General features: G+C 35.6%; 1 protein-coding gene across 1 annotated transcript; it reads right to left on the minus strand.

Annotated features, from left to right (window-relative positions):
- Positions 1-30982: 30982 nt before the first annotated feature.
- Positions 30983-42821, minus strand: LOC114287243 (importin subunit alpha-2). Its single transcript, XM_028230520.2, has 11 exons — positions 42445-42821; positions 40056-40152; positions 39865-39956; positions 39626-39757; positions 39261-39446; positions 38815-38978; positions 37680-37758; positions 34703-34831; positions 33714-33841; positions 33250-33624; positions 30983-31547 (listed from the first exon to the last, which is right to left on the minus strand). The coding sequence occupies exons 1-10, from the start codon at positions 42658-42660 to the stop codon at positions 33252-33254; spliced, it is 1596 nt and encodes a 531-aa protein (XP_028086321.1). The 5' UTR covers positions 42661-42821; the 3' UTR covers positions 30983-31547; positions 33250-33251.
- Between the last annotated feature and the right edge of the window lie 29268 nt (positions 42822-72089).

Below are 72089 nucleotides of genomic sequence, written 5' to 3' on the forward strand. Positions count from 1 at the left end.
AATATAAAGATTGAAAGCCTTATCGGCATCTAAAATTGGAATTAGTTACATTAGTGTGTTATTTGGAATTTTGTGACAACCCTCACTACTGTTTACTGATAACACCACTGACTACTGCTAAACTGAGACTGATCATGATAAGTAATTGAATTGATTGAAATTCTGAGTTAATTGATTGAGTGTGGTAGTTTAAATGCATGTCTATCTGTTTGACTGTTAAATGATCTGTTTATATGATATGTTTTGAACTGCAAATTGAAGGCCTTATCAGCGGCCGAATATGAAATTGATTAGCAAATTATGTTAATTAGCATTTATGTGATTTTATGGTATTTTTAATTGAAAATTGATTTGGTATGTTTAAATTGGATTAAATAATGCTAATTTACAAGAGTTAGACTTATTTACGAGAATGCCACTTAGTGGACTTTCATGAGCTTTTTATTTGATCTCTATATGCTAGCATTACAACACTTTATCAGCCCATTTCCTTGAGCTTAACTGTCTAAAGAGAGTGAGGGAGAGGAAAAAACTTGTTTTCAACCAAATTGGCTTGGAGGCTTAGGAGATTGAAGGAGTCTTGCATTATTTGAGCTTGTATACCTTGAATTCAAGACATAAGGTAGAAATTTCATCCTCTCATTTGTGAATTGAAGTTGTGTCTTGCATGATTCATGGAATTTTAGTGATCTAAGTCTAGAATTGGTCTTAAATTGTTGAATTGAAGCTTGTATCGTGCATGCATGTGCATCTCTTGAAGTTTAGAGTTGTTTTCAAGGAAATTATTGCATGCATGTCCATATTTGGATTATAGTCCATGAATTCATCATCTTTGGGAGTGGATTAACTCATTTGATCATGCTTTGGAAGCTTTGAAGTTGATTAAATTCATGCACGTTGCATGTTCATCATGTTCTTGAAGTTTTGATGAAATTGGGTTTTAATTGAACTACCTTTGGGCTTTGATTTCTCAAATTAATCTTCAAAACATGTTATATTATAGGTTTAAAGTGTTTTTCCAGAAAATAGGCCTAAGAGGTTGAGTTTTGATGCATTAGAGTTGAGTTTTGAGCTTGAGGTTCGAATCTGGAAATTCCAGATTTTGGACTCACGCTCGAGCGAGGATCTCCACACTCGAGCGTATGCCTTGTGTTCATACAGTCCGCTCAAGCAAGGAAAGTGGCGCTCGAGCGTGAAATGCGTGTATCCAGTACTTTGCATGTGTTTATAGTCCACTCGAGCGAGAGAGTTTACGCTCGAGCGAGGACTTGTGTCTCACGCTCGAGCATGGATCGAGCGCCCGTCGAGCGTGATTTTTGTACATCCAGTACTTTTACTGTAGCTTACAGTCCGCTCGAGCGGAGATCCTTTGTCTGCATGTCCGCTCAAGCGAGACCCCTGTTTTCTGAAAATTCTGAAAAGTGTTTTAAAGTGCATATTTGCATCCTCATTCCATCCTAGGCATTCTTAAGCCTAGTTTAAGGCATCTTAATAAGGATATTAATGTAGAACCACACCGAGACAATTTAAGGATTAAGTTATTATTTCCCAACTGTGTAGCTTAGTGTGTGTTCATTTTGTAACTGTGTAGGGTTGGCATTCGAGGACGCTCTAGCTGCTTGTAGCCCAGTGCTCTGTGAGTAACAATGTTGTAAAGATATGTTCAATTGAGATTATTTTCTGAACAAATGATTGTACTGCTTTATGAAATGACACTGTTTACTGAATGAATGTTTGTCCTATTTGTGAGCTATATTCGTGGCATCCATAGCAATTTACTGTTTCTGAACTGTTACTGCTACTGTTACAGATATCTCTATTGGTTCCCACATTTGGAACCACTACTGTTTACTAATATGATGGCCATTATTGACTGCTCAGTCTGTTAAGACCTACTGTACTGTTTTGCTATTGGATGTACCACATATGACTATTATAGTTTCTGAATGATTGTTATGGCATGAATTATGAGCCACAAACTGAATGACTGATATACTGATAAATGACTGTTTTCAATACTGAAAGGACATTCATTCTTAGCCTCTTTATGCATATGTTATTCACTGGGCTTTACCTTACTGTTTATATATATATGTAGGTGTTCAGGTACCGGACCGGAGTTAGGAGCGTCGGATTAGCTCTTGTTTTGTCAAGCCAACCATCGTGCCTCACCTTGAGGTTCCAAGTGCTGCCAAGCTAAGGCTGTTTCAGGATGTTTTAGATTCCCCCTTTCTGTATCTGTTTGTATCGACTGTATAGACTGTTACTGTACTGTTATGGTAGGGACTTGGTCCCTAACCTGTATGATTGTATATGAATGTATATGTATTGTTTATGTAGATATGTATGAAAAATCTTTTTGCATACAGACTGTCACAGCTTATTGGACATCTTTAATTACAGTTTTGGCTTCCGCCAGCCCCTGTACTCTGTATTACTGTCTTACTGTTAAGCAGGCCTTCGGTAATCTCGGATTACTGGCTGGTTACGGTGCTAAACCTATAGAGGCGGGTTTGGGTCGTGATAAATTTTTAGAACACCATGGCAAATTTTATTAAAAATTAATTCGGTTTAAAAAAATATATATCGTATGTGGTTAAATCAAGCCTTGGTGGGGATCATTTTGGATTAATTGAATTTCGTGTTAATCTGAATAAATTAAGGTTACTTATGTTTGATTTAAATAATGCATGATTGGTGCCTAATCTAATCCTACTAATGATCCAAGATGTGATTTAGTGTATAATGTATTGAGGCATTTTTTTTTGTAGTATTGAGTGTAGGGAATTAAAACCCTTGAGTGTGTGTGTTGGAAGGTTGCGTGTGTGTTGGAAGGTTGCATGTGTGTGCACGTGTATTTGTGCTCAAAGTGAGGAGTGTGTCATGTACTTTTGGCTGAGTAAAGGAGTGTAAGAATTTGCTCATTTGGTCCCTTATGATAAAGAGAGGAAGTATAGCTAGAGAGTGAGAGAGTGAGCTCAAGAAGTTGAAGAAGAGGACGGAAACTACGAAGATTCACCCCACACTTCTGAAATCAAGCTCTAGGTAATAGTCCTTAGCATTATCCTCTGCAAGTTAACTTCCATGCATCACGATTTCAACTCATCTTGGAACCAATTTCATGAAATTAGCAAGAGAAGTGGGTCTTTGGGGCATGTAAATGATTTGCATATGTATTCATGGTAGAACACCTCTGATTTTACTATCTTAAGTTTGGGTTTTGAAGTCCTTGCATGCATGTAAGTTTTGGGCATGCTCATAGTTTCAGAATTCATGAGGTTGTTGATCATCATTTGCATGTTTTGAGAAAATCAAGAACATAGTTTGAAAATCTTCCATGCAAGAGTTTTTGAGTTCAAATTAGTAAATTCATGAGCTTTGAGCAAAAGAATTTGTAAACAACCAAGTGTTCATGTTTTAGAAAGGTTTTCGAGCATTAAAAACAAGCCATGCATGAGTATAGCCATGGAAATCACATTTTTAAGCTCAAGTTCTGTTTTGAAAAATCCAAAATTTCACAGTCCGCTCGAACGAGAAAACCTGCGCTCAAGCGGAGAATGCGAGCTCTCAGTATTTTTTTTCAAACATGAGCTCTCCACTTGAGCAACCACTTGGACGCTCGAGCGAACCCTTTGCATGTTGTCGATCCGCTCGAGCGTGGGATTTGTAGCTCGAGCATGGATTACGACCAACCTGTACTTTTTCCAAGTTTTCAGGTCGCTCGAGCGAAGGAAGTCACGCTCGAGCGACCCCTCTCATTTTGCATGTCCGCTTGAGCGAGGAAATCTACGCTCGAGCGGAGACCTCATTTTCAGAAATTTTTCCTAAGCGTCCCAATGCATGTTTTGGCATCCTCATTGCATCTTAGGCATTCTTAAGCCATAGTAATGAGGTTATGGATTAGAAACACACTAAGGAATGAATGTACTAAGTTAAGGGAATGCAAGTAGGTGTGTTTTAAGCATTGAGCTAAGAATTAACAAGAACTAACGTAATGTAAGCTAAGCCATGTTGGCCAAGTACTTGTGTAATGATAAGATCTGTTGGTGTTATGTGCCTTTGTGTTTGTAGGTCAACGTCCGAGGATTGATTGACCGTTTGCAAGAACCACTGTGAGTAACGTTATTGTAAAGATACGTTCATATGAATTACGTTCCAAATGAAATATTATAAGTTCTGATTTCTGAAATGATATCTGTTTTCCTGAACGAATATTCCAAGTTTGAAATCTATTATGGCATCCATAGATAGTCTCAAGTCATGGGGAACGGCATGAAAATGCGGGTCCATGACATACAAGTAATTACGAGATCTCATTAGCCACTTCATAGTGGTGATATGTGTTTAATCGGTATTCGGAACTGATTACTTTAGTCGGAAGATGTTCTATAATGTGTTCTATGGGATGTACCATTATTATGTTCTGATATGAGAATGATTATGCTCTGATCTGTTTCCGCCAATTATGATATGTCGGATTTCGTTCACTAACCCCTTTACCTTAATGTTATTCACTAGGCTTTAGCTCACTGTTCCTATATATGTATATATAGGTGGGCATTCTGGAGATCGAGCCCGAAGGCTTTTGTCTGGAACTGTGTTTCTGTTGTCAGCCAACCATTTCGCCTCACGTGGAGGTTCCCGAAGTGTCCTGTGTTCAGTCCTGTTGATTTTGTATATGTATGAGACTGGATTTGATTATGTTGGCTGTGCTTAAGATACTGTAATGTATGTGGGTATATTGTGTGGTTGACTATCGGATATGTATATAAAGTTTTAAATACTCTGTTTCATATAAGTCAGCACAGCTTAATGGACAACTATATTCATGTATTTGCTTCCGCTAGCCCCTTAATTTTGTTAATCTGTACAGAGGCCTTCGGTAATCCAAGGATTACTGGCCGGTTACGATGCTAAACCTATAGGGGCGGGTTTGGGTCGTGACACGAAGGGCACTCACTCAAGTCATGAGTAGGGCTCGCACAAATAACACATGCCTCGTGAAATTAAGGATGATCTTGTTGGGTAGGGGCATGCCCCGCAGCTAATAATTGGTCCATTTTGCGGGATAATGCCTCTACTTGTTGGGCTAACTCTAGGTTTTTCCCGACCTCATAAATGCCCCCTCTTTTTGGGGCTCCAACTACTGCTTGCCGGACTTGCCGGGCTGTGGAGGCATGGTGAAGGGAATTATCACTTAGGTTCTCAAACAATTGTCATGTCTCGGCATCATTTTTGGACATGAATGTCCCACCACAAGATGAATCCACCATTTGGCATTGCGGCTCAGTTAAGCCATAATAAAATGTTTGAACAAGTTGCCAATCAGGCACTTGGTGGTGGGGACACTGTTGGAGAAGGTCGCGAAGTCTTTTCCACGTCTCATGGAATTGCTCGCCATCCATTTGAGCAAAGTTTGTGATGGCTCGCTTAAGTTGGTTGGTTTTACCTATGGGAAAGTACTTCACCAAGAACCGTTGCTGTAATTGGTCCCAAGTTGTGATTGAATTAACTGGTAAAGAATTCAGCCAGTGTTTGGCTTTATCTTTGAATGAGAATGGAAACAATCGCAACATTAAGGCCTCATTTGTGAAATTTTGGATCCTCACTGTCGAGCAAATTTCTAGAAATTCATTCAAATGTTTGGAAGTATTTGTATGGTGCTGGACTTAATCTCATAATGAGCAGTAGTGGTGTTGGGTAATTGGATGCATGATGGTGATGTATATGCAGTGGGTGTGAAATAATCCTTAGGGGTCCGGTTAGGCAAATTTGGGACATCTGGATCTGCTATCTCTAATGGCTCAATGTATGAATATGAATATTCAAGCCCAAGAACACGGACAGAGGCCCTAAGTCTCTTAAGAGTCCTTTCTAGTTCAAAGTGCAAACTCCACAATTCAGGGCAACAAGAACGGCGCCCGTGCATACACTACCCACACATACACAAAAAGTTCCGACTCCGTGCACTAAGTTATGAAAGCAAAATACCAAAGGGAGAAATACTCACAGCGGTTTAACGAAAACGCTTTACTCGTTTTCCTGGTGCTTGAGGTGTAAACGTTGTCTCCAGCTTCTAATTGAGCTTTGTCTTTCTTTTTAGCACTTTGGTGCTTTACTTGCGAGTGTTTGCTTCTGTTTACGCACTTTAGCGCTGCGGTTTTTTTTTTTATTTTTAAAGCTCGGTTGGCTCTGCTTGTACATCAGTGATAGCTTCCACTTTCAAATGCTCTACACACTTAGCAACATGAAAGTATAAAATCCTAAACTAAAAATTAAAATAAGAATGTAACTTGAAATTAACTAATTTCGCCAAAAGTACCCAGAAACGGCGCCAAAATTTGATGGGTCATTGAACATACCAAAATTAAACACTAAACTAGACCAAATTCTATTAGAATAATGGCAAGTCCAAGAATCGATCCACAAGGACAATTATGAAATTAAACTAATTTAATTGATAAATTCCTAAATTAATTTTGAAGAAAAAAATGATTGATCACAACTTAATTTAATAACGAATAAATTAAACTAAATAATTAAATTATCAATTATAACTGAAATTGGATTTATTGAATCGGGGAAAAACCTAGGGCAAAGAGTCCACCACTAGTCACGTAATTAGGGTTTCCAATTGAAATTAATTATGTTATGGTTCGAACAGAATAATACTTTGCAACTACAAGTTCAAAGCATTTAACAAGAAAATCATCACGTTCAATGTACGAGCACGAACCATCTCAAGTAGTACAAATCGTTCACTCTAAATTAAGGTAGTGACACGACTTGTCTCTCGTAGTATGGTTCGTCTCATACCTTGAATGTGAAAAAATAGAAAACTCTTGTATGGAAAACATTCAACAATCATAGAAAGCTGAATACTTGAAGAAATAATGGAGAGTGTATATATAAAACTTCTAAAACACTATGCAATTGTTCAAACCTTTACATAATTAAAAATCAAAAAAGAAAAACTAATTACATGGCTAGGGTTTCATCAAAACCTTAGAAAATGAGACTAGCCACTCATGGAGGAGTGGAAGGAGCTAGATGGAGAAGAAGCCACCATGGGAGACATGCTTGAAGCTTCAAGTTCCTTTTCTTTTCAAACCCTAACTCCCTTTCTTGACAAAAAAACTTCCGAACCCTAATCCAGCCTTTTTCTTGCCTATTTATACTTCTGGTGTCTTTCCAAACAGGTTTAAAACATCTGGTACGTTTTCCCAGAAAAAGTCAACACACGTGCGAGAAAGTCAACTCTCTTCAAATTTGGTCTTTTTGCCCATTTTATGCTCCGACTATGTACAACCTGATTGACATTCAACACACATAAAGTATACAGTTTGACAAGTAAGTGAAGTTAAGAGATCCTAATTAACGGCCTCAATGATGTACAATTCGGCCTTAATCAATAACCACACACATATAGAGATATAACCACCCCCAACACACACACATGCCCACATTTTTTGCCACTATATGTTGGAATTATCATTAACAACAATGGAAAAAAAAAAAGAAAAAAAAAAGATACCAATAATCTAACAACAGATCTAAGAAATGAACAAACCAGATCCTTTAATCTAAATCCAGATCTAAAAAATAAAGGACCACCGAAGCTCCGATCTAACGTGGCGGAGTCTAGGTCTGAAGATTCATCATCATCATCACATAAAGAGTGTGTTCTTCGATTTGTGTTGAATTGTACTGACCAAGAGTAAATGTGTGATGTAGAGAGTAAGTGAGGGAATGTAACAGCCACTCTCGTTCTAGTATAGCAGGCTCATCGGACCAGGATGTAGATCACGGTAACCCCTCCTGATGTTATCTTCTCTCAATCAATGTTGATTCCACCAGTGCTCAATTGGTGCCATGTGTTCGGCGAAAACCAACAAGAACGGAGAGAGTGACCCGAGCTCGTAGATCTGATCGCTCTTCACAAGGGTATTTTGGTCATTCTACAATGTCTTGTCCTTGTAAACATAATAACTTAGAGTCTAGACCTTTGGGTAAGAAAAATTCTAAATTGGATTTATCACCAGAACTCTCTAAATAAATATGTAATAAAACTCACTAAAGCAATACAGTAATCATGGATAATATGATAAATAATTTTGATATAGAAATAAGATCATAATAACATAAAAAAAATGTTAAAAACAATCTTAAATGTTGTGATTAGTATTAAAAAAATATGTATAAAAAAAAGTATTAAAATATATAAAAATATATTAAAATTATGGTTAGTATTAAAAACCCAAAAAATGGAGATTTATTTGTAAATCCCATTTAGTAGACTTATAGCTCAATAAGTCCGTAAAGTTTTTTAATGTTTCATCAAGTCTCATATATTTAAACTTATATTCTAATAGGTCCTTTTTTCCATATTAGAATTATTATGTGAACTATTTTACTCTTATAGATTTTATTTTATATATATATATTATACCATATAGTTAGGAGAGAGAATATCAATTATTAGATATATTTTATTTGTGGTAAATATAAAACATTATATATAGAATATGAAAAATTATTATTCTTAGTATTTTCTTTGCTTCAATACGAGAGATTCACTTAATCAAGGATCTTCCTTCACTATTATTTTGCATTAAAGTCCTGTCATGGAAGAATATATGGAAGAGAAAGTTAGTTGTAAACGGATAATAGAGATGATGGTGAACTTGCAACAGAGATGATTGTAAATCGACAATGAACAATCACATTTTTGCCACTGTAACACATAAATTGTAGTCTCTTCGTCGATTTGTATAGCCACCGGTATTGTATAATTTATTCACCGGTATTATACCGGTATTGATTATATATAGTTTTTTCTAAAAATGTACGTCAATATATATGAACTATTTAATGATTTTTTTATATATTGTTTGATGATTTTTTATTGTTTGTTACTATACTTCTTGTTTGAACAATCATTTTTTACTGCCATTAAGGCCTCGTTTGGGAACAGGCTAATTTAATAACTTTTTAACTATTTGGCTAAAGTGTGAGTTAAAAAAAACTAATATGTTTGGGATGATTTTTGACTTTTTACGAAAAGATGTGCAAAAAGTAGAGAAAAAAGAAAATATTTGACTTTTTGGTATGGGTTGTTGGCTTTTTGGCTAATTTAATAACTTTTTGACTTTTTGGCTAAAAGAGAGGGTTCCCAAACGAGGCCTAAATAATCGAAATAGTAGGGTTTTTTTTCTTTCAATTTTGTTTCATGTTTTCATGTTGTAATGTGAATGTTCACATTGTTATGAATTTACTTTTTTTAAAACTATGTTAATTGTAAATTGTAAACGTTCACATTGTATTTTAGTATGAGTTTTTTTTTTTTTTTTAAATTTGAAAGTTAATTGTATGTTTGTTGTTTTTGTTACTATACTTGTTGGTTAAACAATCATTTCTATTACTATTGAACAATCGAAATAATCGATTTTCACTTTTTTCAATTTTATTTTATGTTTTCATGTTGCAGTGTAAATATTCACATTGGTATAAAAAAAAAATTTAAGGCTAGTTGTATGTTAATTGTAAATTATGAACATTCACATTCTATTTTGTTATGAGTTTTATTTTATCAAAAGTTAGATGTATGTTTGTTATTTTTATTACTATGTTTATTAGTTGAACAATCATTTTTATTATCATTGAACAATCGAAATAGTCGATTTTCACTTTTTTTAATTTTTTTTTTATATTTTCACGTTGCAGTGTAAATATTCACATTGACATGAATTTTTTTTTAAGGCTAATTGTATGTTAATTGTAACTGTGAACATTCACATTGTATTTTAATATGAATTTTGTTTTTTCTAAGGTTAGTTGTATGTTTGTTGTTTATTGTAAACATTCACATTGTACTTTAGTATGCATTTTATTTTTTCAAAAGTTAGTTGTATGTTTGTCGTTTACTGTGAACATTCATATTATATTTTAATTTTCGTTTAGATTTTTTGTTACATTATTTTTAAAATTTAAATTATTAAAAAATTAAAAATTTATAATTTGAGATTTTTTCCGTGGAATAAGGGAGAAATTTTCTTCATTGAATAAGGGAGAGATTTTCTCTATGAAATAAGAGACTATTGTTATTTTTTATTGTGTATTAGTTTCAAAATGGAAATATATGCAAAAAATTAGAAAAGTGATTTGGTCATATTACATTAAACAAGACCTAATGAAATACTAAAAAAGAAGACGAGTTAGATAGAACAAAACACTTAAAAAGAGAATTTATCAAAAAATAACCCAATATGTAAAAAAAAAATTAAAAATGAAAATGTATAAAAATATTTTAGAATACATAGAAAATTTATTAAAATTATAAAAATTTTGACACTTTTTATTCTTTATTAACAGTCCTGAAGAATGTCATTAGTAAAATTTTAATAATATTATTAATTAAAGAAAACAAATACTCCTACAATATCAAATATTGTTGTTTGTTTGTAATTTTTTCTTTTCTTGTTTAGGTATGAAAGAGCAGACAAAAAAGCTCCCAAGCATTCTTTTTATTTTTTATTTTTTAAACTACAAAGTCCCCAAGCCTTTTATACAAAAAAACAAAAGTAGCCATTTTACAACCAAACACAACTTAGTGGAAACATAACCGGAAGAGATGGTGGTCTGCTAATATATATGCCGTCTTTCCCATAACTAATTAATTAATGGAGTTATGTGTTTAGTTTTTCAAATTTTCCATGCTTTGAGATCATTTTTTAATTAAATAATAGTATGAAAAGTTGAGCCTTTTAAATCTCTCTCCTCTCTAATCTCTCTAGAAGAAGACAGACAGACAATATCCACCACACCACTACAACAGTACACCACTTTAAAAGGCTGTAGCTTCCTCGATATCTTCATAAAATTATGTCACATATCGTTGGCTTCAATGGGATTTCGTATTTTTTTTAAAAATAAAAGGACGATGCAAGGTATATATTGATGATGTTATTTTATCGGATGAGAGATGAGTTGGACATGATTTGGATGTTTCTTGGGTTAGCCGAATTTTGTGATGGAGTTCATTCCTTTAAGTTAAATTGAAAAAAAGAAAGAGTTCAGAAATAGTTAGAGAGAGTAGACATGTACTGATATCTTTTATACTTTCATTGGTCTCTTGGCTTTTTATCCACTTATGATTATTTTATTGTCTTTGTGTTTTCATGTTGTCCTACCAACCTTAAGCCTATGGCTATCTGTAGTCGCCTATGGCTGCGTCGTCATGTCACCAAAATCACGAAACAAAAGGAGATGACTTGTTTCTTCTTTTTATTTTGTCCTTGAGCCTAAGTTGAGGTTAGGAATTATTTAGACGGCCCATTAGACTACCTATTTGGGCTAATGACCATCACATATCATATATATTTGTATAAATTCTTACAATATACATAAGTTACTTCTTAAAATCGCACAAGTTTCTATAAATATACGTAAGTTATGATTTCTCAAATTTTTATTAGTTAACGTACGTATATTTGTGAAAAATTAACACTACAAGAAAACCTGGCAAATAACACGGAGGTTTTTGCGACGGGGTAACTGCCGTCGCAAAAAGTGGTTTTTTTGCGACGTAATGTAGTTGCCGTCGCCAAAAAAGTCTTTTGCAACGGCGTTTATTTACCGTCAATAAAAATGGACTTCTGCGATGGGTATGACTTCCGTCGCTAATGATTGTAAAAGAAAAATGTAGGAACAGTTGCGACGCACAGTATACCGTCGCAAAAAGTATTCTTTAGCGACGGTAAAAAGTTACTATCGCAAATGGTGGACCATCTGTGATGGCAGAAGCCCATCGCAAAAACTATGGGTAAAACGACGTCGTTTTCACTTGTTAATGATGTAGCATTTGCGACGGTTAAAATATGCCGTCGCAAGAAAGTTTTTTTTCCATATCCCGCTCATTTCTATATCCCATTCGCAGTCATGGGTCCCAAAATCCCTAAAATCCCAAATCAAAATCCATTGATCCCAAAATCCCCAATCTCCGACGGCGACGGCCTTTGCAGAGTGACGAGGGTGAACGACGGCCTTCACCGAAGTGACGAGCAGCAGTGACGAGTGACGAGTGACGAGTGACGAGGGTGAACGACGAGTGACGAGGCAAGACAGAGCATCAACATTTCAGAATTTTTGTCCTCTTCAACAACTTCAGAATTATTATTCAGCAAAACTTTTTTTTCTAGCTTATTTCTGTTTCTCATTCTTCGTTTTCATTGTGAAATAGACTAACTCAAGCTCACCAATAACTTCTACTAGTGTTATTCCTATTCCTATCCGTAAAAGAACCTTCTAAATATGTAAGAAGGTGTTAATAACTTTATTTGGTAAAGAATTTTGATTGGGATATAAATGGTTCACCTGGATAATAGTTTTTTAAACTATCTAGATTTTGAAATATGTTAATGGGATCTATTTTATGTTTTTAAATATTTTTGTATCTTGCCTTTTGTCTATTTTAGGGAAGGGTTCTCCTTGTCTTACCCATAACTATTGTTGGGGAAAAAATTAATTAATTAATTAAAGGAAGAATAATAAGCACAGCAATTTGATACTTATTTTGGTACTAAAATTTAGAAGTTTCTCATTTTTGTCAATTTCAAGAACTATATTTTGTAACAAGTTGTGAATATTGTTTGGTGAAGTTGTTTTGTGTGTAAGAACCCAATCAAAATCAACAATTTTTTCTCAAATGGATAAAGTGTCTGTCCATGAGAAGGAAAATAAAGATGAGAAAATTGTGATACATTTAGTTGAGTTGATCAAAAAATTTCCTCTGATATGTAATTTTTTTCTGCTTGAAGGCCGAAGTGATTTTTCTTGGACAGCTTAGGCACCAAAACTTGGTTAAATTGATCGGCTATTGCTGTGAAGATGAAGAGCGGCTTCTTGTGTATGAGTTCATGCCTCGGGGCAGCCTAGAAAATCGTTTGTTCAAGAGTAAGTTATCGATGAAAAAATTAGATCGTTTGGCAAGAGGCTATTTTAGCCAAAAAGTCAAAAAGTTACTAAAAAAGCCAAAAAGCCAACAACTCATACCAAAAAGTCAAAGATTCCCTTTTCTCTCTACTTTTTGCACATATTTTCGTAAAAAGCCAAAAAGTCATCCCAAACATACTAGTTTTTTTTACATCACATTTTAGCCAAATAGTCAAAAAGTTACTAAATTAGCTTGTTCCCAAACGATAATTTTGATCTCTCACATAATTGAATCACCTGAAACTTTTATTTTTCAATTTCGCGTCACAATAACAGGGATATCAGTTTCCTGGCCGTGGGACACAAGATTGAAGATTGCTGACAATTGGTTTGATCTGCAGGGGACACTGCAGCTGCTTTGAGGTTTACCTCTTATTGAGCTGCATTTTGTGGATGGTCCGAAATCATTCTCTATGAAGAATTTTTGAAATGTGATCAACCTGCATATGAGTTGATTATTTTTCAAGGAACTAGAGTATAGAATTTGCAGGCTTGATTTTCCTCCTTCCTTGCAGGTATGCTCTCTACCTAGATTTTTTTTTTGTCTTCTCATCCTTGATTACCTGATAAATTTACCTTATATATAATTTGTAAGTGCAGTTCGTATGCTTTTGCTCAAGGCATTTCTTTTTCTTTCTCTCTCTTTCTCTTTTCTTTTCTTTTATTTAGAAAAACGTCACAGAGGCTGTTTTTGTGTATATTGTTTATATATGTAAGCCATTCGTTTTACTAATTTTGTTCATCTGATCAATAATCAGTCACCCAGTTTAATTTTGGTTCCATAGTCAAGATATGTAGATTGCTCTCTATTTCATGCTTGGTGTGGTATATGTAACTCTAATCTTCAAAGACATTTCCATTTCACCTGAGTGTACGTATATAGAGAAATGTTCCTCTATTCTTTTTTTATTTTTTTATTTTTATATATATTTGTGATGCACATATTCTTTAATTGAAAGGGATATGGTGAAAACAGCCTATCGAGAAATAAAATACGGCGTACATCTTGCCCTCCGCAAGTCCCCATTTTAGCAGAAGTCTTGTGTTTTTGTTTTTTGATACTTAGATATGGTAGAGTTGAATTGTTGTTATTTCACCATCTTGAAGTAGGAGTATTAGCTTTTGCCAATCTACCATTTGTGTGGAGTTTAAATAGGCAGAATATAAATATTGGTATAGTATTAATAAAGTTGTAAAATGAATTGTGCTTATCCAAACTTGACTCGTGCTTATCCTTTTGACGCTAGCAAGAGATTCATGTTATCCTTTTGTCAGCTTAAGATTCACTTCCAGGCAACATGCACCAACATGACCTTGTTGGAACATGAAACCAATTGGGTGAGAGTGGAGAAAAAAAGATGAAAAAAAGAGGGTACGCTTGTCAGTTGATTAGTAATTATAATCTCACATTCCCCCCCCCCCCCCCCCCCTTCAGATTATCAAGAGCTTTTGAACCTTCGAACCTGCCCTGTTTACATGAGTTTGCAGTTTTTGCCTTAGTTAGTGTGGGTGTAGACTCCATTTATCATCCCCATGTCTTGAGCTTTGTCTTATGCCATTAGATAATTGGTTTGGTAGCAAATTTGTTGTTGAATTTAATGTTTTATTGATCTAATTAGCACTTCTAATTGATGATTTGGATTTGACAATGCAAAATTGATAAAATTCTGGAGTTCTATAACAAGCAAGTCACCCAACATCTATTAAAGCATTTTTATAACAAGCACTTCTAATTGTGTGGTAAACTCGCAAATTAGTATTTTTATATTAAAGCATTTTATAGGGATGGCTCACTCCTGATGGTTCCTCAATTTTATCTTCTTCTTTGGTATTCATTCCTTGACAGCCAATGAGATCATAATTCAGCACAAACAAAAAAGTTCCCAAAAGAAGATTACATATTGTTGAGAAGATTACAAAAGAAGTGAAGTGTGCATTTGAGGGAAATACAGATGATGGATAAGAGTTGGATTGATTTGCCAAATAGGATGTCGAGGCAATACATTAATGGGATTGATCAATTCCTTATGTTTGCCTACACCAATAGGGTTGAAGGTTCGATGATTAGTTGTCCATGCAGAAAATGTGAGAATCGATACCATCTTATACGAGAGGGTGTACGGGAGCATCTGATTTTGAATGGTTTTTTAAAAAAGTACAAACATTGGATTAATCATGGGGAATCTTGCGTATCTCTGCATGGTAATCGAGAGAATGAAACATTGGCTAATTTAGACATTGGGGACAATATGGTTGGAATGATACAAGGGGCTATGGGAAATCCACATGCCGGTAAAAGTGTTGAGGGTAATGACCCACAGGGCCTGATCCCCATGCATCTGAACCCCAGCTCGGTCCAAATGCAGAGACTGTAAAGTATTTCAAACTTCTTCAAGATGCACAAAGTGAATTGTATCTGGGTTGTCAAAAGTTCACATCTTTGTCATTCATTGTTCGACTTCTACATTTGAAGGTGCTTAATCAGTGGACAGACAAGTCTGTTAACATGTTGCTTGAGTTATTGAATGAGGCGTTCCCGTTGGGTGTGAAACTCCCAGACTCATATTATAAAGCTCAAAAGGTCACAACAGATTTGGGCTTCACGTATGAGACGTGGGATGCATGTCCCAACAGTTGCATGTTGTTTCGAAATGAGGACGCCAATCTTGATAAATGTGTCATATGCAACTGTTCAAGATGGAAATCAAATGGTGATGGTGGTTCAAATGATCCTCACAATGGTGGCAAACGAATAGCTGCAAAACAAATGAGATATTTTCCTTTAAAGCCAAGGTTGCAGAGGTTGTTTATGTCATCCAAGACAGCTAAGTTAATGAGATGGCATGTAGAGGAACGAACTAATAACGGTGTCTTTAGGCATCCTGCAGACTCCCTAGCATGGAAAGATTTTGATCGTCGGAATATTGACTTTAGTAATGATTGCCGAAGTGTAAGGCTTGGCTTAACATCTGATGGTTTTAACCCATTCAGGACGATGAACATAGTTCATAGCACTTGGCCTGTTGTACTCATTCCATATAACTTGCCGCCATGGATATGCATGAAACAACCATTTCTAATTTTATCTGTGCTTATTGACGGCCCGAAAGGACCTGGTGACAAGATTGATGTGTATATGTAACCGTTGATTGAGGAGTTGAAAGAACTATGGAATGACGGTGTCTCCACATTTGATGTATCAACAAATCAAATGTTTCAAATGCATGCAGCTTTACTGTGGACAATTAGTGATTTCCCTGCATATGCAAACTTGTCAGGATGGAGCACTAGAGGCGAATATGTATGTCCTGGTTGTAATAGGGAAACTACATCGTATTGGTTGAAGCATAGTATAAAATAATCATACTTGGGTCATCGCAGATTTTTACCTAGTGGCCATAAATTCCAAAAGGATAAAGTATCATTTGATGGTAGTCAGGAAGTCAGATTCAAACCAAAATTGTTGTCTGGAACTGAGATGCTGCTACAATTAGAATTTGAGGGTATTTTAACCCAATACAAGAGGGATGGCCTTAAAGAGAGGCATAGGGGACAAGTAGAGAAGGAGAAAGCTGGACATCGCACCCATAGCTGGAAGAAAAAGAGTATCTTCTATAAACTGCCATATTGGGAGCACAATCTAATTAGACACAATCTCGATGTGATGCATATAGAGAAGAATGTTTGTGACAATGTGTTGTGAACAATATTAGGGGTTGCAGGAAAATTGAAAGATGGTGTTAATGCTCGGCGTGATTTACAAGAAATGAATATTAGAAAACCCCTACATTTGCAGTTAAGAGGGTAGAATAAAGCTTATTTACCACTGGCACAATTCACGATGACCAAGGATGAGAAAGATTTGTTCTTGAAAGTATTGAAGGAAGTTAGAGTTCCCGACGGGTATTCATCCAATATATCGCGTCACGTGCGCTTACATGATAGAAGTATTTGGGGTCTTAAGAGCCACAATAGTCATATTCTGATGCAACAACTAATTCCATTGGCCATTCGAAGATCGTTACCGAAGAATGTAATTGAACCTTTGATTGAATTGAGCAATTTCTTTAGACAATTGTGTTCTAAAGTGAATCGTGCGCCGGATTTGCAATATATTCAAGATTGTATTGCCGTAACACTTTTTCATCTAGAGAAAATATTTCCTCCTACTTTTTTTGATATAATGGAGCACTTGCCTATACATCTAGCTGACGAAGCATTATTGGGTGGAGCGATTCAGTTTCGATGGATGTATCCAATTGAAATGTATCTTCTTACTTTGAAGCAATATGTGCGTAATAGAGCTCATCCAGAAGGTTCAATTGCTAAAGGATATCTTATGGAAGAATGCATGAATTTTTGTACACAATATCTCAATGATGTGGAAACTAAATCTAATCGACCCGTGAGGAACTACAATGGTGATGATAATCTGGGTCGTGCTGTTGGTGAAATCACAAGCTTTTATCTTGATAACACTTCTTGGGCATAAATTCATCGGTATGTCTTATTCAATACATCCGCGGTTCAACCATTCATAAAGTAAGTTATGTCACTCACTCAATATTTTATTATGTTTCATTGAATTTTGAACCAAATTTTGATTTTTGATAAAATTTCAATCTACACAGCAAACACCTTGAAGAACTTAAGGTCAAAATGCATCGTGTTGACGATCATCAGCTTCGGCGTGAACATTTTGAAACTTTTCACATTTGGTTCAAGGAACATGTATGTATTTAAATCTATAGATTCTATTTACCTAAGTCGAACTACATATTAAATTTTACAATTTTTTTTTTTTAAATAGGTTCAAACTTTGCGAAAGACTAGTGATGTCACATTTTCTGAAGAGATTACTGTATTGGCAAATGGTCCTCATAACCTAGCAAAGGCGGTTCAACGGTATATAATGAATGGGTTTCGGTGTCGAGTAAAGGCCATGGATGACCGTCGAGCCACACAAAATTGTGGTGTAGCTTTGAAGGCAGATACCATAAGTTATGCTAGTCGAAAAGACAAGAATCCTCGTGTGGGGTCTGTGTACTATTATGGACAATTGACAGATATTGTTGAGATTCGATATTCCAATGAAAAGAAGCATGTGTTGTTTAAGTGTGATTGGATTGGCAACATTCACGGGAAGATACAAGATGTCTTCAATTTCACATTAGTCAACTTCAATCATTTGTTGTACCGAGATGATCGAATTACCAATGAACCTTTCATCTTGGCATCCCAAGCAGAGCAAGTTTGGTATGTTGCAGACCCGTTAGAACCAGACTGGCAAGTAGTGGTGAAGATGTCTCAAAGAGGTTTATTTGATATAAATTCGACTGATCCAGAATCGAGCCATATATGAGCCAACAATTAGAAGAAAACATAATGCTCCGTGATGAAGAAGTTGGTTGGGTGAGGGAAGTCGCTGAAGGAGAAACACTTGATGTGGAAATAGACTGATATTTAATAAACATCAGTAATTGAATTCAGGCCAAGGTTGTAGTTAATGTTCAGTTTCTTAATTTACTTTGTCTTTGTAATTGTATTAGTTCAATTAATGTCATATTATAATTGATACAAAACCATTCTTTACGTTTCTAATGTCAATTAATGTCACGGCACTTGCAGATTATTATGGCAAGGAAGAGGAAGCCTGATCATCCCCTACGCATGATGTCTGATGTGGTACGTAAGAGGACGTCAGCGGCATGGTACGTAAGAGGACGTCAGCGGCACCACCATCAGAGGAGGCATCACATCGACCACCATCAGAAGGACCATTAGTGCCACCACTATCTGACCAGCCACCGCAGCGAGCACTATTAGTGGCACCACTATTAGAGGAGACATCACAGCGAGCACCATTAGTGCCACCACATCGACCACCATTAGTGGTACCATAGCAGCTATCATCTACTCAACCTCCACGACTACCATTGGTGCGTCCACCATCAGTGGCACCACCATTAGAGGAGGCATCACAACGAGCACCATCAGAGGGGCCATTAGTGCCACTGCATCGACCACCATCAGTGCCACCGCAACAGCTATCATCCCAACTAGAGTCATCGGCTTATGAGTCATCCACAGGTATATAAATTTGGTTTGATTTGTATGAAAATTATTTAAACATATATTTATTTGTTCTCATTACATATAACTTGTTTATTTTCATTGTATTTTTCAGACCTTTCGACTTCATCACAACCTCCCTCAGGTATAAGAAATTGATTTGTATTGACATTATTTAAATTTGTATTTGTTTATTATCATTGCATATTGTTTATTCTTATTGTATCTCGCAGGTCATGTTAGTTCTTCTTTAACCTCGAGTAGGCGTGGTAGAGGATGTGCCAAGGGCATTAGGGAGTGGGGTACTGTTACAAAGTTGGACATACAATTTGATAAAAATTATTGTCCAATAGGGGATAACGTGTCTAAGTTAACTATTCAACTTGGCATTATTGTGCAAAATGGTAACATTGTTCCTCTTACTTTTCTTGGCTGGAACACTGTGCCTGATGATATTCTTGATGCTATCTGGAAGGGTATAAAGGTAAAAGTATATTTTTGTCCAAAAATTTAAATTCCAAAATTGTGTTATTATTATTTAAACTTTGAAATTGTGTTTTACAAGACAATTTGAATATATGTCCAGAGGAGTACAAGCCAATCTGTATGAAAAATTGTAATAGCATATGGAAGGATCACAAGAATAAGATTAAGTCTAAGTATTTCAAGCCTAGAAGCGAAGATCCTAATCTGAAGGATGATGTTCCCTTGCACATTGTGCCAAGCCAGTGGGAAGAACTTGTGGAGTATTGGTGTACTTCCGATGCTGAGGTATACAAATAAGTTATATGTATGATATGTAAACATACAAATCATATTTATATACTTACATTTATTGAACCTGTTATAGAAAATTGCAACTAGGAACGCTAAAAATCGGCGAGCTCACGGCATAGCTCATACCACAGGGCGTACTATTTTCGCTCAGATACGGCATAAGGTTTATATTTTATTGTTTTATTTTTGTATATAAATAAACATTGTATATTTGCAAATTATTTGGATTCTAATTTTCATATTTCTAAAAAAATGTAGATGACCAATAAGGAGGAGTCTACTGATAAGATGAATGTTTGGCTTATGACACATAGAGCAGATAACCCAGAGGTTGTCTAGACCTTGATAGTTTCCAAACACCTTTGATTGTATTTAAAGTTTATTTTTTATTTTTTGTGTGTCAACCATCTTAATTTGGCATATACTTGTATGTCTTATTCAATACAGGATGAGTTTAATGGCCAACTCTCTATTCTACCTGAGGATTTTCAGACTTTGGAGGCTAGGAATTCCATTTTCCATGAGTTGATAGGTCATGACAATCATGGATATTGTCGCACATACAGGAGAACTGTGCCTCGGAGAGCAGTGTATAAAGATGGTGCTGGGCCATCATAATCAGCACCCCAGCCATCGACTATTGTTCAGATCACCCAGCCGATTCGTGCGGAGCTAAGGGATGAGTTGAAGAAGGAGCTACGAGCAGAGTTCTCTACACATTTACAGCAGCTGAGAGCTGAGATGATGGCCTTTGTGTCACGGGGGGCAAGTGTGGATCCCAACAGGCAGGTTCGATATAAATTAAATTGTTTGATAGTTAAATTTTCACACAACATTATGTACAAAATTCAAATATGATTAACACATTATGCATTGACTATCATAGGCTCCTGATGCATCGAGTGGCCACCGGGCATTTAGGGAATCTGCAAAAGACGAGAATCCATATACACCACCACCAGAAGATCAGGTATAAAATGTATCTTTACATTCTAAGCTAAAATGTATCTTTGCATTCGTTGCATTCTAAGCTAAGAGACTTGTGGGAGAAGATGGGACTCTAATCGGGTTCCCGATTTGGGAGTTAGAGCCATATTTCGGTCTAGGCAAACTAGTTCCTTAAGAAACTTGAATTCGAGGTGTTGGCGCCCCAAAATTACCAAACGGGGTCGGATTGGCACGAAACTTGACACACACGACCGCCTAGGCACAAGAGACTTGTGGAAGAAGACGGGACTCCAGTCAGGTTCCCGGTTTGGGAGTTAGAGCCGTATTTCGGTCTAAGCAAACTAGTTCCTTAAGAAACTTGAATTCGAGGTGTTGACGCCCCAAAATCACCAAAAGAGGTCGGATTGGCACGAAACTTGGCACACACGACCGCCTAGGCATGAGAGATTTGTGGGAGAAAACGAGACTCCAGTCGGGTTCCCGGTTTGGGAGTTAGAGCCATATTTCGGTCTAGGCAAACTAGTTCCTTAAGAAACTTGCATTCGAGATATTGACGCCCCAAAATCACCAAACGGGGTCGAATTGGCACGAAAGTTGACACACACGACTGCCTAGGCACGAAAGACTTGTGGGAGAAGACGGGACTCCAGTCGGGTTCCCAGTTTGGGAGTTAGAGCCATATTTCGGTCTAGGCAAACTAGTTCCTTAAGAAACTTGAATTCGAGGTGTTGACGCCTCAAAATCACCAAACGGGGTCGGATTGGCACGAAACTTGGCACACACGACCGTCTAGGCACGAGAGACTTGTGGGAGAAGACAAGACTCCAATCGGGTTTCCGGTTTGGGAGTTAGAGTCGGATATCACTCTAGGCAAAATAATTTCTTAAGAAACTTGAATTCGAGGTGTTGACCCCTCAAAATCACCAAACGACGTCGGTTTAGCACGAAACTTGGTACACACAACCGCCTAGGCACGAGAGACTTGTAGGAGAAGACAGAGCTCGAATCAGGATCCCGATTTCGGAGTTAGGGTCGGATTTCTATCTAGTCAAAATTATTTACTTAACTATCTTTGTAATTATATAGTAGTTAATTTTTTATGTTATTTTGTAATTAAAATATTAACACATAATTATATTGTCATTAATTTTTTTTATTTTTTATTTTCAGATATTTCCTGAGTAGCAATTTGCTTCTTGTGGAATGCAGGCGTGTGAAGATTGCGACAAACTTTTGTTTTTGTAACCCACGGAAGAATCATGACGAAAACTTTTTTTTTTGATTTACGTTATGTAGATTTGTGAACAACATTATGTATGTATGATGCAACATTATGTGGTGGGATAATTTTGATGATGTGTTGTTATGAATGGAAGAATACTTTAATTATGGATGAATTTTTATTTATATACAAGAATTTTTATATTATTATATAATTATCAATTTTTTTTGTAGTTATTTTCATTTAATACAGGTAGTTTTCATATTTTTAATAATTTTATTGCAGTTTTTTTTTTTTTTTTTGAGACGGCACCACACTGTCTCAAAAAAAATTAAAATCAGGTTTTTTGCAACGGTAGTATAGTTGACGCCAAAGATATTGGCATTGTTAATTAGTTGAAACAAAAGGCTTTTAGCGACGGTATTCTTCACCATCGCAAATAATATTTTTAGAGGCAGGATGTTTCCCGTTGCAAACAACCATTTTACCGACGGTATTTGTACCGTTGCAAATAACTAACATTTTAGCGACGGTGTTATTGCCGTCGCAAATAACCATTTTAGTGACGGTATTTTAGTGCCATCTCAAAAACTTCAAATTTCTACACATTAATGGCGACAGTATTTTGCCGTCGCTAAAAGGCATGTCTACCGTCGCCTATATTTTGCGACAGCGTCTTACCGTCACTAAAGGCCTTTAGCAACCCCCTTTGTTACGACCCCCCTCTTACTGTCGCTAAAAGCCATTTGCCACCACAAAAAAACTTTTGAGACGGCGTTTTGGGTATTGGCGACGGTATTTTACCATCGCAAAAAAGTAAATTTTTTGTAATGTAATAATTTTGTGACGTATCATACATATATTTGTGAGAATTTATATAAATACATATAATACACACTTGTACACTTAAAAATTATCCTTTAAAAAATTATGTATAAAGGGTATTTCCCCAAAATATTTATATATTAATAAGAAATATATTTTTTTAAAAAAGATTTTCAGACAATAGACACCCTTAATCAGGAGTCATCATTTAGCTTGAAAGCCTCTGGAACTTGACCCATGCTTGCTCAACTGGAGAAGCTTATATTCGCGCTAAGCCCATCTTCTACAAGCATTGGTAATTATTATTATAGGATTGTCAAAGTTATAATTTAATAATTTATAATAGTAAATTGTCTAATTATAATAATAGTGTTCTAATGATGCAAAATTATTTTGGCAAAATTCCAACCAAAGACTCACTGGAACACCAAAGACTCACCGACACATTCTCTTTTACTCTACTCTAGTATAGTCTCTCTCCTCTCTCCTCTCTCTCTCCTTCTATCCTACTCCCTCATCTCTTCTCCATCACTATCACTACCACAATCAGATCTTCATCACCACAACCACGCCCCCCCTCCCTCTTTTTTTTTCTTTCTCTCCATCTTTTTGCAAATCACCAGAACCATGCCCATGTCCAATCTCTCTAAATCTTAACCCTTGAAATCAAAATTCTGTTGTATTTTTGATCTATGTCTAAGATAAATCGAATTGGTAGGATTAAATTGAACACGGATGGTTGCAGGAAGATAGGTGGTGATGGTGGCTTTGGAGGGCTATTTAGAGATGAAGCCGGAACATGGTTTTGTGGATACTATGGCAGAATACCCTATGGGACCAGCCTAGAAAACGAACTCTGGCCATCTACAAAGGTTTAACAGTCCTGCTACAAAGAGGATGGAACAACATCATCATTGAAACAGATGCTATGCAAGTTGTTAAGCTGCTGGAGGAGGAAACGGAGGAGACCTCGTCGTACAAAGGCCTACTAAAAGATGCCAAGATTATCATAAGAGGCTGAAATGTACTGTGCAGCATGTATGCAAAGAAGGCAATTTGTGTGCTGATGCACTCGCAAAACTTGGAGCTGAACAACCAGAAGATATCCTAGTCATGAATGAGCCACCGGCTGAGATCCGAAGTCTGCTTGTTGCAGATATCCTTGGCAGAGCTAGGGAAAGGGCCTAGGCCTTTGTGTTGTGTTTTATTTCCGATGAACCTAAAAAAAACAGAAATAGTTAGAGAGAGTAGGTATGCATTAATATCTTTTATACCTTTGTTGGCCTCTTAGCTTACTGTGCCCAACTCATAATTACTCCCTTGTCTTTGTCTTTTTACGTTGTCCTACCAGCCTTAAGCCTATGGCTATCTGTATGTCACGACCCCAAACCGCCCCTAGTAGTTTGGTGCCGTGATGGCCAGTAATCCGTGATTACCGAAGGCCAACTTCCGAAGTTCACACACAATCAGAGTATAGATATAGGGGGCTCACAAGTGCGGAAGCAATAATTCAAAATACAAGCGGTCCATAAGAGCAATGCATAAGTCAATGAAATGGCATACATCTTTACATAGCTTTTAAAACTTGAATACAAATAAAATAACATATAAAAATACATGTTACATCTTGATAAAAGGCTTCTCGAGCCGACATGTTCAAAATACATAAGCTTCCAAAAATTGCCGACGTAAACAAAAACACTTGAGTTACAAATCGTGGAACATAATCTTCAGGAATGCCGACATCCTTACAGCCGACCTAACATGCATACAAAACACACATCTCGGCGTAGCCGACTTCTTGCTTGTTACCTACGTATATACATACGGAGGGTGAGCTTGGATACTCAGTGAATGGTATAAGTAATAAAGGGGTTAAATGAATGATTCCCGAGGTCTTTCAAAACAATACAAAATATGTCTTTGTCAAAACCATACTTGTCATAGCTTATACAAAACATGAGATAAATCTTGTTCATCAAACTTGATCTTGCAAAACTTACATACTTAACATGTGTCAAATCTTATAACATAACCTCGGCATAACCTTTGTCCTTCAAACTTACTTGCTTACAAGACGTGTTACTTAGGCCCGTAGCCCGCTTTAACACTATGGAGCTCGTGTTACTTAGGCTCGTAGCCCACTTTAACACTATGGTCTTTCCAAGAAAGGACCGTATCCTTTTATACTTAGTGCTGCGAAAGTTTAGAGTCCTCCAGTACAAGGGACTTTCCGAGAAGATCATCAAAACAAAGCTTACTTGATAACTTGTCATTCAAAACAAAGCTTACTTGATACATAAAATAGGGATATCATTCATGCTTAACAAATACTTTTATCAAAACGAGGCAAAGCTTTATCAAAACCTTAAGAACATAACTTTATTAAAAATACCACTCACTCTAGTTCTTGGGACGTCGGGATCAAGGCAAAGGTCCAAGTCCTACAAACATGGCAAAGCATACTGAACATACATCTCAAAACAAGTCTCACATACATGCAAATGATCTCGGAAAGATATGCTAGAAGTCAAAACACTGTTTTACATGTCAGGAAGACATGCTGGGTACCAACCAGGTCTTTGCCGAGGTCCTACACCTCCTTGCTGAGGTGTGGTCCCGATGGCCTCATTCAAAAGCGAAGTCGGGAAAACTTGGGTTTCCCTTTGAAGAACATGATGAACATGATCATGAGAAAGATGAATGCAAGATCGTATCTTGTTACAAAAATCTGAGATTTCATGCCATGAGTTCGAAAATATGGACCTGGGTACCCATACTTGAAAATCATGCAAGAACAAACACAAAAACATGGATCTTGGCATGAGCTTTCGGATCAAAACATGACTTTTCTTGAAGAACACACGAATGCCATTTTCTCTTTCTAAAACCGAACTTCAAAGCAATGCATGGCTTACAAATCATTTTCAATCATGAAATGCGATAACATAAACATAAAGAACAGCAAGAGCGGATCAAGAATCTAACCTTAGAACACGGATCTAACGGTTCGATCTCTAGGAATCAAGCTTCGAAATCCACTCTCTCTCAAGAACTCTTCTCCCTCTCCTAGAGCTTCTCTCTCTTCTCTTCAAACAAGTTTAGGAACAAATGAGGGGTTTCTCTCTCTGCCGGCTGACTTAACTCTCAGCTCGGACACGTGGCGACAGCTGATTGGTTCTCTTCAAAAAGGTGATAGATTGACAAGACAAGGCAATGACAAAGCGTATCTAACAAGCTACTCGGAATAGCACTTCGGCAAGTGGTGACATCGGCTAACAACAAGACTTCGGCAACTAAGGTGACAATGACCTCGGCTACGAAGGACGACACTTGACTAAGCTGTGCCACACCTTGGCCTAGATGTGCCACACCTCGGTCTAGGTCATACCACTCCAGGACAAGGTCACTCAGGTGCAAAGGTAACATCTCGGCCTAGATGATACACATCTCGGCCTTGGTGATTCACACCTCGGCCTAAATAATGACATCTCGGCCAATATGTCAAAGCAAAGGTGGAGGTCAAACGAAGGGGTTCCAAGATACTTCTAGACTGAAGATGACCTCGGGTTGGAATGATCTAGGCATAACGTAACCTAGGCTTGGCATAACTTCGGTTAAACATAACTTAGGCTTGGGTACCAAGGAAGGAACAAAGCAAGCACACAACACTTAGACAAATCACATAGGCATCAAAACAAGGCATGGACCTTACTTAGGCAAAACAAGTTACAAACATACAAATGCAAGCTTAACGAGTCGTAATCATACAAATGCTCATGAACATGACTAAGATATAAATGTGGGTTATTACACTGTAGCTGATCATGGCTGCGCCTTCACGTGACAAAAATCACGGAAGAAAAGGGGACGACTTGTTTCCTCTTTTTGTCTCGCCCCTGAGTTGGGTTAGTAATTATTTAGACGGCCTATTAAACCACCTATTTGGGCTATGTCCATCATATATCATATATATTTGTATAAGTTCTTACAACATACATAAGTTATGTTTTAAAATCGCATAAGTTTCTATAAATATATATAAGTTATGATTTATCAAATTTTTATTGGTTAACGGACGTATATTTGTGAAAAAATAATAATTTTGTGAGGTATCTTACATATATTTATGAGAATTTATATAAATACATATAATACACACTTGTAAACTTAAAAAATTATCCTTTAAAATATTACGTATAAAGTGTATTTCCCCAAAATATTTATATATTAATAAAAAATACATATTTTTAAAAAAGATTTTCAGACAATAGACACCCTTAATCAGGAGTTATCATTTAGCTTGAAAGCCTCTGGAACTTGACCCATGCTTGCTCGACTGGAGAAGCTTCTATTCGCGCTAAGCCCATCTCCTGCAAGCATTGGTAATTATTATTATAGTATTGTCAAAGTTATAATTTAATAATTTATAATAGTAAATTGTCTAATTATAATAATAGTGTTCTAATGATGCAAAATTATTTTGGCAAAATTCCAACCAATTTTCCCTTTTATTTTTTAAGTAGTGTTTGGATATAATTTTTTGAGTGACTTTTTTATTTTTATTTTTTTGTCTTTTATGTAATTTAAAACAAAAAAAATTCTAAAAAAATTAATATTTATATTCCACCCCAACAAAACAAATATAAAAAAATTAAAAAATTTCTTTTTGAAAGAGAACTCTTTGGAACACTAAGGACTCACTGGAACACCAAAGACTCACCGACACATTCTCATTTACTCTACTCTGGTATAGTCTCTCTCCTCTCTCTCTCCTTCTATCCTACTCCCTCATCTCTTCTCCATCGCCATCACTACCACCATAAGATCTTCATCACCACAACCACGCCTCTCCCCCCCCCTTTTTTTTCTTTCCCCCTCCCCTTTTTTTTTCTCTCTCCATATTTTTGCAAATCACCAAAACCATGCCCATGTCCAATCTCTCTCTAAATCTTAACCCTTGAAATCAAAATTCCGTTGTATTTTCGATCTATGTCTAAGATAAATCAAATTGGTTGATTTTTAAAAACTTTTTCTAAAAAAAAAAGAAAATACTCAATCTCTATAAACAAATTGGTGAATCCTAATTTTCTAAAAAAATGGTTAATTATGTTTTTTAAAAAAAATTATCTGTTTTGGAGAGTTTTTTTCTAGAAAATAATGAGAAAGGAAGGGAGGGAAGGAAGAAGAAAATAAAGGAATGCAGTTGGCTTTGGGTCAGCTGACAAATTTGACATTTATCAAGTTTGACAATTGCTATATGGAATCAATGGAAAATCCCTTTTTATCCAAAATTGTTGTATTATAACTTTGACAACTCTAATAACAAATCATTGGAGATACTCTAAACAAACTAATCTATTCTGAATTTGACTTAGAATGATTTGGATATCACTAAAATAAATTATTTATTGACTTATTTATTAAAAAATAAACTATACCCAAATCATCTAGACTGGCTAAGCCTAAGTATTGAAACCTAGAAGCACCAGTTGGCCAGTTGGTTACAAATATATTGGCTTAAGCTTTATTTGGCATAACCTATTTTAGTCCATCTTTTTATCTTTTTATTTTTTTTGAATCACATCAATCAACATGTCCACTCTACTTTTCTACACATCTTTTTATAAAAAATCAAAAAATATACTTATTTAGAATATCCCAAATCACCCCTTATTTGTATTGACCTTACTCCTCATTAAAAAAAAAAAAAAAAGGTCCATCAAACTTAGCCCACGAATGAATTTGGACACCATTTTCGCTTGGCTACTGGGGAATGCCAATCCTTTCTCTTGTGATTTGATCATGAATTTAAATAAAAATTAAAAAATATATAAGACAAATTTAAATAAAATATAAATTTTTATTTTTTTTCTTATTATCATTCATCCATTCAATTTTATTTTCTTGTTTTCATTTATACATTCCCTCTGATTATGCCGTTTGATCAACGGATTGACACATTATGGCTCATTTTTAATTGGGACATTTATATATAAATTTTAATTTATGAACTTATACTAGTCATAACTAAGATTTTTTAAATTTTTAAGTCCTATTAAATTTTTAATAGTTGAAATTGACTTTCAAATAATAATTGTTCATCATTTATGATTATCTATAAAAGAATATAATGATTTGACATGTATTTGGATTTTTAAAATTTTAAAATATCAACTTTCAAATTGAAAAAACTAAATTGAAAAAAAAAATTATGTGCAAAAAAAAAACTAAAATGTTTTTTTTTTTTTTTGAAAAATTGAATTATTATTTTTGTACAAAATTGAAAATTGTGTCTATAAAATAACATAATAATGATGGAACATTGATGTGCAAAAATGGAAAAAAAAATTAAATTAAATTAAAAAAAAAAAACTAATCGATGTGTTTAATTTCAGTTTTCTGAAAACTGAGTTTTTTATTTTTCGTATTTTTTTATTTTTAATGAATATTTTTAAAATTTTAAGCAATTTTTTTTACTTTTTTAGATACACCTTACTTAGATGTATCTAAACAGTAAAATGTTTATGAAAAAAATAATAGATACAGAAAAATATGAAAAATGTACTGAATTTTTTGTTTGTTTTTTTTTATTTATATTTTTGGTATTTAGTGAATTTTTTAAAAAAAAATTCACGAATATTATACTTTTTAATTGTATTTATGTTAGGTGTATTTAAAAATTTAAAAAAAAAATTGCTTAAAATATTAAAAAAAATTAACTAAAAACAAAAAAATATAGAAAATAAAAAAGTAGAATTTTTTGAAAAGAATTTTCCAAAAAAAGTGTTTTCTAGAAACCAAAACCAAACAAGTTAAATAATGTTCTTAGTTTTAAAACTGAAAAAAACTTATAATCTTCTCAATTTTATTAAATAATTGAATCAAACCAATAAGTAGAAAGGCAAAAACGTTTAATCTCATGTTTTGTTTTTTTTTCATCTGTTAGTAAAACAATTATCTAAAACATTACTATATAAAATTGATAATGTTCTCAGTTTTAAAATTTGAAAAAAAAAAAAAAAAAAAAAACTAATCACTATGCTTGGTTTCACTTTTCAAAAAATACTTTTCAGAAAATTATATTTTCTTATTTTCCGTATTTTTTTGTTTTTACTAATTTTTTTTAATATTTTAAGTAATTTTTAAAATTTTTAGACATACCTAACTTAGATGTATCTAAAAAGTAAAAAAATTGTGAAAAAAACCTTTTAAAAATTCACTAAATACCCCAAAAAAAAAATACAAAAATTTAATATATTTTTTGTATTTATTAATTTTTTAAAATATTTTTTCACAATTTTTTTACTTTTTAAATACATCTAAGCAAGGTGCAGCTAAAAAGTAAAAAAAAAAATATATTTAAAATTTAAAAAATATTCACTAAAAACAAAAAACACAAAAACCAAAAAACTTGATTCAAAAAACTCAAATCAAATATTCTCAATTTTACTAAATAAACCTTATTGATTCAAAAAGTCTTAAATAAGACCTGAGCTACCATAATATTTATAAATAAGACTTTTAAGTAATTAACTCTTTTAATTTTGTGTAGCACATAAATTGTTCCAGATGAATACAATTTTGTCTACAAGTTCCTTGAATTTTAAATTTGTCATGGAAAAAATGTATGAAGTAAAAAATTTTATCTTCATTTAACACTTATCAATTGTTTCATCTCCACAAATTGTTTCATAAATCCATCATTCAAACACAACATTAACATTATATTTAGATTTTAGAATTGTCACCCCAAAAAATATATAAGTAGATGAAATAATGTAAGGTAGTGTTTTGTTTTAAAAATAAAATAATCATTTCATCATAATACACAATTCCATATTCAATTCAGTAAAAAGAAAATAAATATAGACGGTAAATATAATCGCCATTCACCAATCTAGTAAAATGAACTAGTCTAAAAGAATAACTATTCCATTGGAAGTCGAAAAAAAAAACCATTCAATTCAATTCATCCATAACACATCCATTTATTACTCTCAACCCTCAAACAGGAAAAATAATAATAATAATAATTTACCAAAATCAATTTTACCAATTACAAACAATCTCAGACAAATAAAATAAAAGTGACAAATGCTAACAGGAGGCTAGACAAAAGTGCATCAATAACGTTGCAGCAATTCCTTTTCTAAGAATTTCACAGTTTTCTATTTGACACTAATAAACAATATTCCATTCAATTACGAACAAAAAACATTTATGACTCAGCTGTGACATTTTAAAACAAGAAAGTTTACAAGGAAAGACCATCACAATAAAAGCTGTCAAAGGAGAGAATTCACATGTTCCTCCTGACCACAAAGCCGGGAAAGACAACAATATGTTTTGGGATGCCAAAATCCCCCGGCAACAAATTGCAAATAGAACTATATAACTGCAACTACAAACATAATCGCAACTAGAAACACTCAACATCCAAAAGGCCGACCGACTCGCCAAAAAAAGAATCCCAAACTTCTCAAAACATGGGTTTAGAGAAGCAACAGAACCATACCTGCCACATTAATGTCTGTACCCACGATCTAACACTTTTGGCCTTTGTGAGAAACCATAGCTATTCCAGCAACCCCTTCAGCCACACCTGACTTAGACCGGACCAGTGCAGGACACAAACAAGATGACACGACTCCTGACACAACCCCGACTATTATCCCACTGGGACTTCAATGGCATTAGCTTCCCAGAAGTCCTGCAAATTTCAGATTTACATGCTTCAAAACACAAAGGATGCATACACAATCATCGTGGTTAGAATCTTACGATTCACTATTTGATTCATACGATTTGATACGACTTTCAACAAAAACAATTTGATTCATGCTGTTGAATCTTAAATTGTGCGAATCCTGTGATGCAATTGCAATTTGATGAGGCCTCGTTTGGCAACATCACTTTTTAGCATAAAAGTCAAAAGTCAGTAAAAAAAATCAAAAAACCAACCTCCTATACTAAAAGGTCAAAAATTCTCTTTTCTTTTTACTTTTTGTACATCTTTTCGTAAAAATTAAAAAATCATCTCAAACATATTAGTTTTTTTTAAGATAAATTACAAATATACCACCTGAGATTTACTTAAATTACAAATTACCCCCTATTGTTCTAGAAATTACATTATACCCCCAAAGATTTCCAATTTTATAACAAATAAATCCTTTTATTAATAAATCATCAAGTTAATTAACAGTTTTTAATAATGTTAAAATTTTATTTCAATTAATAATTTAAATAATTTTATTATTGTATAGGTAAACAATTAGAAATTTCACTTTTTCAATTAATTTTGTTAAATAAAAAATTCTGACAGAGAAGTTTTTATAATTTTCCAAACCACGTATTTTAAGCAAACCTCAGAGGGTGTATTTGTAATTTATCTTTTTTTTACATCATATTTTAATCAAAAAGTCAAAAAAATACCAAAAAGAACTTGTTCCCAAACGAGGCCACAGTTTTGTTGGCATAATACATTAAACAACTTAGTTTTTGCAAAATAAAAATAAAATAAAATAGATCATCAATTAATTATATTGATATACATAATTTTATATGTATATATAATTTAATTATATTGATTTCATTTCATTTTGAACATTTTCTATTTTTTTTAATGTATACACATATATTAAATTATATATTAAGCTAAATAAGTAAATCTTACAATTCACAATTCACTATTGAAAAATGTTTGGGGGCCCTAATTCTGTGGCTCAAATGTGGCTCAAATGGCCAAAACGACGTCGTTTTGGCCATTTTAATGTTGTTTTGTACTCAAAACGACGTCGTTTTGGCCATTTGAGCCACATTTGAGCCACAGAATTTGGGCCCTCTACCATTGCTCTTCACTATTTTAACAAAATGATTCACGATTCGATCTGACAACGATGTATACAATGACTAAAATGGTAAAGCATCAAGTAAGTTGCACACACCAATCCAACACATTTTTAATATTATTTCCATTGTATTTTTTTTGAAAATATATATTATATTGACAACCATGTATCCAATAAATATAATTCATCGTAATTAAGTATATCTATTTATCTCCGTCCACAGGTTTGGTTTTTTACTTTCCTTCAGGTAAATGATGGGTTCATTGAATTCATTTTGATACAGTAAGTTTTTTTAGATGGGGTCAATCAATTTTGATATTTATCTATATTTATTTATTTATTTTGATAATTTCTTGTATTTTCATCGGATCTGTTCATTTTAATGTTCAGAATCAATTCTTTTTTTTTTTTTAGATTTATTGTTTTGATTGTCTCGTATAATTTCTTTATTTATTTTGATTTTGATTGCATCTACACACCCTTTTTATTCTATTCGGGTTGCTAACTCAAACAGTAGAGTACTCGGCTAAAATAGTAAAGCATCAATTAGGTTGCACACACCTTCAGCTGAAGTTGAATCCACCAGATGGAACAGGGAGATCACTCCCTCCAAATTGGAACCCTGGTTGGGATGCATCACCAGGTGGCATTGTCTCATCATCTTCCTCCAACCAATATGTCTCAAGAATCTTCACCGCCTTCTCATAAATCTCATTGTTGTCATGACTCTGAAGGTTCTCAATTTTCTCTAAACCATCAGCATCATCAATCATTTGAGCATAGAGATTCACATCTCCAGAACTACCCAAATTCTTCTCCGCTTCACCAACCTTCAGAATGTTTTCAAGCCCCTCTAAACAAACTGTGACAATCCTCGGATCAGGACAAACAAGAAGATCACATAATGGCTTGATACACGCTTGGCTCACAAAATACCTGTCACCAACAATTGAATGAGACCTGCATATTGCAATATAATTGTGGTATACTCAAGACTAGGGAACAAATTTGTATTGATATCATACTTAATTTGATCATGGGTACCACCCGAGGTAGCATTTGAGAGTGCCCAAGCAGCCTCTTTCTTGATATCAAACTCTGCATTTTGAAGTAGATGAACCAGAGGGCCGATAATATTAGCTTCAATCACAGCCTGCACAATTTCAAAAATTATGATCAACCATCATACATAAATGGATGAAAATGACAAATAATATAATTGGTCATGTTTCACATGAATACGGGGCCACTACTGAAGAAATAAACCCGACACAACCAAAAATTATGGCCAGCAAATTGATACCCTCTGATCTCACGAATACCCCACTGCTAAATAAATAAGGGTGAATTACACTAATAGTCCCTATAGTTCGGGGCTTGTGTCACTTTGATCCCTGACTTTTCAATTGTGACACATTTGATCCTAAATTTTAAATCTTGTTCCAAATAAGGACAATTGAAGATATCATTAAATTTTTCAAGGATAAAATCGTCAATTTGATAAAATATAAATTAATTTGACAAAAATAAATGTCAAAGAAATATTTTTGAATTTTTAAAAATTATTTCTACCCACTAAAAATAAAATTATGTAAAATTGATAAATCTTTTAGACTTTTTTTTTTTTTTTACCAAATTAATTTTTATTATGGGTTTGGATGATGATTATGTAAAATTAATTTTTAAAAATTAATCATGTAATTTTTATCAATTTTACATAATTTTATCATTGGTGGATAAAAATAATTTTTAAAAAATTAAAAATATTTTTTTGACATTAATTTTTATCAAATTAGTTTATATTTTATTAAATTGACGATTTTGCCTTTGAAATTAAACAATGGTATTTTCAATTGTCCTTATTTGGAACAAAATTTAAAATTCATGGTCAAATGTGTCACAATTGAAAAGTCAGAGATGAAAGTGACACGAGTCCCAAACTATAAGGGTTGTTAGTGTAATTTGCCCAATAAATAAACACAACAGCCAAATTATGGCCAAAATTACCACTTACCTGAATCTGCTCCTTGTTGCCAGCAGTGATGTTTGAGATAGTCCAACAAGCTTCCTTCTTGATGCTCTTCTTACTAGTACTGGTCAACAGGTTCAAAAGATAGGGTAGTGCTTGATGGTTGATGATACACTGGAGAAATAGAATAAAAATCCATCATCTAGGAGCTAAAATTTCACAGAATTCATAATTGGAACCTAATTTTCCATATTAGGTAACTTTTCTTTGAACTTGACCCAAAACAAAAACAAAACAAAAAAGTTCGCTTACAAAAGACATAAGACAGGTTTCTATAAGGCATAACCACTTTAAAGAGACTAAAACACGAAAACAATTTTAAAATAATCCACCAAATGTCAGTGTTTGAAGGCCGCTACAATAAAAATAAATGGTTTTTTTCTAAGAGCATCTCCAACGGTGCATCAAATTTTTCAGCAAATATGAGTAAAAATTTGAGTAAAAGTTTCATTTGATATCAAAGTGCTCCAACGGAGGTTTTTGAAGCTTCACTAAAACACCGGTCAACAAAGCAGATGACCGGCCAGTGTAAATTTTTCACACTTTTTTGCCTTGAGGTGGTCATCTGGGGGGTCGACCGGTTAGTGTAATTTTTTTACAAATTTTTGCCTTGAAGTGGTCATCTGAGGGACCTCCGAACGAACATCCTGTGGTGAAAATCAAACAGCTATGAACATTGATTTGATGAAAGACACATGGGTCCTTAGTTTGATGAAAGAAAAGTGAAATTCTGGATTTGATACCGATTTGATGAAACCGTTGGAGCTGAAAAAGGAACTATTTTTCATCAAATTCAAATTTAATGATAAATTTGATACACCGTTGGAGATAGTTTAAAAACGGTTCCAAAACTTCAACTCTAATTATGTATTTTTACCTCAATGAAGGATTCTCATAATTCAATTGCTAAAAAAAGCCAGCTAGAATTGAATATCTTAGATGTTCCATACAATCAATTCTAGGAGACCCCACAACATTAGACTATCCAATTATCAAATTCCAATCTCAATGGAGTCTCAAAATTCAAATTGCTAAAAAAAGGGAGTTAGAATTGAATATCTTAGATGGTCATACAATTAATATCTCATCTAGTTATTAATTTTTTTTCAAAAAATATGGTTACCTCCAGCCTTCAATTTACAAAACCTCGCATGTCACAACCAAGTTAAGATTTTTTGACTGGCAATGCACTTTTGTCATCCAAAGCATGCTGCCAATTAGGCCTATTCTAACTGATAGAATAAAGAGTCGAGAAATGTCCCTTGGGACTCAGTTCTACAAAGAGTTTGATGCTTCATTTACAGAGAAGGACGTACAAGTAAATGTGTATAGTTCAGATGGGAGTGAAGAAGACTTCTCAAATGTGTGATGACACGAACGAGGTCCAACAAATAAATAAAGGAACAAAAATAATTAATCATCTAAACCACCAATTCAACTCAACTACCACTAAATTTAATCAGCTAAGATGACACCAAATATAGTCATTCGGATTTTTAAAACTGGCTAAGTGTCAAGAAATAGAAAATTAAGGAGATATAAATATAAAGAAGGGCTTCTGGTTTAAGTTAAACTGACCTGAGCCCTTGCCTGACGAATTTATTACTACTATCTTTTGAACTTTCATCTACTAAGACGACCCTAGAGCACAGCTACTTGAATTTTTTTATCACGTCCTTGAGACTCGCAAGAAATTCAAAGTGACATACATCTGAGACCCTGCCAAATCAAGTTTTATTTTGATATACTATTATTTCTGTATTTCTTAAGTCACTATTGGTTGAGATTTATATGTAATCTTGAGTTTCATCAAGTCGAGTGTTTTGCAATTATTCTTTTTAATCTTGCATAATGCTATTGGTTTAACTTTTTCTGCGGGACTAGTTAGAATTCATTAGTCCTGTCACAAAACCTTTTTTCCCAAACATTTAGTATTCACATACAGCTGCGTTCATAAAAACACTACTATATTCATGAAATATATATCATCTTAAAATTCAAACTATAGCCATTTCCTATGTCCAAAGCCCATAACCTTATATTCTACCCCCTAACCAACCCTGAACCTATAAATTACATGTTACCCTAATACACCAGGAAATAAAAAAAAAATAGAATCATACTCCACAATGTGTAACATATCAAATTCTCTTAATAAGAGTCAAGTGGTTTAAACAATGTATATTGAATTTGAAAATCAAACCATAACCATAATATACATTACTCTGGAAATGCCATACAACAAAATATTTCAATGGTATTATCTTCATTTTGAAATGAAACTAAAGGCGAGCCCAAACGAACAACAAAATAGTTAATGAAAATTTCACAAACAATAAGAACGTCAAAGACCCACGACCTCCAACACTCCCTCCCCTTTGGGAGGGAGCGAGAGAGAGAGAGAGAGAGAGAGAGAGAACACCCAAATGCTGGCCAAGCCCAACTCATGAGAAAAAAATAGCTTGTGTGGAGAGGAGCAGGGACCTCTGCTCCACTGCTTCAAATGGAAGGTACCGACGGCATACTGAGGCAAACTTCAACATTTTTAGATCGGCTATCAATAGTCAAATAGAAAAATTCTCATTGGTTCTATTGACTTGCAAAATTGCTACTCGCACATGTCCCACAAAAGGAAAAGAACGATTTAATATTTAAAATGCAAAACAAAGTCAACTATCTATTATCACACCAAAAAGCTAATAAAAAACAAAATTGATAGAACCCAAAAATGGTTCCTCCAACAGAATAAAAAAAGATTAAAACTAAAAACCAAAGCATTTATAGAAAAATAGTCAGGGAATGAAGTGTACACATTCCAAATAATATGATAAATTTCTCGCAAGTCGCATCAATAAATCAATAAGCATTAAGAGAAAGCAACACATGGCACCATCCAAGTAAAATCCACAAGATATCATTAACAATCAAGAATGAGATAATATGCCTCCGAATTGTCTAGTACCTGAGTTTGCATGTCATCCCCAGTGACAATGTTACCAACTGTACGAAGGGCAGGAATGAGCACTGAAGGGGAGGGGTGACTGACATTTCAAAAAAACTCCGTGTTAAGATACATAACCCATGAAGAATACAGAAGTAATCCACAACTAAATGTACTCAACAACAATATGAAGTAAAATTAAATACTCACAGCATAGTTGTTAAATCGGGATTCGTATCGTGAATCGAAATGACCTCGTACTGAATCGCGAATCGAATCGAATCGTGAATCGTAAAGATTCGGTCATTTTTTCTAAATTACTTAAAACATATATCTACATATTTAGATGTTAAATATATCTTATGAATATAAAATAGTTAGACTTAAATTTATGAAAAATTATTTTGAATGATAATCACGTAGTTTAATAGGTAAGAAGGTAACAAAGGTTCCTATGTAAGATTACCATCTTACCTTTTATTCTTTTTTAGATGTCTTATCAACCATTCTTAATAAAAAAAAAATAACCAAATAGACAAACTATCAATTTCTAAAGTAATAATAATTAATGATATTGATATTTGGACAATAAGTATACATACTTTTCTAAGTAATAGTGAGCAAATAATAAGAAATAATTATTTAGAATCTTTTATTTTAAAACCTAAAACATTTTAAAAGATATAACTGATCTCAGCAATAGATAATTCATAGTTTAACTTTAATTTTAAACATCATTAGAAGATATATTATGATTTTTTAAAGAAAAAAAAAATGAGAAGAAAGGTTAAAAATATGTTGGGTCTGATTAAATCTGATTGGATCCTATTAAAAACTCCATAATTAATAAAATAACAACAAATCATGTATATACGTTAGTTATTTTGGTATTAAACACTACAAGAAGTTGTATTATGTAATTTTCACCAAAAAGATGGACAAAAAAAGAGACGAAATATGTCGGACACAATAATTTCAAAAATTGCATGAATCGTAAAAAGTGAATCGAATCGTGAATCGATTGTGAATCGTACGATTCACTAGAGATTCACTTCCAAAATAGATTCACCCATAGATTCGTATCGATTTTACAAAAATTGTGAATCGAATCGTGAATCGAATCGCGAATCGTAAGATTCTGATAACAGAGACTCACAGTAAAAGCTCAACCAGCCGGGGGCACGCATTTGCATCAATAACAGCTTGAATTTTATCATTTGTACCATCTGAAAGATATGAAAGGGCCCAACATGCATCAGTCAGAACTTCTTCATCATTCGAATGAATAAGATGTTGAAGAGCTGGAAGTGCTGGCTTTGTCTGTCCAATTAAATTGGAAAAAGAAAACAGTAAGAAAAATATAAATTTATAGGTATCAAATCATCAGTGTTCAATACATGAGATAAACATAGTCATAAAGACATGAATGCAGAGTTTCTATAATTGATTACACATTCGCCTCTAAAAACCTTGACATGGGCATAGACAATCTAACCATATCTGTTTAAGAGCTATGTCTGAAGAATTAGACACGTGCGTAGGGAAAATCTCAAGTCCCAAAAAGCAAAATACAAACAGAAACAGCACATCCAAGAGACTGACCTGATCAAAAGCAGGTTGTGGCTTTCCCCTACAGAAGTTTGAAAGAGTCCATGTAGCATTTCTTAACATGGATAGCTTGGCATGCTCATTTAACTGCGCCAGCAAAGGAAGCAACGCTCCATGGCCAAGGACAAGATCACGGCATTTGGCAGAATCCCCAGCAACATTTCCCAAGGCCCATACTGCCTACATGTCCCAAAAAAATAAATCCACAGCCATCAATTGTACTTGCAAACTTAAAATTATCATACTACTAAATTTTTTACTTTAAAACACAATCCAAGAAATTGATAGTTAACATTATTAACAAAAGAAGAAAAAACTTTAAAATAGGAAAGCAAAAGTGTATCTTCGCAAGAATCTACCTGCTCCCTAACATCGTCACTAGAAGAACCAAGAAGTTTCACAAAAATTGGAATAGCCCCATGATCAATTACCACCTTGGTATTCTCAGATGTTCCCGATGCAATGTTTGTCAGTGCCCAAGCTGCCTCAAACTACCAAAAAAAAAACAAACAAAAATTGAAATAGAAAAGAATGTTGAAATAATCTCATTGATGCATTACTATAATAACGATCAGATGAAGGGTAGCATAAAACAGACCTGAAGTTGTGGGAAATCCTCCCTCATAAGGAATTCAACAAAACGTGGAACAACACCAGATTGAATAACTTCCTCAATTGGAGGTCTGCGTTCTGATAAAAACATTAAATTAAAAAATTAACATCTTCTTGGCCACAAAAATTGACAAACTGAATAGGGAAGAAAACACTTTATAAGGACCCAATTATCACCTATTGATAGCAATTTACGAAACTGAGTAGTTGCCTCTAGCTGCAAATTACCATCCTCAGCCCATACACCTGCAACCATTGCAGGTAGATGTTCTAACTGCAATAAACCACAATAACAAAATAAAATGTCACAAGTTCAAGAAAAGATTCCAGATAATCCCAACTAGAATTAACAACGACGAAAATTAACTCTTCCTTTATATATAGATTAGCAGGTGGCACACGCGAAGCGTGTGCAATTCATATAACTAATAATAAAAACAAATAATAAAGAATTTAATATCATAATATGTATGTTGCTTAACTGATAAGTATGTTCTTAATGAAACTCAAGGTCTTGGGTTCAAAACTTGCTTACGTTGTGTATAATAATTTTTTTTATTTTAGCATATATAAAGTTGTCACATGGCATGAGGAGAAGAAGGCTTCACTAAGCCAACTTAAGCCTTCACTTAATAATAGTATAGATTATAATGATTAAGAAATTGTTTGAGAACGGAAAAAAAAAATAAAAAAATAATAAATAATAAAAAATAAAAAATAAAAAATAGTTCAGTACTAAAAATAAAAATAAAAGAGATCCTAAATTGCAACATTATAATGGTATTAAGTTGACGAATGACATGAGTCATACAATGAAACTGTAAGAGAGAGTGATTGAGCATCGTTAGTAGTGTCATCGAATCAGTTTCGATTCATGCCTATTACATTGGCTATGGAAGCAATGTAAATTCTAAGGAGACTAATAAAAAAGTACAGACAGAACAAGAAAGTTGTCCATATGGATTGTATATATTTAGAGAGGGAAAAATCCTATGATAGGGTTGTTTAGAGATATCATATGTTGGATGTTACAGATAATAGGAGTGGCAAAAGGTATATTAATGCGATAAATGATAAATGATGGAGTTGTGACCGCAATTAGATCACCTACGTACAGCAACAAATGAATTTTCCATTACTTTAGATTTAAAATAACACCAAGAAGCAGTCATGAGTGCAAACCTATTTGTCCTAGTCATGAGTGAACTAAGTAGACACAGTTAGGATATTGTCCCATGGTGTGTGTTTTTCGTTTGCGAAAGATATTTTCTGAAAAAGAGGAATTAACACTAAATTATTTTTTTTTTTTTTTTTTTTTGGGGGGGGGGGGAGGGGGACACTGAATCAAAAGAATATAAAATAAGTATGACTAAAATGAAATATATAGAATGTAACTTTAGGCTTTAGTAACAACAAAAATAGCAAGAGATTTGAAGATAAAAAATCAGGACTACAAAAGAATGAACAATTTTATTATCTAGATTTGATTATTAAAAAGGGTAAAGAGATCTCACGTGAAGAGATGTTTCTAGCATATTATGCGATCAACAAATGCCAAATAAATCAAAGGAAAGATTTCATAGGACAATTATAAACCTAGCCATGTTTAATGGGACAAAATGTTGGACCAATAAGAAACAATGAATTAATAAAAGTATAAACTACGGTAATGGATGCTAATATGGATGTTTAGTTAGATCAAGAAAGATAAAAAATTAAAAACAAATACATCATTGAAATGGCATGATATGAGTAGAAGAACCAAGATAAGCTGAAACGTTGAAGTTGTTGCCAGAGAAGAGAGAGTGTGTTTTTTGCCTGGTGTAGTTTGCTGGCTTGATTGCCTTCAAAACCATGTAATGGTTTTCCAAGAAAACTGTGCGTCTGATATTCCAATACCATAGACTGGTTTCTTGGTAAAACCATGGGCTGGTTGTGGGATAACCAAAACCAAAGGCTGTTTTAAATATCATTATCCATGTAACCCAGTGGTGATTTTTCTTGTTCGAGCTCAGGACTTACTAAGATCTTGGTAGATTATGCTTTGCGTAGGAGCTAGGTGTGATTTCCTTCTTTGAAAGGTGTGTTGCCCTTGGGCGTGTAATGAGCTTCATTGTAATATCTCATTTTTTTGGTATAAAATTTGTAACTTACCTACCGAAAAAAAGAACCAAGATAAGCTCATAGAAAACAGACCAAACTGTTCGGTCATGTAAAACAAAAAAAAGCTTAGTAAGACTGATATGATCACTATTAATGGACATGCTATAGGGAGGGAAATGAAAAAAAAAACGATTCTGAAGCGACCCAATTGGATGGGAGACACTAGGTTTTGGTTTGTTTTAAATAACTAACTTTACGAACCCTCGACATGACCAAACCAAAATCATGATAATTTTTGCTAAATCCACTAACAAGTAAGTACTATATGGAACCTAATCTGCGATAACAGCAATTTCCGATTATTTCAACAAGCGATCATGATTATTAAACTTGAAAAACAATAAAAATCATCAAAATCTCAATCCACACAAGTTATTCAGTAAAGAAAGGCCTTAATTGATACCTTTTTTTCGACGGCAGAGGAAGATTGAACGGAGGCAGAGAACTGTTGATTAGATTGAAGGCCTTCACGTCGCTTCTTCTGCAAGCTCTCTTCTCTTTTGTTCTTCCGGATCTCCACCATGTTGTCCTCTCTCCTCCGACGACCTTCCTCGGCATCGACGGCGACTTTGTATCGGTTGCGGCGAACCTCGGTTCTCTCGCTCGGCCTTAGCGACATGGTTGATCGATCGAATAGTAATCACAGGAAATCAAAAACCTAGAGAGAGGAACAATGGGGGAAGGGTTTGGGGGTTTTTGATTTGAAAGGGCGAAAACAGGAAGCATTATATAGGGTTAGAACGATCGGGGTGGGTCGAAGGAAATGGGCACAGATAGGGCGTTAATTACGAAAATGGAATTGAATTTTAAGAATTGTTTGGCGTGTACTATTTTAGTTCATTTTTTTATCTTTTTTTAGTCATATCAATTAATATTTTTTTTCTATTTTTTTACACATCTTTTTATAAAAAATTAAAAAATATACTTATTTAAAACATCTAAAATCACCCCCTAATCCAATCATTACCTAATCAGTACACTTATCAAGAGGTTGAGGGTTTAAGAAAATTTGCAAACAAGTCGAACCACTCAAGTTTCACCTTGAGTTACCGAAGATGTTTGAACTATGGTAGTAATGCCATCCACTAACTTCCCCCATCCACTAACTTCCCCCTCCAGACCCTTAGAATGACTGCTAAAGATGTTTTGGAGCTATCCTTAGCAAAACTAGCATCGCAATTAATTTTGAGGTGACCTTGAATGAGAGGAGTCCACTTCAAAGAACTAGAGACACTAACGCTGTGTTTGATTGGGGGATTTGGGAAGGGAAATGGAAAGGAAAATGGAAATGAAAGGAAAAGGAGAAAGAATTAATAGAATTCCAAATCCCAACTATGTTTGATTGTGTTGGTTATAAAATAGAATTTATGTCCTAAAAGGTATCCTATTTCTTTATTTATTTCTCACCCCCTTTCTTTTCCCATATATTTTTTATTATAACCAAACATAAATAGGATTACATTTCTCATTCCTTTTCCAAATCCCACCTCAAAAACTCCAACCAAACACAGCATAACAGGAGAACCAATTGGAGAATGAATGGGGGCTTGAAGGCCAGAAGATTCCCTCCAAAGGATTTAAGGGTGTATGATTAAAAATCCAATCATTTCTCGCATTCCAAATGCACCAACTAAAAATCGCAACTTTGCCCACCAAATCCAAACTATGATTCTCTAGATTACAGCATTGGTTCATAAGTGAGGCAGTCCATTCCGAAGTCGATTGGCAATGATGTAAGTCAAACCACAATCCCAAATTGCTGCCAAACCAGTCAACTCTAGTCCAAGAGCATTGAAGGAGAATATGCTCAATAGACTCAGCACATTTCCCACAGATTGGGCATAAGTTCAATGGTGCACACTGCATGCAGAAGAGATTTTCTTTGGTTGCCAATCTATTCAAGCAAACCTTCTGTCACGACCCAAACCCGCCCTATAGATTTAGCATCGTAATCGGCCAGTAATCTTGGGACCAAACCCGCCCTATAGATTTAGCATCGTAATCGGCCAGTAATCTTGGGATTACGGAAGGCCTCTGAACAGATTAACAAAATAAAGGGCTAGAGGAAGCAATAACATATAATGTCCATAGTACTGTGCAGACATATATAGGACAAAAAATTTAAAACTTTTATTCACACATATGTGACGTCATATTTACATCAGTCTTACATCACCCAAAAACGTATAAAACAAAACAAGACTTAGCCTTATATACAGACTAGACAAAAGTCTTATCCCAAAAGAGAAAAGGGAAGAGATAAAATAGACACCACATACATTTGATTTGAATGCTTGAAACACTTGGGAACCTCTTCGGGAGGCACTTTGGGTAACTTGACAAAACAGAATTCCAGGCAACAGCTTAAAACTAGTCCCATACCTGATCACCTACATACATAAAATAATACAGTGAGCTGGAGCCTAGTGAATAACAACAAAATAAAGGGTTTATGAACGATTTCCAAAACAGATCTAGAAATCAGATTTCAAAATCAGAACAGATTTAGATTCACATGCTCATACAGATTTCATAAACAGTTATGCGTGGTACATCTATTAGCTAACAAATCAGATTGGTCATAAAGACCCACGTGCAAAGTAGGTGGTTATTAAGATCATAGTCGGTACCGACGACCATAAAGGCCAACATCGATGTACACATATAGCCATGGTATTGTTACCCCCAAGCAAGGGCCACTTGAAGATAGGCATCGGTATTGTTACCCCCGAGTAAGGGCCACGTACATATTGGCTACGGTATTGTTACCTCTAGGCGAGGACCACATGAACATAAGCCACGGTATTGTTACCCCTAGGCGAGAGCCACGTGAACTAAGGATGCCACAAATTCATTTCAAAAAATTGGACATTCATTCATGGTTCACAAAATAACATTTCAAAAAACATATCATATCATTTCAGTCAAAAAGTACTTATAATCAAACATAGCTTTACAGAGTCATTACTCACAGATAGCTCCGGTAGCAGAACAGATCACGTGGACAGAACAAATTGATCAGGCAATGCTAGCACGTGACCTACACAAACACATGACAGATATGCTTGAACATTTGTCCCAAAAGTTCTTAACTTATCATTCTTCTTTCTTAGCCTGTGTTTCTAACTTTTATCCCCATTATTGTTACTTAATCATGGCCTAAGAAGGCTTTAGATGCAATGAAGATGCAAGGATGCACTTGGAAAACACTTAGTAAAATTTATGAAATAGGGTAATTCTCTCGAGCGCAACTTTATTCGCTCGAGCGAACCCCTTGGTTTGCAAAAGTATTAAGAGCTCTTATTTTACGCTCGAGCTTAGCTTCATTCACTCGAGCCAAGGTTCAAAACAAAGGATGGTCGCTCGATCGCAGGTTTTGTCACTCGAGCCAAGACTCATGTCTGCAAAACTTCTAGGAGCTTGCATTCTTCGCTCGAGCGCAGATTCTACCACTCAAGCGAAGCCTGCAAATTCTGAAATTTCCAGATAGCTTTATAAGCTCTAAAACTCAATTCTAATGCACCTAAACACATTCTTTTGGGCCAAAACTCAAAAAAATACTTGTGAACTCATAATATATTGTGAATTGAAATTATTTCACAAAATCAAGCCCAAAAGCATTGTCAATTGCTCAAAACCATGCTTAACACTTACATGTATACAACATGCATGAAATTGATTGAATTCAAAGCTTTCAAAATATGACCAATTTGAATAGAATGGTACAAAATGAGATAAATTCTTAAAACCAAGCTAGAATTACCACATGCATGACAGAATTCTTTTGAAAACAATTTCAAAACTTCATGAAATGCACATGTATGCAACAATGCTCTTTTTTTCTACTACTTAAACTTAATTCTTGTATGGTGTTACTTAATTCTCTTGAATTCATCTATTTGATGTCTTACATTCATCATATAAGAGTTGGTTTCTTACCTACTGTAGACACCCCATTTTTGACCGTCCTTAAGACTTGGGCCCCACTGATTGCTTACTCGATGGTGCAGGCTATCTTGTGTAAAGGTTCTATTTCTTCGGCAAGGAGAGCGTCAATTCCAAACCTCACACCCCACTTTTGGACCAAAATATTTTACACCTTAAAACCCTCTCTTTCAAAACATTTTTGAAAATGCTTCTACGATATTTCGAGGCTCGTATTTTGTTAAATGTTGCGTTTTTTGGTAAATCGAGCAAAGACAAAGTGGAAATGAATGAAAGAGAGGTGAATTCTTTGAAAAAATCTTTAAAACACCTTATTTGGGGGTTTGGAGTTGAAGAAGAAATGAGAGGAGAGAAGAAACCAAGTTGGGGAAGAAGTTGGGCATGAATCGTTAAGAGAGAGTCGAGCAGCCCTCGCTAAATCAAGTCTATCCGTTTGTACGGTTGGATTTCAGCTATGAGGCCACCACCATTGGAAATAAGACTTCTGGGGCTTCCTTTTGCACTCAAGAAACTCCTAAAGCCGAGTCCAGATGAGGGAGATATGGTTTGTTGAAGTTGAGCATCAATCCGGTTGGACCGAAACTAAGTAGTCTTCACTAAAAGAGAGATATCTCTTAGCATACTTCGAATTTTGATATGAGGCTGCCACCATTGGAAATCTTGCTTCTGGGGCTCCAATTTAGACATAAGAATGACCTAAAAAGGAGTCCAGATGAAGGAGATATGCTCGTTTGAAGTCAGGTCTGGAAGTAGATTTTTGGTGGCCGGCCGGCCACCATCAGTAGACGGCCGGCCACCATCAGTGGACGGCCGACCACCACAAGTGGACGGCCGGCCACCTCAAGTGGCCGACGGCCATTTTTCTTCTTTTTCAGCCTTATTGGCCACTTTTTGGCACTTGTCAGCCACTTGCTCCCCTCATCGACCACTTGAAGTGGACGGTCGGATAGAGGAGGTGGCCGACGACCATTTTTCTATTTTTTCAAATATTTTATGTACCAGCTGTGCCAGTTGTTGACCATTGAATGCCATCTCCATACACGTGTATAGATGGATTCAAGCAACCTTTGGCTTGCATTTTCTATATAAAGGGAGGTGTCTCCCCTATTTTTGGGGTTCAGAATTTTTAGGAGCAAAATTTCACTCTCTCTCTCTCTCTCTCTCTCTCTCTCTATATATATATATATATTGTGCTTGAAAGTGAGTTTTCTTTACATTTTTGCACTAAGACTCTTAGCCAAATACCTTTGTCTTGGAGCTGAGGTCCTTGGAGGTCCTATTTGAGGTCTAAAGCTTGGTTTTAGCTCAGAATTCTTGATGTCTTGTTGTTGTGCTTTAAGGGTAAGAACTTGTCCCTTTTAAGCTTTGTTTTGGTTAAGTGCTTGGCCATCTTTTTACACTATTTTGAGGCTGGTTCTAACCTCTAAAAACTCTGTCTTTTAAGGTTCTAAAAGAGTGGTTTGAGTCTTGTTTGGTTAGGGGGTGGTTTCCCATCTTTACTCCTTGGCTTGTAAAGCTTTTTGAGCCTTATTTCTAAACTTTTGAAACCCCTTTTCTTGCCCTTTAAACCACTGAATTTCAGAGGAATTTCAGTGGTAGAAAGTTGGTTTTGAGGACCAAAATAGGAGGGGGTGGTCCCCCCTTCTCATATCTTGTTTGAATGTATAGATGGCCTAGTATTTGAGCATGTTTTTCTACCTTTTTGTAGCCTAGTTCAAGGATGTTTTTGGCCTTATTTTAACATGTTATAACTTTGTTTTTGGCTGGTTGGAGCACCTCTTATTTGCTTCTTACACTTGTAGTGTAATTTTGCTCACTAGCCTAGCATGCCTAATGAGTTAGCTTATCATTCTAGCTTGTGTTAGCTCAACTCCAGCACATTTGTGCTACTGATTTAGCATGCTTTAGCTCTGTTTTGGGTGGTCTTGGTCATATGTGCTTTGCTTTGTATAGCTATAGTGTAAATGGCTTCACTAACTTTGCGAGTTAAGGCCTCAAACGTGTTGTGCATGTGATGATTGCATGTTTTGGTATCATTTAGCATGTAATTTCAGTGCATATAGCATAGTCACACTCTCACATATTTCACTCTTTCATTGCTTTTGAGGGTAAGCTTTAAGCCTTGTTTATGAGCCAATACATGAGCATGATTTTCTTGTTTTCTAGGCTGCCATTTCAGCATGTTTTGGCCTCTGTTTTTGCATATTTGAGGTCTGTCCAGAACTGGTTTGGCCATTTGAGTTTGATATTGCATGCCTCTAGTGTAGTGCTCTTCACTAGTCTTGATGATTATGGTTTTTGAACATGTCTTGCAAGCTTTCCTTGCATCATTTAGTGTCTTTAGTATACCATTTCAGCACTGAAAAGTCTGCCACCTCTATCTCTTCTTCACTTTTCAATTTGCTTTGTAAGTGGACTTGAGCCCTTGTTGGCTTGAGTGTGAATTTGAAGTTCTCATGTCTAATGGCTTTAATCCTCTTTTGAGGGTTTCTACTAGTCAACAGCATGAGACCTCTTTCATGCTCAAGGCACTTGTGGCTTAGGCCATCTTTCCAATTAGAGGACTTTCACATTGGACAAATTGACTAAAGAATGGCTTGGTAATGCTAAAATGAGTAAACAAGAATTGGATAAGTAAAACATGAGCAAGATAACATATGGATGTTGCATTGCATGTGTTTGGATCGGAAGGTAATTCAAACACAAGAAATGTGAGACGTTTCATACTCAAAAGTGATGAAACGTGTCACATTTCTTGGTCGTCATCACCCTTGATCATGCATGATAGGGTGATGGCCATTTGAGTCTTATGTGCGCATTCACTAAGCTTGTACAAGCTTGGTTCTTTAGCCATCATGCGTTGAGATGCTTGATTGGTGGCTTGAGAGCCAAGTGCCACACTCCTTTGAGCTTGAGAAATGATGAGGAGTGTGGCAGTACACACATTTCCTTGCAAATACATTGTTGTGCCTCTGTTGTTCTCTGTTGCAGAACCAGTCTGGAAGTTGGTTCAATGTTCAGAGGTTAAGGCAAGGGCAAACAGAGGCAACCAGTAGCAAAGTGATGGATTTTTTGGAGGAAGGCAACCGAGCATGCATATCTCCCTGCCCGCGAGGCCACTTTACTTGCTTTAATAGTTAGTTGTAGCTAATTATTCAATTTCAATTGTGTTGTAATAATTAGCTTAGAATAGTTAATTAGTTTCGGTTTGCAATAATTAGCATAGCTTAGATTAGCTTAGCTTATTCATTTAGACCCTCCTTCGCGAGGGCGTATTATTGTAATAGGCGTGCGTGTGTGTGTGCATGTCTTCCAACCCCACATCTTTCTCCATTTTATTTAACCGCTCTCGACGGTTAGATTAGGGACATTTCCAATTAACATACCTTATGCTTGCATGTTTGCATCCATTCATTTGTATTGCATGCACCGAGGCTCGACGCATCATTCAAACTGCATCGTATTTCAATACTTATTTGAATATATGTTTCAAAGCATGTTATCAAATCGTTGCATTCATATGCCACCTGAGATAGCCAAGCCTATTTAATTGCATTATTGCATGTGTTGCATTAGACATTTTAACATAATTAGGATCATGCACATTTTTTAACTAGCATTAGGCATTTTAACATAGTTAGGATCATGCATGCTTTCTAACTAGTTTTTTGTTTTGGCTTGGAGTACACTGTAAGTTTTACGCTTTAGCATACTTGCATAAGTGTGAGTGTAGCCATGATAGCATGCTTGTCATGAGGCTATTTGCTTAAATGATTAACTGCTTGAATGCCTGTGGGTGAAGGTTTGGTTGCTTGAATTGGGACAATTCAATGATTGTGAGTTTTAAGCCCACTTTGCGAAGTGACAAATCATCATGTTTTAAGTCCACTTAAGGGTGGCAAATTCGTGCTTTAGCCCACTTGAGGGTGGCACTTTCAAACCATTTTCGAAACAAACATGAGTTGTTATGTTCCAATTCTTGCGATATAGTCTATACTTGTATGTCGTGCGCATCACATAGTAAAGTTAGCTAATAACCAGAATAAGAACACATGTGTTTATAAAACAACATACCATGGTTAGTAGAGGCCGATCTTTGATCAGGCGAGCGGGGGTGCTCATTACATGACTTTCCCCTCTCGTACCCAAGTTCCCGAGCCGAGACAACTTTGGTGATGACGGACACGTGGCCTTTGGCACGAGTCAAGGTTTTCTAAATTTTCCAAAATAAAATATTTAGGTGGCGACTCTGTAATCTGGCAATGTAGTCCAGTTTTGGCATTATTTGATTCAAAATCTGATTTTCCAAAATAATTTGCCGGATTGGACTTCTTTGGTGTTTATCAATCTCACATTGCACTTTGTGAGATTAGATTCAGAACCATGACAGGAGTTCGAACTTTAGGACCAATTCGCGCCTCTCCGAAAGGGGAGCATGCGAAGAAAGTCGAGTCTACACCTACGGACTTAGATTTCCAAGTGTAGAAGCCTAATCTTCCAAGTTCTCTTCAATTTCCTCTAAATTTCTAGCAATTCCCTTGTTGAGTTCAATTTTCATCATTTTTTTCCTTTCTCCATGTTAGAGCTCAAAATGAAGAGGAGTGGAGTGTTCTAATGCATTCTAGAAGCTTATGGTAGTCTTATATAGGCTTAGTTAATGGTTTTAATTAATCCTAGCTTAACTTAATCATTTATCATTATTTTATTCTAATTATTTGGTTCCGAATCGAATTTTAATTAAACCTATCATAATATTCCAAAATTTTCAAATTAGACATTAACCTAGGCAATTTCGTGTTCAATGGTCGGTAAGGCCTTCAATCCACATATTGAAATAGAAACATAGACAGATCTTTCTACGCGAGACAGATATATTCACAAATAACACATGGCACATGCAAATAACTTAGGATTTTATTTTGATATTATAGGCTAATCACAAGTAGTGGTTGTTACAATCTTCCCTCCTTAAAGAATTTGGTCATCCAAACTCGAATTACCTTCAGTTCTGAAGAATGTCGGATCCAGAGGAAATAAATCAGGGTATCTCTTTATCATGTCATCTTCCATCTCCCAAGTCACATACATCTATCCATGATTTTGCCAATCTACTTTCACCAACGGAATTTCTTTCTTTCTCAATCTTTTGATTCGATGGTTCACAATTTGGATTGGTCGTTCTTCATATGTATAATCATCTTTCAGAAGCATGTGTGCTGGCTCAATAACATGATATAGATCTTGCAAATAGTCCCGAAGCATAAAGATATGGAACACATTGTGTATTTGCTCTATGATTGGAGGTAAGGCCATCTGATACATTACGGGAATTAATCTTTCAATGATCTCATACAGGCTAATATATAGCGGCACCAACTTGCCTTTAACCCCAAATCGTGTTTGGCCTTTCATCGAAGTTACTTTGGTAAACACATGGTCGCTTACTTCATACTCATTAACTCTTCTTCGGACATCTACATAACTCTTTTGATGATTCTGTGCAATTTTCAAACAATACTGAATTAAATTGACTTTCTTGGTCGTCTCTTGCACAAGTTCCGCTCCCAATAAAGGTCTATCACCTACTTTGGCCCAACAAATCAGAGATCGGTACTTTCTTCCGTACAAAGCTTTATAAGGAGCCATACCGATACTCGAATGGTAGTTGTTGTTATACACAAACTCGGCCAATGGTAAATAAGCTTCCCAATTCCCTTGAAAATCTAACACACACATTCTCAGCATATCTTTCAAGGTCTGTATCATTCTTTTTGATTGGTCATCTATCTACGAGTGATAAGCACTGCTCAACCTCAATTCAGTTCCCTAGTCTTGTTGCAAACTCTGCCAGAATCTTGAAATAAACTTTGAATCTTTGTCAGACACATTGGATACTGGCACCTCATGTAATCTTAAAATCTCATTCACATAAATATTAGCCAATTTATTCGCATTATAAAAAGTTTTAACAGGCAAAAAGTGTGCAGATTTAGTCAAACAATCAACAATGACCCAAATAGAATTCATACCTCGAGATGAGCGAGGCAGTCCAACAATGAAGTCCGTCGTAATATGCTCCCATTTCCATTCCGGTGTTGGAAACGGCTAAAGTAGTCTAGCGGGTTGTTGATGTTCGGTTTTTACTTGTTGGCAATGTAAACACTTAGCTACATAGCCAGCAATACACTTTTTCATTCCAGGCCACCAGAAATTCTCTTTTAAATCATGATATATCTTTGTATTTCCCGGATGCATGGCAAACTTAGAGTTGTGAGCTTCGGTCATAATACATTTTCTCAATTCTAAACAATCTGGTACACAAAGCCTACCCTGAAATTTCAACATATTGCTTTCATACACAAATCTCAGCCTTGGTTTTGAATCACTCTCATTAACAATCTTCTTCAAAAACTCATCTTGTAGTTGCTTTTCTTTAACTTATTCAAGTATAGCTGGTTGTGCAGATATGGCGGCTAAAACTCCACCATGTTCACACAAAACAATTTCAATTTCATTTCTTTCCAGCTCATATAATAGTTTTTTTCTGTCCGGTAAGTAAATACGCCAAGTTCTCAATGGATTTTTGGCTCAAAGCATTTGCAACTGTATTTGCCTTTCCTAGGTGATACAGAATTTGCAAATCATAGTCTTTAATAAACTCCAGCCATCTTCTTTGTCACATGTTTAATTCTTTTTGAGTGAATAAGTATTTCAGACATTTATGATCAATATACACTTCACAAGTCACTCTATATATATAGTGGCGCCAGATTTTCAAAGCAAAAACCACCGCTGCAAGTTCCAGATCGTGGGTCGGATAATTTTTTTCATGTGGTCGAAGTTGTCGTGAAACATACGCAATTACTTTTCCATTCTGCATTAATACACATCCCAAGCCTTTGTATGAAGTGTCATTGTAAATCTGAAACCCATCTATACTATTAGGTAGAATCAGAATTAGTGCAGTTACCAGTCTAGTATTCAATTCTTGAAAAGCGGATTTCCTCTGATCATTCCAATCAAACGGTACATTTTTCTGTGTCAACTGTGTCAATGGCATGGCAAGTTTGGAGAAGTCTTTTATAAATATACAGTAGTAACCAGCAAGCCCCAAAAAAACTTCTAACTTCTGATACATTTGTCGATCTTTGCTAGTTCACAATGGCTTCACTTTTCTGCAGGTCAACTGATATGGCATCCTTGTTGATTACATGCCCCACAAATGTCACACTGTCTGACCAAAATTCACATTTAGAGAGTTTTGCATACAATTTCTTTTCTCTCAAAGTCTGTAATACAATTCTCAGATGATTTTCATGTTCTTCTCTGCTTGTAGAGTAAATCAGAATATCATCAATAAACACAACAACAAATTCATCAAGAAATTGTTTGAAAACCCTATTCATTAGGTCTATAAAAGCTGCAGGCGCATTAGTTACCCCAAACGGCATTACCAAAAATTCATAATGCCCATATCTAGTCCGGAATGCAGTTTTCTCTATGTCTTTTGCCTTAACTTTCAATTGGTGATACCTGGATCAAAGATCTATCTTTGAAAACACTTGGGCTCGCTGAAGTTGGTCAAACAAATCATCTATTCTAGGTAGTGGATATTTATTCTTGATGGTTACTTTGTTCAATTCCCGATAATCAATCCATAACTTCAAAGACCCATTTTTCTTCTTAACAAACAACATTGGAGCACCCTAAGGTGAAGTGCTCAGGCGAATGAACTTCTTGTCTCACAGTTCTTGTAGAATTTTCAATTCTTTCAATTCAGAAGTTGACATTTTATAAGGGGTTTTATAAATTGGCTGGGTTCCAGGTACTACGTCAATAGTGAATTCAATCTCCTTTTTAATTAAGTCCCCGGGCAACTAAATATTAGGAAATTCACAGACTATAGGAATAGTTTCCACATTAGAACTATCAGAAGTCACATTCAAGACACAACACAAATAACCCTTACATCCCTTTCTAAGCAATTTGATGGCTTTCATAGCAGAAATCATATACAGAGGTAGAACTATCACATTCCCAGCAAATCCAAATTCAGACAAGCCAGGTGGTTGGAAGACAACATATTTATTCACACAATCAATAGTTGCATAGTACATAGTCAACCAATCCATACCCAATATACAATCAAAATGAGCAATTTCCAATGGCAGCAAATTAATATATAATAACACATCCCCAATCATGATTTCACACACAGGATACACATAAGCATACACCATAGAACCCCCAGAAGGTGTAGATACAGATAACAAATAATTTATACGTTCTAGTGGTCTAGTCAATTTTCAAGAAAAAACATGTGATACGAATGAATGTGTAAAACCAGAATCTATCAACACATGTGCATTCTAAGCACAAATAGGGAGTATACCTGACACCACAGATTCAGTGTTCTGGATGTCCCAGTACAAGTGCAAAAACTCGACTTTGCTTTAGGGTTTCTTTCCCAACATTGGTTCTCACATTTGATCTCGATACAGGAGCAGATTCGGCTGAACTTGTTGTAAGACGGTTGACATTTTCAGCTATGAGTGGTCAGTCTTTCACTATGTGGCCAGTTTTGCCACATCGAAAACAAGCACCCGAGACTCGGTAACAGATACCTTTGTGTTTCCTACCACATTCTGGACAAGCAGGTATGGAACCACTTCCCTGACCGGAGCTTCTAGTTGAACCCATATTCTGTTTCTTATTCATTGAAAATGTATGGCCCCTTCTGAAATTGAATCCGAATCTTTCGTTTCTCCATTCAGTTGCTGGGGATTTGGTTTGTTTCTTAGCTACTAGATTGGCTTCTGTCATCAAGGCTTTGTTAAGCACATCCACATACTTAGGCAACTTTAGCACACCAATCCGATCAAATACATCCAAGTTAAGGCCTCCTTCAAATTTTTGAGCTTTCTTGTAGTCTGAGTTTACCATATGTGGAGCAAACCGGGCCAACTCAGTAAATTTGGCTTCATATTCAACTACATACATGTTGCATTGCTTCAATTGTTCGAATTCTGACACTTTTCGGTCTCGAAAGCACTGAGAGAAGTACTTCTCATAAAATATTTCTTTGAATTGACTCCATGTCATAATCCCGTTGTCATTTCGTATAAGCATCCATCAACGACGAGCTTCCTCTTTCAGAGTGTAAGTTGCTAGCAAAACTTTTTGAGTTTCAAAGTAGGGAAACACTTCAAATAATTTCTCCATTTCTTGCATCCACGTCTTAACCTTTAGTGGTTCAATACCACCTAGAAAAGTTGGTGGCCTCATCTTGTTAAATTTTTAAGTCAAACTGATAATGTCGTTGTTTACCGGCTTTACTTGCACCGACGGTGGGGGGGCTAAGGTTGTTGTCTCTGTTGTTGTTTCAATGATTCGGTCAATGTTTCCATCATTCTTTCAAGCCGATCAAAGCGGGTATCCGAGGATTCAGAAACATCATCACTTCTTATATTTTCCATATTCTATAGGTAAACAGAGTATTAATAAACATAGGTAAATAGTTCTCAAAATTTTCATAGTGTTCAGTTTCACTTCAAATACGTTATTGTCATTTCGTTTTAATTCTGATATGTTTATATATATACACATAATTAACGCACTCACTCACACATGTTGATGTCATGTCCCTAATTCTTTTCTAGGACATCCTATATCTCATATGAACTCGTGTGTGTGGTATAACACGTGCTCTGATGATACTATTTTGTCATGACCCAAACCCCCCTCTATAGGTTTAGAATCGTAACCGGCCAGAAATCATGGAATTATCAAAGACCTCTGAACAAATTAACAAAATAAGGGGCTAGCGGAAGCAATTATACAAGCATATAATGTCCATAGTGCTGCACAGACATATATGGGACAGAAAATTTAAAACTTATATTCACATATATGTGACGTCATATTTACATCAGTCTTACGTCACCTAAAAACGGATAAAACAAAACGGGACTTTGCCCTATATACAGACTAGACAAAAGTCTTGTCCAAAAAAAGAGAAAAGGGAAAAGATAAAACAGACACCACATGCACTTGATTTGAATGCTTGAAACACTTGGGAACGTTTTCGGGAAGGCATTTTGGTTAGGTTGATAAAATAGAATTCTAGGCAACAACTTAAGACTGGTCTCACACCTGATCACCTATATACATAAATAATGCAGTGAGCTGGAGTCTAGTGAATAACAACAAAGTAAAGGGTTTATGAATGATGTTCAAAATAGATTCAAAAATCAGATTTCAGATCACAGATTCAAATTCACATGCTCATACAGATTTCATAAATAGCTATACGTGTTTGTGATAACCTAACCTGTATTATACTTAATTACGCATGCAATTATGTGTTTGATATGAATTTGTATGTTTAATTATGTAAGTTATTATGTGATTATAAATTTATATCTGTTGAGTGTAGGTAAATCTATTGCTATTGGGGCTTTGAACTAAAAATTTATAGCCTTAGAGGCGCCAAAAACCAAAACTGATTTCATGTCTGTGTTTAGCAGGATTCTTAGACCCTACGGTAAAATTTGGCAAAATTACGATTCGTAATTAATTAATTGAGCTTAATTAGCATAAACTTGAGATTTAGCCAACCTCATTATATATGTGATTTTATGTTTAATTAATTAAGGAGATTTGGATTCTAATTGGTTGCTTCTCTATGGTAATTTGGGATTTATGAGAATTTTAGAGTTTGATTCGTATTTGATTTTAATAAGGATTTATTTTAGAATTAGAAATTAAGGGTCCCAATGGCTTAAGGAAGTGAAATTAACAAGTTGAATCAATTAAATACGGACTCATTTGGTAGCTAATTAAGTTAATTATATTATAAGGTTTGAGAAATTATGATTATTATGAATTAAATCTATTTACGAGGTATCCAATTTGAATATGAAATTTATCGACAAGGATTTTGGATTTGATTTGAAATTGAAGGCCTTGGTGATTTACGAAATAAAAATTGATGATGATAATAAGTTCAATTTAATATTTAGAACCTCTTTGTTTTATTTTGGGACATTGATCGAAGTGGTAACATAATGGTAAAGTAGGAGTGAACCAAGAATTTAATTCGGATAATTTTTCCTACGAATAGCTGCCACTCTTTTGCCCTTTTCTTTTTCCACACTTTGAATTTGGATGTGAGGCTAGAACCATTGGAAAGCTTATTTCTGGGGCTTCGATTTGGACACAAGAACGACCTAGAACGGAGTCCGAATGAGAGGGTTATACCCGTTTGAAGTTTTCATATCTGTATTGGAAGCAGGTACGCTCGAGCATGGAAAGAGACGCTCGAGCGGACTGCGCGAATTCAGCAAGTTTAAAGGCACTTTTCAAGATCACTCTTCACACCTTCATCTTTTCTCTTCATCCCTCTCACCTTTAGTTCGAAAGCCCTAGAGATTTTGGCCCAGATACCTTCTTTTCCCCAAAGTTTTGGCCAAGATCCCATACCAAAAAGTAAAGAAGGCATGAAGATCTTACTTTTCTACTGATTGGAATTCAGATTTGCGAAGGGTTTTTCTCAAAGCTTTGCTCTTTTGCTTGATTCTTGAGGTAGGGGTCCTAGTTCTTCTTCAATACTTGCATTAATAGATAGATTTGTGGTATTTTGATTATATAAATGCAAAATCTGCATTTTTTAGCATATAGCGTTATATCATGGAAATTGGAGGTTTAGGGTTTGAAGTGTTGGGATTCAATCGTTGGGTTAAGATTATGGATTATGAACCTTGGGTGTATAATCAATGGAAAAATTGGAACAAAAAGAAGTGGTGTGAAAAGTTTTAATTTTTCTTGAAAGTCTTGATTTTTCTTGAAGACCCTAAGTTGATTCATGATGATAATTAATGATTTTGTCCAAATTGAAAGTACAATCATGAAATTGAGAGGTTGAATTATATATATACAAGTTTAATTGGATTTTGGAAGTGTTTGAAAATTATGTTAAAAATTAGCGATTGAACCTTTATTATGGATATTGTAAATTTACGTGCATCATAGATTTCTTGGAATTGATTTCATGTTTTGATGAAATAAGAACTAAGCTTTGAAAAATTATGAATTTATGAACAAATGAGTTCAATTTTGAAATTAAAAGAGTTTTGATGTAAATGATTTAAAATTGATCATATTTCCTTGATTATTTAAGAGTTGTATGTTTTTAAATAAGCCATGTATGAACCCAAGTCTTGAAATTATTTTGAAAGCTCAATTCAAGTTTTAGAATTTGTGAGCTTGGAATTGGGCTTGATATGAAGAACATGAATTGAGTTGAATTTGATGAATTTGAAGTTTATGTGTACATGCATGTAAGGGATTGTCATGAGTTTGCATATTTGATTACAAACATGCATTTTATAATGAATTGAAGGTTATTTGGCACACGCAATCACGATAATGTTGAATTTCATGAAGTTGATAATCAATTGTACTATTTACGTTGAAAATGAAACCTATATTTCACATGCATGTACATTTCAAAATGATATGGAAATTAATTTGCATGAGCTTTGAAGTTAAGAAGTGAGTTTGATATGATTTGAGTTTATGAGATGGATTTATGTAAATTTGAGATTTAAATCTTTTAGAATTAGCCCTTATATTCATGTTAAAAGTTCTATATAAGTCTTATGATATTAATTCCATTGTTTGGAACCAAGTTTGAAGCTCAAACATAATCTGGAAAAACCCAGAACTCGACATGTCCGCTCGAGCGTGGAAATCGAGCTCCCAGAAGTTTTCTAGAAATTTACATTGTCACTCGAACGGCAAAGTGTACGCTCAAGCAAACCCTGTTTTGAAAGGTTTCTCGCTCGAGCGTCGAAAGTCTCGCTCGAGCGTTTAATGCAAGCAACCAGTACTTTTTCAGACCAAAGGGGTCCGCTCGAGCGGAGAGCCCTGTTTTAGAAATTTTAAAAAGTTGTTCTATACTTCGTTTTCCGTTCTTTTTCTTCCCAAAACACTCTTGGGCATTCATTAAACATTGTAAATGAGTTAAAGAACATAAAAGAAGCCTAAGAATGTTAAACAAGTTAAAGAACATAATAAATTGTATTGTGACCCAATTTCTATGTGTATTATGAATTGTGTAGGGTTAACTATAAGGGCGAACCAGGCATTTGAACACTATAAGTAATAACTTAGTAAAACTATGTTCAAATTAAATTATTTACGATATATGAAATAAGATCTGTTGAATGGAATGTCATGTTTTATACTATGAATGATTGTCCAACAATAACAAGCATTTATGACATTATGCTATGATTCAAGTATGTTACAAATGACATTATGCTATGATTCAAGTATGTTACAAGTTCCTAGTACCGGAGGTTCCTTATGGAACTGACAAGCTATTTGTACCCGGCTGGAGGTTCCTAGGTGGAACTGCCAGTCCGGAGGTTCCTTATGAAACTGACAAGCTATCTGTACCCGGCTGGAGGTTCCTAGGTGGAACTGACAAGTTTATAAGTTCCCAGTCCGGAGGTTTCTTTATGGAACTGATAAGTTATCCTTACCCGGCCGGAGGTTCCTCTATGGAACTGACAAGTATGATCTAAGATGCTTTGTAAATGATCTGTTAACGCTAATGGATGAACTATGTATGATCGAACATGAATTCTGATTTCTGTATATGAATTGAATAAGAACACGAATACGAATCTATTCTATGTACAAGACTCTATTTCTGTATGGACATCATTCAGTAAAATCTTTACTCTGTTATTATTCACTAGGCTCCAGCTCACTGTATTATTTACGTATGTAGATGATTAGGCGCATGACCAGGCCTAGAGCTTTTGCCTGGATTCTGTTTTGTCAACTAGCCTATGTGCCTCCCGTGGAGGTTCCGGATATGTCTAGTGGTTATGGCTAAGTACATAAAGTTCAAGTTTTGTTTCTTGTTGGTTAAACAAGTCTTTGTTTATTTTGTAAATAGGGCTAAGTCCCTTTTTGTCTAATCTGTAAATATATATGATGACGTAAGAATGATGTATAAATATGTATATAAAAAGTTTCAAATTTTCATGTCTCATATAAGTCTGCATAGCTCAATGGATGTTGTATATTTGTTATTTGCTTCTGCTAGCCCCTAATATTATGTTAATATGTCTCAGAGGCCATCGGTAATCCCAGGATTACTGACCGGTTACGATGCTAAACCTATGGGGGCGAGTTTGGGTCGTGACAGTGTTACATCCATTAGCTAACAGATCAGATTGGTCATAAAGACCCACGTGCAAAGTAGATGGTCATTAAGACCATAGTTGGTACCGACGAATATAAAAGTCAATAACCATGCAAACATATAGCCATGGTTTGTTACTCCTAGGCGAGGGCCACGTGAACGTAGGCCTTGGTATTGTTACTCTCGAGCAAGGGCCACATGAACATAAACCACGGTATTGTTACCCCTGGGCAAGGCCACGTGCATATTGGCCACGGTATTGTTACCCTCAGGCAAGGGCCACGTGAACTAAAGATGTCACAAATACATTTCAAAAAATTAGACACTCATTTATGGTTCACAAAATAATAGTTTAGAAAACAAATCATATCATTTCAGTCAGAAAGTACTTATAATCAAGCATAACCTTACAGAGTCGTTACTCACAGATAGCTCCAGTAGTAAAACAAATCACATGGACAAAACAAATTGATCAGGCGATGCTAACGTGTGACCTACACAAACACATGACAGATACGCTTGAACATTTGTCCCAAAAGTTCTTAACTTATCATCTTTCTTTCTTAGCGTGTGTTTCTAACTCTTATCCTCATTATTGTTACTTAATCATAGCCTAAGAATGCCTTAGATGCAATGAGGATGCAAGGATGCACTTGGAAAACACTTAGTAAAATTTCTGAAACAAGGTAGTTCGCTTGAGCGCAACTTCCTTCGCTCAAGTAGACCCTTTGGTCTGTAAAAGTTTTAAGAGCTCTCATTTTACGCTCGAGCTTAGCTTCCTTTGCTCGAGCCAAGGTTCAAAACAAAAGGTGGTCGCTCAAGTGCAGGTTCTATCGCTCGAGCCAATACTCATGTCTGCAAAACTTCTAGGAGCTTGCATTATTCTCGAGCTCAGATTCCACCGCTCGAGTGAAGCCTGCGAACTTTGGAATTTTTATATTGCTCTCTAAGCTCCAAAACTCAATTCTAATGCACCTAAACACATTATTTTTGGCCAAAACTCAAGAAAATACTTGTAAACTCATAATATATCATGAATTGAAAACCATTTCATAAAATCAAGCCCAAAAGCATTCTCAATTGCTCAAAACCATGATTGACACTTACATGTATAAACATCCATGACATGGATTGAATTCAAAGCTTGCAAAACATGATCAATTTGAATATAATGGTACAAAATGAGATGAAATCTTAAAACCAAGCTAGAATTACCACATATATGACATAATTCTTTTGAAAACAATTTCAAAACTTCATGAAATGCACATGCATGCAACAATGCTCTTCTTTTCTACTACTTAAACTTAATTCTTGTTTGGTGTCACTTAATTCTCTTGAATTCATCTATATGTTTTACATTTATCATATAAGAGTTGGTTTCTTACCTACGGACTTGGATTTCCAAGTGTAAAAGCCTAATTTTCCAAGTTCTCTTCACTTTCCTCTAAATTTCTAACAATTCCCTTGTTGAGTTCAATTTTTCTCCTTCTTTCCCTCTCTCCATGTTGGAGCTCAAAATGATGAGGAGTGGAGTGTTCTATTGCATTCTAGAAGCTTATACTAGCCTTATATAGGCTTAGTTAATGGTTTTAATTAATCCTAGCTTAACTTAATCAATTATCATTATTTTATTCTAATTATTTGGTTCCAAATCGAATTTCAATTAAACCTACCATAATATTCCAAAAATCTCAAATTAGACATTAACCTAGGCAATTTCGTGTTCAGTGGCTGTTAAGGCCTTCAATTCACATGTCAAAATAGAAACATAGACAGATCTTTCTACACTAGACAGATATATTCACAAATAACACATGGCATATGCAATTAACTTAGGATTTCATCTTGATTACTTATTAAGCATTCTTAATCAAGAATTATAGGCTAATCACAGGTCGCGGTTGGTACACCTTCCACCAAAAGTGTCAAACTTTTGAAAGGATTTTGAGAGACCAAATAAACTGCCACATCCTCTCGGAAGGGGTAAACAATAAAAAGGCTACAGACAGACCGACACCAAGCTTCTCCTAACTAGCCACATGGTAGTCGCTGATTATTGTTGATATATGCAAATTTCTTCATATATTGTAAAAATTTCATATCGATTGAAAAATAAATAAAAATCACATTGTAGTAATTTAAGAGTTCGGATTTGTAAAGGTTAAATATCTCAACTTCACACGTAATGTTATCATATTACAGAACTGATTTATACTCATGTCAATGATCCGAACTATTCATCCTATATGACAAGCTGAGAAGAACATGCATGACAGATAGATAGTCTATATATATTCTTAAAACATGTATGTGTGTAAATAAAAATGATCTAATAATATGACAATTGCTATTGGATTAATCTATTTTTTTTTTCATATATAATTTTTTAGTTAGTTATACAAGATGAACAATTTAGATCACCGAAGTGAGTCTAGATTAGTCCGATAATGTGTTAACTTCATTGTGAAGTTGAGATCTTCAACTTTAACAAATTTGAACTCGTAATTTAATCGAATTGATCGTTTTAATTAAAAATTAGATTGAAAACAATAATAAAATAATTCATTGAAAAGAAAAATTGACAATTTTAAATTGAAAAATTATATTTGCACACCATGAATTCTTTTAATATACATCATCTTTTAAATTCATACCACACACATTTTGTATCATTTTAATTTTTCTAAACTCACACCTTCAATTTTCAACAAATTACAAAATACTCTCACCTTCTTCCATTCTCAAGACCCTAACCATAATTACTATTGTCAACCGCTACCCCATTTCCAACCACCTACCATCCTCGCCATTGGCTTATATCATTACCACTACCACCCCTAGCCCTGTTGAGCCCCACACCCTTTGTGATTCATGAATCCCTTCATCGTTGGCACCTTTTCCTTTACTATCACCATCATTTCTACAATTCATGAATCCCTATTCTTTTCCACTTTGTCATCATCAACCGACACCAAGCCTAAACCCCCCAATCCTTATCACGAAACTCCGTATTGTCATCTTATACCTTTTTCTTCCTTTTAAAACCATAACCCCAGGTCATCGTCGTCCTTTCCTCTTTTCCTCCATCTCAAACTCTAACCCAAAATGCCACAACCTCTGTGAATTGTAACAAAAAACAAAAAATGGAAAGAAAATTGAAATAATAGGAGGGAACGAAGTAGGGTCACGAGGTTGAGGGGTTGTGCATTGCCAAATATGGAAGCTATAATAATGTTGCGCGATGGTAAGGCAGTGACTAGTTTGGGAAAAGGGTGGTAGCATGACGACGGGGGTAGCGAAGGAGTAAGGGGTTTTGACAGTAATGGTGACAGAAGCTGGTGGTAATGGTGTTATTAATGGATGTATATTGAGAAATGGAGTGATTTGCTTGAGGAACAAAAATGTAATTTATTTAAGAGACATTAACATAATTTAAAAAATTTGAATGATATATAGTATGTACTAAGGCCTCGTTTGGGAACAGGCTAATTTAGTAACTTTTTGGCTATTTGGCTAAAAAAGTAGGTAAAAAAAACTTATATGCTTGGAATGACTTTTTGGCTAATTACGAAAAGATGTGCAAAAAATAGAGAGAAAAGAGAATCTTTGACTTTTTGGTATGAGTTTTGGCTAAAAATATAACTTTTTGACTTTTTGGCTAAAAATGTAAGTCTCCAAACGGGGCCTAAGTCAATTCAAGGTATACAAATAGAATTTTCCTTTCAAATTATACATTAATTCATCAGTCACTTTGAGAAGAATAAATGGATTATTTTATCTATTGATAATTAATATCTAAATAAATGTTGTTAATTTGACTAAATTGTTACAATGTAAAAAATTAAAAGGTAAATTGCTGCAATTAGGATTACAATTATCAAATTGACATGAGAGGTAAATTACTGGAATTATATAAGTAAACTTTTTAATTTGATAAAAATTGTGCCAAATAGACCTGTGAGTTGTAGTTTCTAGTGTAGCAATGTATAAAATTGAAACGAGATATGTTTCTGTCTTGTCTTTTTTATAGAGGGTAAATTATACTCCTTCCTAAATTTTTAAAAAATATGTTTTGAGTTCTATAAATTTGACATAATTATATTAGATTCTCTTACAATTTTAATTCTCGTGTTCATATTTTTTATTAATGATCCATCAATCATATGTATTAAAACCAAATACAACATAATCTACTACCACATTATGAATCATGGAAGAAAATAATTTTCTCCATCGAAATTAATTTTAGAGTACATAATTAGTATACAATATTTTTTTCTGGGGAATAACAGTAGAGTGGTGGCAAGAAAAAAAAATATAAATACAATTAATACAATTTAATAATTAAAATAGTATATTTTTGTATAATTTTATAATTTTCATTTTATTTCATCACTGTACAATTATTTCTCATTTTTTTATTTATTTATTTGATTCTCTTAAAGAAAACACGTGCTATATCCCTTGTGGGCTAATGACACAGATTATATGAGTTATTTTGCAGCCCCACAAACCCTCCCTCCAAAATACCAAATAACTTTTGATCATGAATTGAACCCAATTAAAAACATACTTATATTTGATTTGGTTTTCAAAAAAAAATTAAATGTTTAAAAAAAAATATAAACTGATTTGATGAAAATAAATACCAATAAGATATGTTGCCCCAAAAAGAGAACCATATGAATTTTGATTCTTTTTTTTTAATTTCTTCACATTTTTACCAAACTAAAATTTATTTATTTATTTTTTTAGAAAACATATTTTAAAAAGAGATTATTGTTGAAAAATCTAAGTTAAGGAGTATATAAGGCATTAGGTCCAGAGGATTTTTTTTTTTTTTTTTTTTGAGAAGTCCACCCTTTGTGAATAGTTTGGTGATAAGTCCTCTTGTTGATTTTGGAGGACATTTTATTTCTAATTTTACCCTTTATTTCATCTGTTGACTTTTTTTGATTATCTGTTCAAATTTATATCTATATATTTAAATTATTTTCTATTTGTTCATATTTATATTTATCTGTTGAATTTGTTTCCTATCTGTTCAAAATTAGTGGGTCCCCTCTGTATTTATTTAAAATCTATGGATTTCTCTCTCCATCAGTTTAAAACCTATCATAATTTTTCTTATATGTTGAAATCTATCTGTTCAAAATTGAACAAATCCAATACAAATTCTTTTAAACCTGTCTGTTCAAAATTGAACAGATAAAAAAAAAAGTTCATCAATAAGAAACAATCAACAAATAGATATAAACAATAATTTAAACGGACTGTTCATCAACCTATCTTTTAAACCTATCATCATTAACAACAACAACAACAACAACAACAACAAGCAATCAACAATAGAAAAAAGTTTTGAGTTTGTCACACCAAAAGATTAAAAATAAATAAAATAAAATAAAAAACACAGATCTGGACGATGATGCTAGTATACCCAAACAACCACACACACACACATACATACACACACACACAGAAGGGAATTCACAACAGATCTAAACCCCTGAAACTCAGATCCATCACTCTGGTAAGCAAGTTGGGGTACAATAAATGAATTTTTTCTTTTCCTCTTTATTTTCTGAGCAACCAAACAAAGGCTACACACAAACCACATAAAGAAAATTCATTAATCATGTTAGTGTATAATTGTTAATAGCTGTTATAGCATCATAGCTTAGCATTATAGCTTTAGCACTTTATCTTGTAAATTCTTTATGCTTTCGGTGGGCATCCAATGCATTATATTCTCTCTATAAAGAGAGTGCATTCTCTTTGTAATAGATACAACATTACAGATTAATACAGAGCTATTCAATTGCTCTTTCTCTCTCTCTCACTCTCTCAAACTATTGTTTCATATACAGTTGCTCTCTCTCTCTCACTCTCTCAAACTATTGTTTCATGGTATCAGAGCCCAGTTTCATGGTACCAGAGCCCAGTGTTACATTTCTGGCAATTTTCGATTTTGGTGTTTAGTCCCGTACACAGTGGCACTACATCAAACCGCTCGGAATTTCCTCACGATTCCAACGGCACCAAGCCCGTCCTCAGAAAACCTTCCACGCGCCCACACGCGCCGCCTTTGTCCTCGGCGCGTCATCACTTCCGCCACCACTCTCACACGCGCCTGCACGCGCCATCTGTTGTTGCTTATTTCCACCACGCGCCCACACGCGCCCATACGTCCGCGGCTGACGTCAGCCCTGCCGCTCCCGTACGTCGCGCCTGCTACTGTACGCCTCTCGTACGCCGCTTCACTAGTGTACACCCGCGTGCGCCAAAACAGCTACCGTGCGGCCGCGCCTACGCCTGTCCGCTACCGTGCGCCGCCGCCTTCCTGCTAACGTGCTCCTCCCTACACTCTGCTAACGTGCGCCGCGGACATCATTGCTGACATCATCGCTGTACAGCATACCTTTCCTTACTATTTTCGACCTTCCGGACTCACTGGTACACTCAGTTTTACCTAATTTTGCTCCTACAGGTTTATTCCTATTGCTTTAACCCTATTGAACCTGTATTATGGATCGTCATGATGCCTCCCATCCCATTTCTGTTATTTTGAATGGTTCCAACTATGTTCTGTGAGCCCAAGCCATGTCTTCTTTCCTCAAAGGAAAGAAGCTCGGGCGAATTATCACCGGGGATGTGACTAAACCGGTAAAAGACAGTGACACTAATGAAACTATTGCTCCTACTGCTACATATGAAGACCGACTTAAGGAATGGGACGGTAAGAATTACCAAATCATTACCTGGTTTCGTAATACCTCTGTTACCTCTATCAGTCTTCAGTTTGGTCGCTTTCAGCTTGACTCTGTAACTACTCCTGCAAAAGACATCTGGGATTTTTTGAAAGAACGATACCAGACTACTGGTCTTGCCCATCAATATCAACTTCAGAACCAACTTCACCGCATGCGCCAAGAATCCACTCAGTCCATTAATGACTTCATTTCTCAAATGTACTCTGTTTGGGATCAGCTTGCTCTTTCAGAACCAACTTGGCATAACCAAGAAGATGCTGTTTTATTTACTATCTATCGCAACCAGCAAAGGTTGGTGCACTTTCTCATGGCTCTTACTTCCTCTTTTGAGCCCGTACGTGCCTCTCTGCTTCATCGTCATCCGTTGCCCACTCTTGAACAAGCAATTTCTGAGTTGCTTTCAGAGGAGACTCGTCTCGGTACTCTTCAAACTCATCATGTGGACTCTGTTCTTGCCACTCCTCCGTACCGGCCATCATTTACCCAACAGACCACTGCTTGCCTCTATTGTCAGAATCGGGGCCTTCCTTCAACTCATCTCCTGGTCAATTGCCCCGTCAGATCCTGCCGCTACTGCAACAAACTTGGTCCTGGTCATCTGCAACAGGATTGTTTTCGCAATCTATCCCGATCATCCTCCAATAGCCACTCCTCTCGCGATGGCTCTTCCCGGGAAAGCTTTCATCGTTCCGGGAATCAGTCTCATCACACTGCTGCTGTTGCTTCCGGGAATCAGTCTCATCACACTGCTGCTGCTGCTTCCGGGAATCAGTCTCATCACACTGATGCTGCTGCCTCTGCGGGATTCTCTGAGTCATCTACTCCGTCTACCCCTCGCTTTTCTCCGACGGATGTAGAGGCCATGCTCAAACAACTTCTTTCCCCTTCTGGTACACCTCCTCCTACTACTTTGTCTGTAATCCCAGGTAACTCTTCTTGGTATTTTGACTCTGTCTGTTGTAATCATATGACCTCCAGTTCTACTATCTTTTCTTCCTTCTCCTCATCTCCTCATATTCCCTCAATTCATACTGCTGATGGTTCCCTCATGTCTGTTCGTCATGTTGGTACTGTTTCCACCTCTTCTTTATCTACACCTCAAGTTTATCATATCCCTGCTCTCACCTTAAACCTTATTTCCATTGGTCAATTATGTGAACTTGGTCTAACTGTCATATTTTCTGTTACTGATTGTTTGGTACAGGACCCTCAGACGGGGCAGACTATTGGGATCGGCCGTAAGCATGGACGTCTCTATGAACTCATTCACCTTCATGTTCCTGCCTCTCCTCAGATCGCTTCTCCTGCATCTACTTCCTCATTATCTCCCTTTCATCTTTGGCATTGTCGCTTAGGGCATATTTCTGTTAATCGCTTAAAGTCTTTGGTTTCTAGTGGACAGTTGGGTCATGTAATTCCCGATAATTTCGATTATATAATTGCCAAACAACCTGCTTTATCATTTAATAAAAGTACTTCTGTTTCCCTTGCACCTTTTGATCTTATACATTCGAATATTTGGGACCCCTCCCCTACTACTATTATGGGGGGATCCCGCTATTTTGTTATTTTTATTGATGATTTTTTCCGTTTTACTTGGCTTTTTCTCATGAAACATCGGTCTGAACTTAAACACATTTATTATAGATTTGCCCAAATGGTCCACACCCAATTCTCCAAAGCCATCAAAATTTTTCGCTCTAATAATGCTATGGAATATCGGGATTCAGATTTTCTTTCCTTTCTTCAGCATCATGATACACTGCCTCATCGTTCTTGTGCTGGCACGTCCCAGCAAAATGGCCGTGCTGAAAGGAAACATAGGCATATTCTTGACACTACTTGTGCTCTCCTTCTATCTTCTTCCTGCCCTGAAAACTTTTAGGGTGAAGCTACCCTCACTGCTGTTTACACTATCAACTGTGCTCCTACCCCTGTCATCCATAATCAAACTCCTTTTGAACGTCTGCATGGCACTCCCCCTCCTTACGCCAATCTTCGAGTTTTTGGCTCTGCCTGCTTTGTTCTACTTCAATCCCATGAACACATCAAACTTGAACCTCGTTCTCGTCTTTATTGCTTTCTTGGGTATGGAATTGAACATAAAGGCTTTCGCTGTTGGGATCGTCTCTCTAAACGTCTTCGTATCTCCCGCCATGTTGTTTTCTGGGAGCACCAAATGTTTTCCTCGCTATCCTCCTTTCATTTACCCGCACTTTCCACTACTGTACTGTTTACTAATCCTTCCATAGATCTTTTCTCTACTGATTTTGATACAGGTTCCTCCTTCATCGAGACGCCCTTGCTCACTCCTGATCCCGTCCAGCCTGCTCTCCCTGAAGGTCTACCTTTCATTGCCACACCTCCTTCTCTACCGATTCTTCCTCCCACCGATCCTCCTACGGGTCGACCACGCCGGGTAACTCAACCTCCTATCCATCTTCGTGATTATATTGTTGGATCTGCTGCCTTCTCTACTTATGAACCTACCTCCTATCGTGAGGCTTGTACTAATCCTCTTTGGCAGCAAGCTATGATTGATGAACTCGAGGCCTTGGACAAAGCTCATACTTGGGATCTTGTTGATCTTCCTCCTAGCAAGACTGCAATTGGCTGCAAATGGGTTTACAAAATCAAAACACATTCTGATGGCTCTATTGAACGCTACAAAGCTCGTCTTGTTGCCAAAGGTTTCAACCAGGAATATGGTATTGATTATGAGGAGACATTCTCTCCTGTTGCTCAGCTTACCTCTGTTCGCAGTTTACTTGCTGTTGCTGCTGCTCGCCACTGGGAGCTCTTTCAGATGGCTGTCAAAAATGCTTTCCTCAATGGTCATCTTCTTGAGGAGGTCTACATGCAACCTCCACCTAGGTCCATTTTTCCACCTCATCAAGTTTGCAAACTACAGCGTGCTCTCTATGGCCTCAAGCAAGCGCCTCGTGCTTGGTTTGCTAAGTTCAGTTCTACCATTCATGACTTCGGGTTCACCTCTAGCTCCTATGACTTTGCTCTTTTTATACGGACTACTTCTCATGGTACCACTCTTCTTCTTCTGTATGTGGATGACATGATTATCACTGGTAATGATGACGCTGGTATTCTCCACCTCAAACAGTTTCTCCACCGTCAGTTTGAGATGAAAGACCTTGGTACTTTTAACTACTTCTTAGGCCTTGAAGTCTCTCATGATTCTACTGGTTCCTATTTGTCCCAAGCCAAATATGCCTTCGATCTTCTGGCTCGTGCTGGTCTTACTGATTGCAAAACTACCTCTACTCCAGTTGATCCTCAAATTCGTCTCACTCCTCTCGATGGGACTCTTCTCTCCGATGCTACTCTTTATCGCCAGCTCATCGGCAGTCTTGTCTATCTCACAGTAACTCGTCCTGACATTGCCTATGCTGTTCACATTGTCAGTCAGTACATGTCGGCTCCTCACACTCCCCACTATACTGCTCTACTCCGCATCCTTCACTACCTCAAAGGCACTCTGTTCTATGGCCTTCACTTCTCTACTTCCTCATCTCTTGAACTGCGTGCCTTTTCCGATGCTGATTGGGCAGGGGATCCTACGGATCGACGCTCTACCACGGGATTCTGCTTCTTCTTAGGGGATTCTCTTCTTGCTTGGCGTAGCAAAAAATAATCCCTCACTGCCCGCTCTAGCACCGAAGCTGAATACCGAGCTCTTGCTGATACTACTCAGGAACTTCTCTAGCTTCGCTGGCTCCTTGCTGATATGGGTGTTTCTTCTTCTAGTCCTACTCCTCTCTATTGTGACAATCAGAGTGCCATTCAGATTGCTCACAATGATGTTTTTCATGATCGCACCAAACATATTGAGATTGATTGTCATTTCATTCGCCAACATGTTACCTGTGGTACTGTTCATCTTCTCCCTATTGCTTCAGTCGATGAACCCGCTGATATCTTCACTAAAGTTCATCCTCCTGGCCGCTTCAATGATCTTGTTTCCAAACTCAACTTGGTTGATGCTTTCCCTCCTTGAGTTTGCGGGGGGATGTTAGTGTATAATTGTTAATAGCTGTTATAGCATCATACCTTAGAATTATAGCTTTAGCACTTTATCTTGTAAATTCTTTATGCTTTCGGTGGGCATCCAATGCATCATATTCTCTCTATAAAGAGAGTGCATTCTCTTTGTAATAGATACAACGTTACAGATTAATACAGAGCTATTCAATTGCTCTCTCTCTCAAACTATTGTTTCATATACAGTTGTTCTCTCTCTCTCACTCTCTCAAACTATTGTTTCAAATCATATATATATATATATATATTGTATATTCATTTGTTCTGACCCCCACCCGAGTCCAGACTCATTTTCTTCAAATCCAAGGCCTTTTTCACCTTGCTGGCAGTTGTCGACGTCAAATATCTCTATGGCGATAACGTCGCCGAAGACAACAACGATGACCTCTTCACATCTGATGTCCCTTGCTACTGAACAATGTTCTCTCCACAGTCGATTGAGCCAACTCGTCCAATGGTCTTATTTGACCGACAATGGAAGACGACCGACGCACTGTCACATGCCACAATAGAACATTAGAATGGCTTTTGACGGCGTTATCTCAGCCTTTGCCAACACCGACAACGGCAAAGACCGACTGTGCATTTGACAAAAAAACTCCCTATCCGTTGTCCTTTACTCTGCGCCGCCCGAGACATCGATTGAAGACCTAAAGAGGAGAGCATCGCATTTGCTGGAAAAAAAAAAAAAAAAAAACAACAACAACAACCCTTCGTCGGTGGTCCACTTTGCCTCCAGCGGTGTCGCTATAACACCCCGAAATAATTAACATATGACAATCAAGATAAATTCCCTATATTTACTCAATTTCCCATGATCGTGCCTGCTAGATATCAACAAGTTAAAGTGGTGTCATCTACATACGCTCTCAAATCTCCATTTTTGTATTCATCAATGTTTTAGAGATTTACATATTTGCATCATATACAATTAATATATATATATATATATATATGTTTATCATTTGTAGAACAAGAATCAATAGCATGTGATGAGAGTAAGCAAGAAATTGAACAATTATGATGCCCGAGGGCTACAAGTTCCAAGGTTTA

This window comes from Camellia sinensis, chromosome 5, assembly GCF_055761805.1.
Source record: "Camellia sinensis isolate YWXY chromosome 5, ASM5576180v1, whole genome shotgun sequence".
NCBI lineage: Eukaryota > Viridiplantae > Streptophyta > Magnoliopsida > Ericales > Theaceae > Camellia > Camellia sinensis.

Excerpts from the sequence above, each read along its gene's own strand:
- LOC114287243 (XM_028230520.2), bottom strand. The coding sequence starts at position 42,660 with ATGTCGCTAAGGCCGAGCGAGAGAACCGAGGTTCGCCGCAACCGATAC. Across the intron at positions 39,447-39,625 it reads GTGACGATGTTAGGGAGCAG|GCAGTATGGGCCTTGGGAAA; the intron begins GTAGATTCTTGC and ends TGGGACATGTAG. Across the intron at positions 33,625-33,713 it reads GGTACCCATGATCAAATTAA|GTATTTTGTGAGCCAAGCGT; the intron begins GTATGATATCAA and ends TGTTGGTGACAG.